Source organism: Magnolia sinica, chromosome 1 (assembly GCF_029962835.1).
Source record: "Magnolia sinica isolate HGM2019 chromosome 1, MsV1, whole genome shotgun sequence".
NCBI classification, from domain to species: Eukaryota; Viridiplantae; Streptophyta; class Magnoliopsida; order Magnoliales; family Magnoliaceae; genus Magnolia; species Magnolia sinica.
Genome location: NC_080573.1, coordinates 134796991 through 134869079, shown reverse-complemented (window position 1 = coordinate 134869079; position 72089 = coordinate 134796991). Strand labels below are relative to the sequence as shown.

At 40.2% G+C, this 72089-nt stretch overlaps 3 protein-coding genes across 6 annotated transcripts; all 3 read left to right on the top strand.

Moving 5' to 3' along the window:
• The first annotated feature begins 15562 nt into the window (after nucleotides 1-15562).
• LOC131218929 (squamosa promoter-binding-like protein 14) lies at nucleotides 15563-22269 on the top strand. 2 transcript variants are annotated; one of them, XM_058213813.1, is made up of 10 exons: nucleotides 15563-16972; nucleotides 17419-17612; nucleotides 17715-18562; nucleotides 18657-18770; nucleotides 18857-18964; nucleotides 19049-19166; nucleotides 19428-19563; nucleotides 19647-19788; nucleotides 19948-20541; nucleotides 20829-22269. In XM_058213813.1, the coding sequence occupies exons 1-10, from the start codon at nucleotides 16356-16358 to the stop codon at nucleotides 21258-21260; spliced, it is 3303 nt and encodes a 1100-aa protein (XP_058069796.1). In that variant the 5' UTR covers nucleotides 15563-16355; the 3' UTR covers nucleotides 21261-22269. The 2 variants fall into 2 exon arrangements, with proteins under 2 accessions (XP_058069796.1, XP_058069804.1); XM_058213821.1 differs by having other exon boundaries at nucleotides 15564-16972; nucleotides 18696-18770.
• Nucleotides 22270-27944: 5675 nt separating this feature from the next.
• Nucleotides 27945-45572, top strand: LOC131218907 (wall-associated receptor kinase-like 17). 3 transcript variants are annotated; one of them, XM_058213804.1, is made up of 2 exons: nucleotides 27945-27999; nucleotides 44259-45572. In XM_058213804.1, exon 2 carries the CDS (start codon nucleotides 44277-44279, stop codon nucleotides 45264-45266), a length of 990 nt encoding a protein of 329 aa, XP_058069787.1. In that variant the 5' UTR covers nucleotides 27945-27999; nucleotides 44259-44276; the 3' UTR covers nucleotides 45267-45572. The 3 variants fall into 3 exon arrangements, with proteins under 3 accessions (XP_058069787.1, XP_058069771.1, XP_058069779.1); XM_058213788.1 differs by lacking the exon at nucleotides 27945-27999 and adding an exon at nucleotides 31809-32475; XM_058213796.1 differs by lacking the exon at nucleotides 27945-27999 and adding an exon at nucleotides 38731-39458.
• A 6678-nt stretch (nucleotides 45573-52250) lies between these two features.
• LOC131249633 (wall-associated receptor kinase 5-like) lies at nucleotides 52251-61210 on the top strand. The gene is made up of 3 exons (XM_058250423.1): nucleotides 52251-53194; nucleotides 55629-55658; nucleotides 60027-61210. The coding sequence occupies exons 1-3, from the start codon at nucleotides 52312-52314 to the stop codon at nucleotides 61208-61210; spliced, it is 2097 nt and encodes a 698-aa protein (XP_058106406.1). The 5' UTR covers nucleotides 52251-52311.
• Nucleotides 61211-72089: the final 10879 nt, after the last annotated feature.

The following is a 72089-nucleotide window of genomic DNA, read 5'->3' as shown; positions in this document are numbered from 1 at the left end:
AGAATACAGAAAATAGCGTGTCTCAATTGGAGTATTCCGGTAATTGGTAGCCTTATGTATCTAACAAACTGCACAGACCAGACATAGCTTTTGCAATAGGAAGGCTAAGTAGATATACACATAACCCGGAAAAGAGCATTGGAATGCTTTTTAGAATTTTGAGATACCTAAAAGGCAATAGTTTATGGTTTACATTATAATGGTTTTCCTTTGTATTAGAAGGATACGGTGATGCTAACTGGATAGTGATTCAGATGAGACAAAATCTACAAGTGGATATGTCTTCACTTTTGGTGGAGGATCAGCAGACATGTATCGCTCGGTCTACTATGGAATCCGAGTTTATTGCCTTAGAAAAGGCTGGATTAAAAGCCGAGTGGCTTAGAAATCTCTTAGCTGATATACCATTGTGGCCAAAGCCTGTATCGGTCGTATCTATTCATTGTGACTGTCAAGCAACTATAGCGAAAGCAAAGAGTAAAATATATAATGGAAAGAGCAGGCATATTAGACTCAGACACAACATAGTGAAACATATGTTGCGTGATGGAGTCATATCTATTGACTTTGTGAGGTCAGAAAAGAATCTAGCAGATCCTCTGACTAAAGGACTATCTAAAAGGTTAGTCAATGATACATCGTAGGGAATGGGGCTTATATGAGCTGCCAGTGTCGGCAACCCAACCTATACAAGTGGAGATCCCATGAGATAGGTTCAATGGGTAAACAACAAGACACGAGGTAGACGATTGCACTGAGTTGTATGAGCCCCTTCTATGGTGTACAGTGCGAGCAGCAACGTAGAAGGATGAGTTGTTAGAACTCTTAATGAATCCATAACCATATATTTGGTGGTGTATACAGTTGCTGCATACACTTGATGGAATTCACCTATATGGGTGTGGAGGTGGAGGCCACTTCCTATGAGAATTTAGACGAATTCTCTAGAGCACTCATGAAATCCATGTAATGGTGTATGGCCGAAACGCACCGAACAGCAGAATCACTTGCAGAAGAAGAGTTGTGTGAGTGGCATGTACTTGCGATCTACATTAAAAAGATTCAGGTTCAAGACTATGGTGTCACCGGATTCCTGTAGACCTGTCTTGCTTACTCTAATGTCGGTTCAAGTCTATGGTGACACCGGCACCATTGCACAACTATTACGCTTTAATCCGAAAGGATTTTATTTTAAAACATGTGGGGGATTGTTATATTTTATTTTAAAATAGTATTAAAATTTGAATTTACAAATTTTCGATAATTTCCCTCCATTTTTAAAAAGTTGTAGTACTTTTGAGTTGTGGATTTTGTCGTACATCGGATTTGATAAAAGTTAACTATCTTGCATATAAGAGTCTTTTTGCCTAGGGCTTGATCCCCTTTCAGGGGGCATGTGAATTTGGTCCTGTGGGGGGGCTATGCCAATAGCTTTAATCTATGCCATTAACCACACACGCGCGCGCGTGCCGAGCCGAGCCTAGCCGTGCCGTGCCATGCCGTGCCGAGCCAAGTCCGAGTCCGTGTCCGTGTGCGCGTGCACGTGCACGTGCGCGACACGACGGGACAGGACGGGCTGGGCTGGGCTGGGCTGGGCGTGGGCGTGGGTGCGGGTGCGGGTGCGGTGTGTGTATACTCGGGTGGGTGTGTATATGGGTACTCGCAGGACTGTATGTGCGGAAGTGTACTCGCACTTGCGCCTTTTCGTTTTAAACCAGAGAGATGCGTTCCTTCCGGTTGGTCGCCTCTGTTGGGTTTAAACCCAACGGACCTAACATTTTGAAAGGGTGCTTATGCACCACTTCGGAGTCTATATAAAGACAACCGATTCTAGTTTCAAATATACGAAAAATTCTTCTCTTATAAAACGTTCTCTGATATTCGGTTTTAAGCATTTTCTACTGAGTTCATCGCTGAGTCAGCTCAGCACTTTCGGATTAAACTGCAAGTGGTTCGAGCCCGTGTACAGTGAGTGCACCACTGGGACCGGGTCATAGTCGTTGTATCCTGGAGGTCGATTGCTCTGGAAACCTGTTGCACTTGGGACGCTGTCCAAGGGGAGTAAATTCGATTTCAAGCCGAATGACTCAGTCACGCCTCGACTCAATTCAATAAGTTCTTCTTTCTCAAATTTTTTTTTTTTTTTTGGTTCTCGATTTTTAATAGTCTATTTAATTCAACCAAATATTCCAACAATCCGGTTATAGTTAGTGATGGATCTAATCGATGCACTGTAATATCATATAAAAATACATAAACCACTTAAAGTGATATGAAATAACATAAAGTCAATGCCAAATTGGCCGTATTTTACAACACACAACATGTTCAAGCAGGAAAAATGATAACGATTACCAACACGTAGCATTATAAGAAAACCTTCATCCATATAACGGGTGCAGGATGTGTGAGCAATCAATGACTAACTTATAACAAATTACTAGCACACATGACGTTGCATAATAAGTTATAACTATCTATGGGCCCAAATGATTATTTTCACATCAGTAAATATGAGAAGTGATTATGAAAATCTCTTTCTAACTGATGCCTCAAAGTCATATAAATAGAAGGAAAATTGAAGAGATCCATCCTCACCAACCTAACATAAAACAACTTTATAACACAATGCTACTTATCTTATCTTATTTTAGCCCAGCCTAAGAATGTTGTATTTCAATTTGTCTACGCTATTATACTGGGTTGACTATATCTTACGGGTAGTATAATCCCTTCGTTTATACTTAAGTCACTGTTTTGGAAGATTTTTTTATTTCTTTTAATGTAATTCCCTTCGTTGCGCCTAGTTATTCGGTTAAGAAAGTTTTTATTTTTTTCTTTTAGTATAGTCTTCTTCGTCCATGCCTAAGTTGTTGGACTAAGAAAGACCTTAGTTTTATGACCTCACTATTTACATCGTAGATGCTAGATCACCAATGATTATCTATCTTTTATAAGTTTTTTTCTTTATTAATGTAATTCGATTTTTTCTACTCTCATATTGTTCTAATCGATCAATTTATACTATTACGGTGAGAAAAAATTATTTCGGCTAAAAGAAAAAAAAAAGAATAAAAAGAACTTATTAGAAGGATGACTCATGCAAATAGTCTAGTTTCTTGTATAGTTGGTTGAATAGACGTATGAGCTGCTTAGTTTTCAATCATAGACGATCACTTACGGTTTCTTCATCTATTTTAGTGCTTGAGGTCAAAGGCGTTTGGTTCGGATTGATTTGTATTAAATTAAAACAATATTAATTCATTAGATGATATTGTTGTCGACATAATACAATTCCCCCAAAAAGTAGCAAAACTCATGTTTCAAGTCAAACAAACTATTAGAGGTCCCTAATGAAGTTGCTAATTCTGTGAACATCGCAGGCCTTAATCTCGATTAGAGAGGAGATATACCCGCACGCTCACCACTTTGGAAATGTGGGAGTGTTGTTGATTAAGTCTAGGTCACTTTTGTTTCCTTGGTTGAACAGTATCTTAAGGGTGTGATTGAATGTAGAGATTTGCTTTGAATTTTGGGGTCATTACTAGTCAATAAACTATTGAATTTACGGTATCTCTCCTCTTTAATCTCGATTAGAGAGGAGAGATACCCGCACGCTCACCATTGGGAGTGTTGTTGATTAGGTCTAGGCCACTTTTGTTTCCTTGGTTGAATAGTATCTTAGGGGTGTGATTGGATGTAGAGATTTGCTTTGAATTTTGAAGTCACTACTAGCCAATAAACTATTGAATTTATGGTCGACCGAAAAATGTAAAATCGCTCACAGGTTAGAGAATTGTGAAATTCTTTTACTTAAGTTACTCCTGTGATTGATTTATAACCGTAGGTTCTAGGAAAGAGTGTCGGTGACAAAAGATGTCACGCCCCAAACTCGGAAACCGGGCTCACAAAATTTTCGATCGCCGAATCCGGTGCTGACAGCCTCCGTAGTACCCCATTCTCGGCTCCCAGCGCGCATGCGCCAGATTCCGATCCTGGGATCCTACAAGGAGGATTTTCAGTATGATTTTTTTTGTATGGAGCATAACCACAAGTTTACCCAAATCATAAAGGCAACATCATCATCACATATCCACTAATATAAATATTTGAATACAATACTGAAAGGGAAATACATATGTCAAAAATCAAAACTCCAGAAAACCGCTGCATGTTCCAAGCTCAACGCTGCTGCAACCTAACGCCACCTGCACGCATCTATCGTGCATAAGCTTATAGAAAGCTTAAAGGGTGGTGAAAGTGTGTGTAAGGTAAGTGTCAAGTATATAATAAAGCCCATAAATCATACACCATCGGAATAAGCAGAAATACTGACAAAATCATAAATCATACAATATCAGAGTAATGCGAATATATGCAGTAAGTCCATGAATGCTATCAACTGTATCAAAGCTGTGTAATGCGAGGCATGAATCCTATCGGCCATACCAAGGTCACGTGATACGAAACTTAAAAAGACAATAACAGATGCTGAGGATGCAATGCAATATACAAATCCCGACGAGCCATGAATACCATCAACCTCATCTAGGCTATAAGTGCAAAAATATAGTAATCTAAAATGCTAAGTACTACGGACGTAATATGATATGCGGTGCAAATGAAATGACCATGCTAGAATTTGAAGTCGGGATGATAGTACGAAGTATCACAGGCTATGGGGTCCATCACATGGGACTTCTATCCAAACCAGTCTCATACTTAAATTTGGATAGTCAGACACAATGTGGTAAACTCCTGATCTAAGGTTAGTTGCCCCCCCAACCGAAATCCTGGTCATGTGATGGTATACGTAACAAATAGTTACGCACCACCAGCCCGAGTGGATAGTGAATGAATGAATGAATGGATATGCAATTCCTGCTCAATAAGTCCTCATATCAGTATGGTTACTCTCTGAAAAAATCACCAGGGTCCATTACACTCGACGCCGATTGCCTTCTCCCTAGCTGCACAGCCCAGCGAGTGGAATAGACCTCACTATCCACTTGACCAGTAGTCTGCCAATACCTACCCGGCTCGTCGATAGCGGACATATTTACGAGCTGGTCATACTCAACTTAGCTTATAGCCCCCTCAATCGGGCGGATAAGGCCACACCCCCTCCCAACCGACCACGACACTGTGCGAGACGTGGCCTACTGGTATTCGGCACTAGGGCGCTCATGTTCCACTTGGTCTAGACGTTGGGGCTACTCCTGGCCTCGGAGGTTTTGGAATTTTCACCCAAGGACATCCTAAGTACCCATAGTGCTAGAACTAAATATTTTCGGTTTCCCATCTAGCCATCCACGATGTACCTGTGGAGGCCACAACCCTGATGTCGCTAGGGCCTACAATAATCAAGTCACATATATGCGAGATGCATGAGTCACACCGTATAATCATGCAGCAATCTTGCGCGTACCACGCAATCATGTGGGGCACTCCGCCTCATAAGGAGTCCCGTAAATGTTTCAGCCCAATGGCTTATGCTATGATCAAACATTCCTCATATCAAGCATACATATGATGCGTATGGGCATGAATCATGGAGCTATACTAAGTATGTTATAAAGTAATGAATTATCAAATGGGCCTATCAATGGGCCCTAAGGAGAGTTATAATGTGGACATTTAACCAACATTATTCTTACAATGTGGACGTCAAACCAATATCGCTCCCAAGGCACGGTCCGCCATAAATGTCATTACATAACCCATGGTGGAATCACACAATGCAATAGACCTTTTATACATCCCATTGGGCCTCAACCCATGGGCCTCAAATACATCAAATGGGCCTCAACTCACGGGCCCTAATACATCACAATGGGCCTTAACCCCAATGGGCTCCAAATACAGCACAATGAGCCTCAACCCACAGGCCCTTATATATCACAATGGGCTTCAACCCATGGGCCCTAATACATCACAATGGGCCTCGACCCATGGGCCCCAAATACATCATAATGGGCCTCAATACACGGGCCTCAAATACATAACAGGTGGGCCCTGCACCTGGGCCTCAAAACACACAACAGGTGGGCCCTGCTCATGGGTCAAAGATACATCTTGATGAGTCACATGTATATCAAAGTGGGCCTCTTGATTAGGCCACGAAATACATCAAAGTGGGCCTAACGGATGGGCCACAAAGTACATCAAGGTGGGCCTCAACAACGGTTATAAATATGACAAGATGAGCCTAATCACTTGGGCCTTATATATACACCAAGGTGGGCCTCAACGGACGGCCACAAATAAATCAAAATGGGCCTCATACATATACCAAGGTGGGCCTCAATGGGCGGCCACAAATAAATCAAGATGGACCCCATACATATACTAAGGTGGGGTCCACTTGAACCATAGATCTGTCTAATTTTTAGTCTCAAGCCTGTAATACAAGCTTGCCAAATGGTGGATGGTTTGGATGCAACCCATGCATCATGGTGGGGGTCCACATGAACTATGGACCTGACTCATTCTTTAGCTCATATCATAAAATGAGCTTTTAAAATGGGCGGATGGATTGGATGCAACACCTGCATCATGGTAGGTCCCATAAAGGCCCACCCTCAAATATATATACAATAATATATATATATATATATATATATATATATATATATATATATATATATATATATATATATATATATATATATATATATATATATATATATATATATAAAAACATGCACACACACGAGGTACAGCCCCCACACGCTCATGCTGGTGGAATTTCACCACCTATGGGTTACACACGCACACACACCCCCACACGTGGGGTGGGTCCCAAATAGATGGATGGCATGGATGAAACATATACCTCATGGTGGGGGTACCCCTGTCATCTAGCAGCTAGCTAAAATGGCTGGACGGCATAGATTAAACACATACATCTAGATGGGCTCCATCGTCCACAACAGTGGACGGTGTGCATGAAACACATACATTACTGTGGGCGGACGGTGGGAATAAAACACATATATCATTGTGGGTCCCACGTGGGGCCCACTGTAACGTTTGTTTTCCATCCAACCTGATGATAAGGTCACGTAGACCTGGATGAAGAGTAAAACAAATATCATATTGAATCCAAAACTTCTGTGAAACCCTGAATGGGTTCAATGGCAGCCGTTAAATCACCACTGTTTCCTATGATGTGGGCCACCTGTGTCTTGGATGTGGCTGGATTTTGGAGGGGGCCCACTTCAGGAAGGGGCCCACCCAATGAACGGGTTGGATGATGAACAAACATCATGGTGGGGCCTATGGCTGGGGCCGTGGGTCCCTGCTCGTTTCATGCTGACGCTAGCTGCTGCACAGCAATAGCAGGCGCTGCACCCTCATATATATATATATATTATTTTGAAATCACGTTTTTCCGTGGTTTTTCACATGTGAGGCCCGCATCAAGTGAATCTACCCCAGCCAATGGATTCTACAGTCCATAACCCATCCATCAAATCCAATATTGGGCATCTTTCGGCATGTAGAAGTATGGCCCACCAGAAAGTTGGATCAGTTTCTTCTTTTTTTTTTCGGCTCAACGCCTAAAATGAGTTGGTAAATAAGATGGACGGTGTGGATTGAATCCATACATCCATGTGGGGCCTAAACCAGTGGCTCACCCATGGGCTTAAGAATCAAGCTAACATTTGTGTTTTCCCAGTTCACGTCCAGACGCCGGACGGTTCTGGGCAAGACAAAATCTTTAAGGTGGACCCTGCTTAGGTGGGCCACCACATAGCTGGGTGGTGTGGAACAACATATATATAAGTGGGCCCCACCTACAAATCACTTGGATCAAATACATGCTTTATGGTGAGGTCCATACGGGTGGGCCACATGGACATATCATCACATAAAAAGAAAAAGAGAGAGAGAGAGAGACGGGACACATGTGATGGAGGGCTCCGCCACTATGAGCCCTCCCTTGTAAGCAATCATACATCAAGTGGGTCTCATTACACATGGGCCCATCAAACCGAAAATCAATGGTGGAGATCCTTTTTCCACCAAACGTAAGGTCTAGATGACTCTATTCATATAAGAAAAATAAATATCATGATGGGGTCCGTGGAGAATGGCTCCATCATGGAATGATCATGAGGATCAAGGTAGTCCATCGGCCACATCAAGGGTCCAAAGTGAGATCCATACCATCAATCGGTAGGCCTCACTTGACCCATCATCAAAACAATGAAATCTAGCCTATGCAAGCACCCACCGTTTGATCTTCTTGGTCCGTTGGAAAGTCGACCTCCTTGTGTCTCACTTTGATGGTGGAAGATGAGGTTTGAATGGCTAGGATGATGGGTTTTGAAATGGGAAGTGGGCCACACACACTCACTTTCTCACCTTAGAAAAGCTTGGACGTCCACATTTTTCTCTCTGGGTGTTGCTTGGAAAATGTGAAGAGAAAGAGAGAGAGGTGTGGTGGTTGTAAGAGAGATGTGAGTGATGGGTGAGGTGAGAGATTGGTTGACTTTGGAGTTTACTTGACTTGTGGAGAAAGGAAGCATGTGTTGCTCTTGTACTTAACATGATATGATGTAATTGCTTGATGGAGTGATTGATTAATGAGATATGTTGTAGAGATTCTCTTGGGATTGCAAACGCGTGGTGTTTTCTAGAAATAAACGCCCGCTCACATCTTCCTATCAGGGTATCGATCGGTGCGTAAGACGCGGCGACGGTGCGGTTGCAATGGTACAAGTCTTGGATTAAGCCGACTAATTTCTACTGGATACGGCTTAGGGTCACGCGCAAACATCGATTATACGTCGCAGGTTGCCGGAATTCGATGGGAAGGATCGCGACAGTCGACGGAACAGTACGAACTAGGATACGAGTCTTATAAAAGAGGAAGATGTTAGACACTCTCTTTTAGTCGCATGACATGCGATCTCTACTCCATGTGGTTTTTTACTCTTAGAAAGATTTAGTAATGCTATAGCATCATATAGCTAGTCATGCTTTCAATAGCCCCTAGCATAGATCGAGCATGCAAAAATAAGAATGATTCTAGCCTGACTTTACAGAGTCAAATGACTTAGGGTAGGCACATATTATGTAAAATAAGAATAAAGATTTGATGAGTAAAAATGAAATGCAAAACTAACATTGCTTCATGGGTTTAAGACCTGGACAAGCAAATGCAGTAAAATATAGCAATGTAAGGAAAATAATGCAAAATGTAAGTCGATATTGGAAGCAGGTTGGGGATGTGTGGAGTTGGAATGCAATTTGAGTTTGATCGAGATGTGAGAAAGAAAAAGAGAAATTAAACACCCTTTAAAATTTTGAGGAGATGGTCAAACGTCCCTAATTCTAACTCTACCTCTGATTCAACTAGCTTCTTTTATAAACAATTTTTTGCAAGGGTTGACCTCTTTAGTTTGGGCAAAGCCTTGGTGTTAATTAAGAATCTTCAAAGCCTTCGGGGAAGAAAACCCACCCCACACTACTCATTCTCTATCCATCTTTGTCACCCTTAAGCCCTTTGTCCCCTCTTCTTGCTTGGTTTTCTCTGTCTTCGCATAGAAACTGCAGATTGTATTTATAAATTAAGACTATCAGCGGATAGTGGGCTGACAGTGTGACATATGTCCTCTACTCGTGGTTTTAACATTTGGTAGATGGGAGTACGATCTTAGTTAGGTAAAAAATATGCTAGATGTCTATTGGTGTACAACGGGCTGATACTTCTCTCTCCTGCTTCTTATCGTGCTTAGGATGGTTTGATTTTCTTTGGTGACTTGTTTCCTAGCTAATTCCAACTCTCATGGGTTTGAGATCACTCGATCGAGATTGTTAAAAACTTTTGGTGGATGCACAGGTTCTATTATACTATTTTCATTCGGTTTTTCAATTCTACTTAGGATATTTGAGTATAGTTTTATCATAAAGATGCAAGCATGTGGTTTTTGGAGGAGGCAAATTACCGGTACTGATTTTGGTTTCCAAGGTAGGGGATCTTTTAATTAGGTATACCGAGTGATTGTTTATGTGGCGTGCTTTAGGGCGTTGTCTCTTAGATCAATTAGTTTTCCAACGATTATTGAGTGGCCTAGGGACAATTTTATCAAAGGACAATCAATGGCTCGAAGAGTAGTTTTTATTAACTGAGGTGGGTGTCTACCCATGGTAAATGGAATTGATGCTAATTGCCATCTTTAGTTGTATTTAAATGCCTGTAATTAGAATACATTGCGATCTAAATTGTGTTTTAGTGTCTATAATTGCAATGCATTAAGGAAATAAGTTTTAATATTCCAAATTAATATACATGACATTTGATATAATAATTATAATAAGCCCATTCAAATATATACTTTGGCAAAAACTAAGGAGCCTTGCGTGGGCCATAAAAGTGAGACCATTTAAAAAAAAAAAATTGATTATAAAATTTGATCATTTTTGACATTTGCTTCAGATTCTCAAATTTTTGAGAGGATTTCAATGCACATGATTTTGTTGTCTTCCATTTCAAACTGATTTCAATTAATTAAGGATGTTTTGGTTTTCTATTTACTATTATAATTCATTATAAACAGCTAATGATTACTTATCATTATAATTACTACACATACATTGATGGCATTGACGACCACTTTGTTTAGGCGTATTTATCTTGTAAAACATTGGGATGCAAAAACTATGGGTCTTGTTATGGGGAAATTTGAACAAGGATAATCAGGGTCGGCTTGAGTTACCCGAATTAGTTAACAAGGCCTCAGAATGAGGATACCGCGTCAAGTATGAGTCGACCCCTGGGTTATGACTGTAGATTAGTTGAGACGAGCTCTCCACTAATGGATCACGACTCCGAACTACAGCCCTGATTGGCCGATCCGAACCCGCGTCCTCATCTGAAGAAGGATGGCTGAGCTGAGCTCTGATATTCGTCCTCAGCTTCATTCAGCGAACTCCGACCCAGTGATCTACTGACGAACTCCGACTACTAGTACTCGGCCTCGGTTCTGAACAGGTTGAGGCCGAGCTTGGGTGAGGACACTCTGTGTGCCGAGCCTAGAGACTAACCTAAATGCGGATGTGACCGAAGATCTCGCCCAAGGATACGCGCCCTTATGATACGATACGCCGTACGACCCAAAGATTACAGATAATATCTCTCCGATTACAATTTCTGCGTAATTGAGTAAATCATACTAAGATTAACGGACGTGATCCTCTCTACCCACAAGTATAAATAGCAGGGGATTCTACTACCACGGGTACGCAATATCTCGCACCCTTTCTCTACTTTCGACTTAGACCCAGATTCCCTAGCTTGACTTAGGCATCGGAGGGTCCCCCAACTGAGCCAGGGTCTCCTTTGCTCACCCCTTTGTGTAGGACCAGGGTACGTTAGAGATTTGCAGCATTGAGTGGAAGGTGGTCCAAATTTTGACCTCAACAGGTCTTATTGTGAATATTTTATCCATGTTGTCTATCTATTCTGCCAGCACATTTTAAGATATGAGCAGAAAAAAACAAAAAACAACAATGATGCAGATCCGAAGCTTACGTGGAGCAAGTCACATGAAACAATAGGAACTAAATATCTATTGGTGAAAACTACTTAAGGTCGGTGGGAATATTGAATCAAGTCAATATCTGTAATTTATCTGTAATTGTTCATAAGATGACAAATAGACATAATTGATAGGCTTCACGAAAGTTTCAACTTTCAATGAGCTGGTAAAATGGATGAACAAGTAAGACGTATCAGCACAGTGGGACCCACTGTTTTTACTTTTTACACAAGCATCCATTATTTTACTGTGAAATTACTTCCTTACTTTTCTCTCTTCCCAGCAAATTTAATAGCCATTATTAAACTTTTACACTTATTAAATAAGTATTTATTGAAAATTAAAAATACCATTATTTATACTTTTTACCCATATGCATCTATTTACCACCAGTTACAATCATTTACCATCAATCAAATGAATCTTAATATATTCTGTTTTCAACAAAATTAAATAATTTAAAATTAGAAATTCTCATGCAATTAATCATTAAACAATTATTTGCTTTTCTTCCTTCGTTTCTTTCTTTTCTTTGAATTCAATGCATCCAAATATGTTCCAGTGAACATTGGTAAAAAAGCAATGGAGAAAAAGTTTGATGCCCATGCATAATATATAATATGATACGCAGGCAATTAAAGTTGTTCACGTTGCAAATTAAGCCGTCCAAAATACTGAGGGCCACTTTAAATGGTCAATATAAAAAGTAAGATTGAAATGATGCCTTGACTTGTCAATTAGTTGATATCTAGTAACAGTAAACACGAAAAGTAATCAACGGTTCAAATTGAATAAACTAGTTTCCAGATATCAGTTATTACAATCATCTAGTCAGTGATTTTTTTAATTTTATGGCCCATCTAAAGTTGCGTATATCGTTTGGACGATTTAATTTGAGCTACGAGGAGTGACATATGTACAAATACAAATTCGTGCATATCATCCATCATACTCTGCACGAGTATGAAATAAATCCTCAGAGAAAAATAAATCAGGGACGGAAAGTTTAAAAGATTTTCGGTCATCGAAAATATATAGAAGCATCTGGGCCCACCTGAAAAGTATCGTGAAAGGGTAAAGGTGCGAGTAATGTACTTTTATAGTTATCGCCAGCTACAACTATCTACTGGGAGAGGGTAGTTTAGTAATTTGAAGACTTCGCTAGCCGCCACCCCCCACGAGTCATTCCTGTGCGTAACGACATAGCGGTATTTGAGGATTTGCGGAAGTACTCGGCCAAAATATTTCGTCATACCTGGTTCTTCCGTTTGTAAAAGTGGGACATATGTTCAGTGATCCAAGCCGTTGATACAATGGGTCCCCAAAAGGAATGGATTAGGCTCTAAAAATTAACAAAGGTTAGAAGATCAAGGCCATCGAAGGTCGAGCACTTAATAATTAACTTGGATGTGTTATCTTTCTTCACCGTCTATTGCCTGACAAGAAAATGAAAGGTTAAGATTATCCCACCTTGGTGATGTTTGCTACATCGGCCATCCATAGTGGGACCTACCATATCAGCGGTTTGGATTACTGAACCGTATTTCCTGCTGGAAAGAATCAGAACCCGCGGTAATCATGTACACGGAAATTAGCATGTCCGTAGTTTTCAATAAGCAAGCAAAGGTGCGGACGCGGATTGGCTACTGGCGAGGTAGCTACAGGCCCCACCTTATCTACGCCGTCCATCTATTGTTTTATATCATTTAAGAACATGACCCTAAAAATGAGATAGATGCAATTTTCAAGTGGATCACCTCACAAGAAAATTTTGGTGATTGAACGCCTACCATTAAAATCCTCATAAGGATCACTTTAATGTTTATTTTCTCTCCTAACTGTACATTAGATTAAAAAGACATGTACGATGGGAAAATATAAATATCAGCTTCGTCTAAAAAAAATAAAAAAAATTTCAATAATAGTGAGCGTTCAATCCCTGCCGTTTCCTGTGGTGTGCCCACATGAGATTTGGATCTGTCTCATTTTTTGGAAAAATAGATGGACGGCATTGATAAAAACAGATACATTATGGTGAGCCGCATAGCACCGTTCAGTAGGGAAACGATCGGCTACTCCACCTGCCATTACCCCTGTAGCTGGTGGTTAGTGGTCTATGGGCCCACCATGATGTATGTGTTTCATCGATGTTATTCATTCATTTTTACATATAATTTCATGGCTTGATCCTAAAAAAGGGATATCCATCTCAGGTGAGCCATACCACATGAAAATAATAGCGATTGGGTATCCACCGTTAAAATCCATCTCTAGCCCACTGTACTTTTTATTTGACATCCAATCTGTTGGTTAGGTCATACAGACCTAGATGAAGGGAAAAAAACAAAGATCAGCTTGATTCGAAACTTTTATGATACTCAAAAGGTTCTTAACGATTGATGTTCATTCAACACAGTTTCATGTAATGTGGTCCATCGATACAAAATAAATGGATAATAGATGAAACACATACGTCATGGTAGGCGCATAAAGCACCGACCACAAGCTAGTAGCTGGTGGCAGGGGGAGTATCTATCGGCGACTGACACCTTCAGTAGGCAATCCACGTCGGCAAGGTGCCGGCATCCGTTTCCTCCTTTTGTGAAAGGGAAACTTTCATATTCTGACATAGGTCGATGATCATACGCAACGACACAACTGCTGTAGACGTGGCCCATATGAACTAAAATTGAACCGTCCAAATCGAGTAACCGACTTACCAAGCATCATTCAAACGTGAATTAGTCAGTTAAATTGAATATTAACGGTCTGAATTCAAACAACAAATGTGAAAACCCACTATAGCGTGAGTACGTGGTGGTGGGTCCTTACGCTTGCTCGGGTGGCAGACTCTCAGGAGTGTCAAACCCCAGTCAAGGGTTCGAGTACCCATATGTGGGGAAATTCCACTAGGGTGAGTGTGGGGGTGTGTGCGTGTGTGATAAAAATAAATAAATAAATAAAGTGCGTGGTGGTGTGTGTGCGTGTGTAAGAAAAAAAAAAAAAGGAGTTCGTTCTGCAAGGAAACTATTCGAACCGTCTGTATTCTCTTCGCTATTGTAAGTACGCTGTCGTCCCAGAATCACGCTCCAGTGGCGATCTTAACATTTGATTCTTAGAGTTGAATACAAGCCATTAAAAGTTTCTTTCAACGTTCCGAATTCACCTACAGTTGGTGATGGTAATTATCAACATTTCAGCTTAAGTTTCGTATAGTATCCCTTACAGAACAGAATCCACCACACGGACTGTTTCGATCACCGGAACAATCAACACTTGGACCTCAACGGAGGGGTTGGATCCTGAGTGGGAACAGAGCCAAAACGAACTATGTGATTCAATCATGGTTTACAATCGTACGATAAAAGCAAGTGTTAGGTCTATGACCTAATCGTTGTGGGCCAATCGTAGTTGATATTTATTGTTTTTAGATTGAGCAGAATAGGTGCGGCCCCATTCTCAACCAAGACGGTACAGCCCTTACGGTGGGGCCTACCTTCATGTGTGTATATACATATATCCATTCCGTTCATATAATTTTTGATAGTATTTTAGGAGATGGGCCGAAAAATGAAGCAGATTCAAATCTAAGATTAACTCTAATAAAGGGAAAAGTGGTGATTGAATGCACAACCATTAAAAACTTCTTATGGTAAACACTGCAATATTTATATAATTTTTATTTAAAATTTAACCTGTTCATAAGGTCAGGTAAACTTGAAGGAAGGAAAAAAACAAATATCATAAACCAAAACTTTTACGTACCATGATAGTTTTTAAAATAAATAACTACTGTTTCCTATGGTATGGTCCATTTCAGATTTGCATATGCTTCATTTTCAGGACTATACCGTAAAATGATACGGAGAAACGGATGGACGGCATGGATATAGAAAACATGCATCAAGGTGGGTCCCAGAGTAAGGGCCGAACTGTCTTGAGAAGGGCAGGGTCATTTTCGTCCATTTTTTTTCCCAACTTGTAAAGAAGGTGGGCCATGGCAGTAGGGTCTCCGTTTTCACGAGGGAGGAGGGAAGCGAGAAGGGCATGGAGAAGATGAAAAAGCAGAAGAGGAAAGGACGGGAGATATCTCAGCTGGAAATTCCTTGCTTTTATCAACGTCAAATAATTGAAGAGGGAGTGCTCGATTCTTCCTTTGCTTTGTCCACTACTCTCTGCCACTACAAAATGCCCCTCCCTCCCACTAAAATTACTACTTTGCCAAACCCAGGTAGAAGAGGAAGACGGAGAAGAGGAATCCAAATGCATTGAGGTTTTTTTTTTTTTTAAAGAGAGAAACCGCTTTCCTTATTCTCTCAGATCTGCTTCCCGCCATATTCCTGCTCCAGATCTGGTGATTTCCAGCCATGGGTCTTGAGATTTCACTTCTCATGGCGGTTTCTGCCACGGAACAGCTGTAAATCGACGAATAACCGCTTCTGGTAGAGGAATTGGGGAGTTTTCTCCATCGGAGTCGGTGATGGAGGCTGGATTCTCGTAGTTTTCGGTTTCTGTGGGAATTTGGGCTTTTACAGTGGCAAAAAAGGATGGAGAGAAACCCTAGATGTGTGTAAAGATATGTGAATTTTGTCTGTTTGTCTCTCAGTCTTTATCTGCGTCTATCAAACGGAAGAAAATTCAAGGAATCTCGGCATTTTGGGGCTGTTTCTTTATTCGCCTTCTTTAGAAACCCTAAATCCGCAGAGGAATTCGGAAAATCGTCGTGTTTTTTCAGAATTTGGAGGGGTTGTTTCTGATTCTTTCTTGGACAGTGGGAGACTCGTCTCTTTCTAGGGTCTGTGAAGAATGGAAGGAGAGGTGGGTGCGCAAGTCGCTCCGACCTTCATTCATGAGGCACTCCCTGGTCGATTCTGCGAAAGGCCGCCTGTGACCCGGAAGCGCGATTTGCAGTGGCAAAATGATAATTTTCAGCAGCAGCTGCGGTTGAATTCCGGTTTTCAAAATCAAAGCTCAAAGAATCATTGGGACCCGAAGGTATGGGACTGGGACAGCGTTGCATTCGTTGGGGAACCTGTTCGTGAGGTGGCTGAGGGTCTCCGTCTGGGGCCTGCGGAAGTGGTTGATGTTGATGCAGAGGAGAACAGAAAAGGGGAGGGAACCCTAATGCCTTTGGCACTGAGGAAGGGCTCGGCTGACGAAAATGGGGAGAATCTTACTTTGAAGCTCGGGGGAAGCACGTATTTTTCATCAGAAGTGCCGGTCTTGAGGCCAAACAAGCGGGTCTGTTCTGGATCGCCGGGTGGCACCGGCAGCTACCCGATGTGTCAGGTGGATGATTGCAGGGCAGATCTATCAAGCTCGAAGGATTATCATCGACGGCATAAGGTGTGCGAGCACCACAGCAAGACGGCCAAAGCGCTTGTGGGGCAGCAGTTGCAAAGGTTCTGCCAGCAGTGTAGCAGGTAAACCATTTTCAACCACTAATTCTCAGCTTGGGTATTTTTGAATGTTTGGACGGGAATTTACCTGGGTTTCTTCAGCATATTGATGGGGTTGTAGTCCTTATTTATTTATTTATTTTATATTTGGTTTCTAAATTTGGATTCAATGTTTTTCTTTTGATTTTTTTTTTTGCTTCTTAGCAGCTTTCTTCTTTTAAAATTATTTTTTGTGCCCTCACTTTACGGGTAAATTTGATCCTTTTCGTTTTGGTTCCTTAAAGTGGAAATGAAGTAGTTTATGTTGCAATTCTATTTTTGTATTAAGTTGTAGCTTTACGGGTTTACGGGTATGAGGATTTTTTTTTTTCTCCCTTTTGTTGTTGTTGCTGCTGCTGCTATGTGGGGGGTTTTGGGGCTGAAATTGGAAGGTTTGGATCTGAATTTAGTACTTAACTATCATTTTGCAGGTTTCACTTGCTTTCGGAGTTTGATGAGGGTAAGAGAAGCTGTAGGCGTAGGCTTGCCGGGCATAATCGGCGGCGGAGGAAAACCCAACCAGAGGATGTTTCCTCCCGGCTTTTAGTCCCTGGAAACCAGGAGAGGAATGGTAGTGGAGAACTGGATATCATCAATCTATTAACCGTTATAGCACGTCTGCAGGGTAGGAACGTTTCTATGTTGTATTTGGGAATGTATTAGCTTCCCATCATCATCATCATCATCATCATCATCTATATTTTAACTGTTAGAATTGTAATTGCAGGAAATAATGTGGATAAAACTACCAATGGTCCATCAATTGCTGATGCAGACCGTGTCATCCAGATTCTTAGTAAGATAATCTCGTTACCCATGTCTACAGGCTCTGCAAAATTGCCTGTGCTGGGAGGTTTTGATCTGAATATCTCTCAGACATCACAAGCTTCTTCAGAACAGCCATCCAGTATGAACAGAAACCAGCCTGCTTCATCAAACGTGGACTTGCTTGCCGTTCTTTCTGCTGCATTGGCAGCATGTTCTCCTAATGTCCTTGCGATTCTGTCTCAAGGAAGCAGTGATATTAGTTCCTATGATAAAACCAAGGCAAACTCCCTGGAGCAGGATGCTGGTTTCAATTTACAGAAGAAGGAAAGTTCTGTATTTCCTTCAGTTGGAATGGAAAGAAGTAACAGTAGTTATCGATCTCCGCTGGAATTATCTGAGTGCCTGGTTCAAGATGCTCAACCAAGTTTATCATTGCAGCTCTTTAGTTCATCTCCAGAGGATGGCAGTTCACCAAATTTAGGATCATCCAGAAAATACTTCTCTTCAGACAGCAGTAATCCCATGGAAGAGAGGTCTCCACCATCATCTCCTCCTCTTGTGCAGAAACTGTTCCCTCTGCATTCGGCAAAGGAAATTATGAAACACGAGAGGATGTCAGTTTGCAGAGAAGACAATGTGGCAATCGAGGCTAGCACGAGTAACGACTGGAGCTCGGCTCTGGAACTCTTTAAAGGGTCTAATGGAATGGTTGGTAATAATGGAGTTTCGGTTGTACCATTTCAAGCAGGCTACACATCTTCATCTGGCTCAGATTACTCGCCTTCTAGTTCGAATTCTGATGCGCAGGTAATGATGCTCTTCTGTTACCTGATTGGCCTCTCGTAAAGGCTTTTTGTCTCACCTTCTTTTTGAGTTCCAATCATGGGCAACTGTGCTGCAGTTATGGGAATTAAACACAGTTACACGCTGCCCTATGCAGGATCGGACTGGGAGAATTATTTTCAAACTTTTTGACAAGGACCCTAGTAGCTTTCCAGGGACACTCCGAGCTCAGGTAAGAGGAGCAGGGCATGAATTGGTAATTGAGTAATATGCATCTGCCCAGATACTTAAAAATTGCTTGTGAATTTTGCATTTCAGATCTTAAGTTGGCTCTCTAACAGTCCATCAGAAATGGAGAGCTATATTAGGCCAGGATGCGTGGTTTTGTCAGTCTATGTATCTATGCCTTCTATTGCCTGGGAGGAGGTGAGTGCAATTTTTGTTTAACATAGAAGGGCATTTTCATGGTAGCTTTTCCAGCTAATTACAAGTTGTGCATTGGATTTGCAGCTACAAGAAGATCTCATTCGGTGTGTGAGCACACTCCTTCAGGGTTCTGATTTGGATTTCTGGAGAACTGGGAGGTTTTTGGTCCATACCGACAGGCAGCTGGCATCTCATAAAGATGGTGAGCATTTACTATAGCCCTTGCTATTTGATTTCTACAAATTTAGTGGATTTTATAATTGATCTCTTTTCTTTCTGATTCATTACTTCTGCAAGGCTCATTCTCATTACAGTAGTGCTACACCAGGTTCATTAATAGGCAAAATAACCATTCACAGAAAATTGAATGGGAAGGTCTTAGACAAGAAATCAGAAATTTACAAAATTGGGACTGATTCCTGGAATTGAAACATTTCTGATGCTGCTTATCATGAACATTCAGGCAAGATCCGTCTATGCAAATCTTGGAGAACATGGAGTGCTCCTGAACTGGTCTCTGTATCACCTCTGGCATTCGAGGCTGGGAAGGAGACATCTCTTATTTTGAGAGGTCGCAATTTGAATGTTCCCGGCACCAAGTAAGCAGTGGATAATGGTTTCCTGAATATTATATGACATGAAGAATGTTTTCCTCTAACCAGCGTACTTTTACTGTATGCAGAATTCACTGCACATATAGGGGGGGATATGTGTCAAAGGAAGTTTCAGGATCTTATTCGGGCACCATTTATGATGACTCTAGCGTGGAGAATTTTAGCTTCCCAGGTGGAGCTCCCAATGTCTTGGGTCGCTGTTTCATAGAGGTAATCAATTCAAACCGGATTGGTCAATAACAGGCAAAAGAAAGACTATCATAACCCATGTCTTTTTCACATGACTAAATCATGAATTGATGATACTTACTCACCAATTTTAGGCTTTCTTCCTTTGATAATCTTCCCTTCTTCGAAATCTCTGTGTAGGTGGAGAATGGGTTCAAAGGCAACAGCTTTCCTGTTATACTTGCAGATGCTGCTATATGTCGAGAATTGAGGATCCTTGAATCTGAGTTTGAAGAAGATGCAAGGAGGACAGATGTCACTTTGGAGGACCCGATTCGAGATTTTGGGCGGCCGAGGTCAAGGGAGGACCTTCTACACTTCCTAAATGAACTTGGGTGGCTGTTCCAAAGAAAGGGCACCTCTGCCAGTAGTGCTTTTTCTCCTGCTCGATTCAAATTACTCTTTGCATTTTCGGTAGAACGGGACTGGTCTGCTGTGGTTAAAACACTTTTGGACCTATTCATAGAAGGCAACTCCGGAAGAGATGGGCTATCTGGGGAATCACTGGAAGCACTTTCAGAAATCCAACTCTTGAACAGGGCTGTGAAGAGGAAGTGTCGGGAAATGGTCGAATTGCTCCTCCATTACTTCGTAAGTGGTAGTAACAATGCTTCAAAGAAGTACCTTTTCCCCCCAAACGTAGCAGGACCAGGTGGTGTCACACCGCTGCATTTGGCTGCTTGCACTCAGGACTCTGAGGACATGGTTGATGCGCTGACAAATGACCCACAAGAGGTACTTCTTTAACTTCATCTTGTTTACAACTTGCTTCAGGCATGGTTTTGATGGTCTGAAATGCTTGCTTGAATCTCTCCCATGGCCTGTTCGTTTGAATCTTTTTTAGTGGCTTTATCCCTTCAGGAACCTGTGGTTTGCAAGGGATGTCTGCCATAAAATGGCTTAGATATTTTAAATTTGATACCAGTTGCAGTTTCTTGATCAACCTCTGTTGTTTGGAATTGGTAACATATGTTGGATGAATTTTCACTCGATGATGTGCTTGTTTTCTGAAATCGTCATAGGTTGGGTTGAAGTGCTGGAGTTCTCTGTTGGATGTAAGTGGGCATTCTCCGCATGCATATGCCTTGATGAGGAACAACCATTCTTACAACAGGGTGGTGGCTAGGAAAGTTGCTGACAGGAGAAACCGTCAAGTGTCGATACCCATCACGAATGCGGATATCTCCTTGGAGCAGTCGTGGATGATGGTAGATGCTGATAAACTTAATCCTCAGGGTACGCGAGGGCGGGCTTGTGCCCAGTGTGCAGTTGCAGCTACACGGAAGTCCAAGCTAGTGCCTAGTGTGCAAGGGTTGCTTCACCGCCCCTACGCCCGCGCAATGCTGGCAATTGCTGCTGTCTGTGTTTGTGTCTGTTTGTTCCTCCGGGGCTCTCCAGATATTGGTTCTATTGCCCCCTTCAAATGGGAGAACGTAGATTACGGCATGATCTAGTACAAGAAAGGAAGAAGTAGAGATAAAAAAAGGTATGCAGATGACAGGGAGGGTTTGCTTCTAATATGCGTTTACGCAGTAAAAAAATGCTTCCGAATATGGAAAATGAGGAATGCCGATATGAGGGTCACTGCTTAAATGTGTGGCAAACATGTCCAGTGATCACCAAGTGTTCATTTGGTGCACCACCATGTTGATGGACTATAGGCCAAGAATCAGAGTGATTGGACACACCTGAAGTCTGACCATCCAGTAATGACATATGCTGGTTGAACGTCAAACTCGGCTTTAGCTGTTCCATCGACAAGCCACTGGTATGATGGTTGCACCTGTCCAATCCCCTTATTATAGCATGGCCTATGCACATGGTGGCCCACCAGGTCAACATTCCCTATCGCCGACATGTTTGCCAGCTTCTACCACGAGGAAGTGGATAGAACTTCTATGCAGGGACCCGCACACTAGCATTTGTAGGAAGGACATACTTTCTTAGGGCGGCTGTGGTTGAGATTTTTTAAGAGGAAGAAGAGAATCAAAAGCCACCCAGTAATACATTGTGAAAAAGAGAGGCCCAAGAGAGTTGAGGGGGTTGAAATGCAATAACTAGTGGAAAGAAAACAGAAACAGAAGCAGCAGAGAAGCAGATATGTAAAAAGGGGAAATAAAATGTTAAAACATGGTTCAAAATACCCAGATGAGAAAGAGGGATAGACAAATGTTGGGTATGATAAGATAGGAAGATTTACTGTTTCTGTTTGTAACGGAGTGGTGTTTACTAGTGGTAATTGTAAGTTACTTGGATTCATGGCAACGACAGGTAGAGAGGGTTACAAACTTGGAAAAAAAAAAAAAAAAAAAAAACCAAAACTGACCATGACAGTATCAGTCACTGGGAAATCAGAATACATAGGAAAATTGAAACTATATATGATCATGTTGAGCAAATATTAAATATTTATTCAAGGTATTGGGAAACAATAAAATAAGTATGCTTTTACTTGTGATCTTATTGGATAGAGCTGCTACTGGTCGTAAGTGGAAGAGGATGCTGTTATTTTCTTCACTGAGTTGGAATCCACCGTTGTTGTTTTAATACTCTTCTTGGACCTTTCTTTTCTTGGGCCTCACAAGCAGCATCTGTGTAGTCGCTTTCAGTTACTGGATATTCGCTGGCGTCAGGTCGGTGGTGGGTTACAGCGTGGTGAAACAGGGAATGCAAAAAAGGGTGCGATCTGGTGGTACCGGAAATGAGTCGAGTCAATATGATGTATTCAGGAAATCAGACCCGTCTAATGGATATGATGCCTCATTTTACCGATAAAGCCCAAAAATTAGCCCAAACGGGTGGGCCAGAACGCAGGGCACAGGTCGAGATATGACGCTTACCCATGATTTCGCTGGGGGCCTACCTTGTTGTTTATATGAAATCCAGGATGGTCGTACGCTTATCTTTCCTGGATTAAGGGAGCCAAAATCAGGATGTTCGGCAACTCAGGTGGGCTCCGGTTAGAACCAAGGGTGAGCATCCCCTCCCATCTAGTTCCCTGTGCTGTGGTCCACTCAAGCTTCGGATCTAGCTGATTTTCACGACGTAAGGATAAACTGAGAGGATGCGATAAGGTGGATGTAATAAATGCATCACATGCCCCACAGCTGCTCGAGGAAGCGGATTGGCTGATGTGCCTCACACCAGCTATATAGCTGCTGTAGGTACGTGTCGTGCGAAGACGAGCACGGACGCTCCTCGAGCTCTGAGTTGTACGAACGGTTCAAAGGAGATCAAAGTTACATGGACCCCACCGTGATGTATTTATTATATCTACACCGTTCATCTATTTTTAGAGATCATTTTAGAGCATTATCCAAAAGATGAATCATATCAAGAGATTATCTGGACCACACCACAGATAGCCGTGGATATAATGATTTTCACCGTTAAACAGTTTGTAGCGCCCATCGTAACTTTTACTTTACATCCAATATGTTCATAAGGTCACAAATACCTGAATGAAGAGAAAAACCAAATTTCATATTGATCCAAAACTTCTGTAACCCCAAAAAGGGTTTCAATGGTAGACGTTCAATGCCCCACTTGTTTTTGCAGTGTGGTCTAATTGATATTTATATTTATCTTATTTTTCGCCTCAAGCCTTAAGATGAGCTTGCCAAATGGATGGACGGTTTGACGGTTTGGATATAACACATGGCCCATGATCAGATTCACTGAACTTACTGGTGTCAATGCAGCAGCTATATACCTGGTGTGAGGCACACCAGCCAATCCGCTTCCTCTGCTCGATACCACTGGAACACGGACGCCGATTAGCTACTGATGGCGCCAGTAGCGAAAATACCTACCGGAGTGACGTCACCAAGTTCTGTGGGCCCTAGTATGTGTTGTATCGGCACCGTCCGTCCATTGAGAGATCATTTTAGCGCACGAGCCAAAGAATGTCCAAAGCTCAAGACGACTCCACCGGGCGCGGATTGGATACTGACAAGGTAAGTAGCTAAATCGCTACTCAAGTTACGTCAGTAAGCTCTGTGGACTCCACCATGATGCATGTGTTGTATCCATACCAACCAACTATTTGTAGAGATCGTTTTATGGCATTACAAAGAAAATGAGATAGATCTAAACGTCAAGTGGATCCATCACAGAAAACCGTGGGTGCCGTCACACCTACCATTGAAACATTTATAGGGCCCACGGTGATGTATTTTTGAGATCCATCCTATTTATAAGTTAACATAGAGATAGATGAAGTGCAAACAAAAATATCAGCTTCATCGGAAACTACTGTGGCCCCTGAGAAGTTTTGAACGGTGGATGTCATTGTCCCCACTATTTTCCATGGTAGGGTCCACTTGAACTTTAGATCTATCTCATTCTCTTTGTAATGACATAACACGATCTCTAAAAATGGTTGGACGGGATGGATACAACACATGCATCATGGTGGGGTCTACAGAGCTTGGTGTGGCGATTTGACTACTGACCTTGTCAATATCCAATCCGAGGCCGACTCCACCATAGACATCGGTGGGGACATGCACACCGTTGAAGCCTTCCCGAGCACAGACATGGGCGAAGGGAAAACACAAATATCAGCTTAATCCAAAACTTCTAGGCCCCTGAGAGGGTTTTAATGGTAGGTGTTCAATCCCCACTTTTCTGTGCTGGGTCCACTTAAGCTTTGGATCTGCCTCATTCTTTGGTTCGTGCCCTAAAATGATCTCTCCAAATGGATGGACGGTGTGGATACAGCACATACCTCATGGTGGGGCCACAAAACTTGGTGAGCACACCTCTTTGCTCCCCGTTGACATGATACTCTGGGTCGTGCAGGCCGTGATATCGTTGTACATGTACTCGCATGCACCTCAAGTGGTAAGAATTGTATAACCTCAACAAGAAAACTTCCAACAATCGGAAGTTGGGATTCTCTAATCAATCTGATTTGGGATCACTGACGTATATGCAGCTTGTGCAATCGAAAACACTTGCCTGACCTTCGTTGCGGACACGGCAGCCGTTACTTCCGCTGAGCCGGATGGAATGCCTTCATGTGGATGAGATCTACCCCGTCCATCAGGTGCATCACCATGTGTTTGTACTAGTGCTAAAAAATCAGGCCATCTCAACACTCAGGCAAGTTACAACATGAAAAACAGTTGAGATGAGAGAAGTCCCACCATTAAACTCGTCCAAATTTCGTGGGGGGTGCGTTCCACCCTGGTGTTTATAAAATTGAAGAGAGATTATTATTAAAGATTCCTTCTGAATTTGCTTGGCAACCATCCACGGTGCATTGCATATTTCCAAGGGCCTGTCTTGTGGAGTATTAATTTCATTTTAGTTAATTATATTTATGTATTAGAGATTATTATTGTTGATTGGTTATCGAGATTGTTTTCAATCAATTCCAAAAAGATATTGACTAAAATGAGATGAACTTTGTTTTGGGCATCTGCCAAACAGGGTTCAAGTCTGTATTTTGTTTAGCTAAATACTTTCTTCTGAGCTTGGTCTTGCTAAATTGTGATTTGTTTTGTATCTAACAAGTGAGGTCATTATGTCGTGATCCATGACATTGATAAATGCACCGTGCCATGCTGGCCATGCACTAAATATCTATTCTCTAATAAATTTCAAACTTTTAAGAAATATGTCTTCAACCACTCACCAAAAAAAGGGAAATATTCCATTTCCAGAATCTTTCGGTGCTGGGGATTTTTGAATTGGGACATCCATTGCGAGGCCCGCCCGGATCTCTTCGTGCGTGGAATATTTTGGGATGGGACATATATTTTGGGCTAGCTCTATTCAAAACTCTGATTGTTCATGCCCCAACCGGTTCCATTGACACCCCTACTTAACTATGGGCGTGGATTGGGTACTAGCCCTCAAGGACAACTAGAGACGGGACGGTCATGTCAGGGCATGTACGGTCATGTCAGGGCATGTGTGGGGCCCACCTTGATGTCTATATTTCAGCAACATGTTCATTTATTTTGATAGATCATTTCAGGGAATGGGCCCAAAAAGAGTTAGATGTATGACTTAAGAGGATCACACCTTATGAAGCAGCGGAGATATAAGCCTTACCCTTCACTTTGATAGATCATTTTAGAGAATGAGCCCAAAAGGAGTTAGATGTATGACTTAAGAGGATTACACCACATGAAGCAATGGAGATATAAACCCTACCATTGAAAACTTCTTTTGGAGCACATAAGTTTTGGATATAATTGATATTTACGCAATGAAGAGGTTGTAGGGCTATATACAAGCCAAGCTAGCTAAAAATGTTTGCTCAGCTTGACTCGATCTAACATGGTTTGACATGGCTTGAATGACGACTTGAGACGAGTTAAGCTTCGTATGACCCAGTTCGATTTGAAAACGAGTAGTGGATATTGACTTAACTTGACTCGAATATATATATATATATATATATATATATATATATAGAGAGAGAGAGAGAGAGAGAGAGAGAGAGAGAGAGAGAGAGAGAGAGAGAGAGAGTAATGGTCTCCTGCGGACCATATCATAAGAAATTTATGTGCGAGCCTTCATATAAACAGTAAGATGAGGAGAGCGGGTGAGATTTTGTTGCATTGAGAGATGGAGAGTCTTAAAAAAAAAATACTCTCTCCTACACTCACAAAGAGACCCTTGAAATTGCAAGTGGATTTAACACAAAAACCTTTTGTTCGAAGATCTTGTGCAAGGATTCTGTGTGAAGCTTATTACGATGTTTATGATAAATCTAATCTGTCCATCCGTTTTTTGAAATCATTTTAGGACATATTATTATTATTATTATTAATTGAATATTTGATTTGGAAGTTGGATCAGGTGCAGGTTGAGTTAGTTGGGTTAGGTGGCTGGGTTGAGTCGGGTGTTGGGTTGGTTTGGGTTAGGTTGGGTTGTGTTGTGTTGGGAGTAGACTCGACTTGACTCAAGATAAGTTTGCATCGATGTAATCTATGAGCTTAGCTCGGCCTCGACCTAAAACTTTGGCAAACAAAACAAGCCCAAATGGTAAGCTAAAGGTTGAGCTCAAGCTTGAGCTCAAACTCGAGTAGAGCGAGGATGAGTAAAGCCAAGCTTGGCCTACTCCAACTAGGCTCGGATCAATGTACAACCCTAAGAAGTTGGATGACAAATAAATATTATAGTGGGCCCTGGGAAGTTTTCAACTGTAAGGGTTTAATCCCAACTACTTCCATTGGTGTGGTCCACTTAAACCTTAGATCTGCCTCCTTTTTGGGCTCGTGCTCTAAAATGATCCATCAAAATAGATGGGCACTGTGGATAAAACATATAGATTACGGTGGGTCCCATGTAGCCCCTGACAAGACCGTCGTCTCTAGCTAGCCAGGTCCTTGGGGTAACTATCTACAAACTAAAACCCGATAACACGTGCTACAGAGTCAGGCCAATAACTGGGTGTCGCCAAGTCTTATCAGTAGTCCACCTTACTGATCAATGGACCATTTACAATTTAGGGGAATGGACGGTCGGAAAGAAAATCACGAAAAGCCGAAAATCAACTTACGGGTGTGGCCCACATGGTAGGTTGACCATATTGGACCTTTGCAAAATGGGGAGTCCCGGTTTATTCCCACCTGTTACGTGTTACGGATCTCTCGCAAGCGTGCCAAGTTGGCACGTGCGCCGCCATTCACTTCTTCAACGTCTCCTTCAGTGAGCGCTTGTTTCAAAGGATAGGACCAAAAAGGATATCTTTGATACTCCGGCAGAGTGTGATGGATGATACGCTGGCACTAAGAAATTACTTAGAAATTGCATACTCGGATTAAAATTACTTGAAAGTAAACTGTACAAATTACGCGTCCCAGTTTAGATGTGTTGTTAGATCAAAATTAAGCTTATTCGATAATCTGATGATCGGATTAGTGGACAATTACTGGACGGTTGAAAATGAAAAATATCCACTAAGGTCATGTTCCTGTTTCCACAAGCGTCTACAGAAGATAGATTAGAATAGTTCAAAAAATCTTGTTTTTCGTCTTGAACCTAGTGACGGTGAGTTTCACAATTTAAACGGTTTAATTTGAGTTAAGTTATGCCAAGTGTACAATTTCACTGCGCCTGCGTATCAAGTGTCATACGCCGCCTGAGTATCAAATAAATAACTACCCTCGTTTGCAATTACAACATCAATCTTCCCCAAATCAACGCAACATAGGAAGGAGGTCTCTAGCAGAGGTGAAGTAATACGAATGCTTCTCATTTTCTATTTTATTCCAATCGCCTTCTTCGTTGGTGTTTGCATCTTTTTCTTTATTTCTCCTTTTTAGCAATTGATGGTTTATCATCATCCATGGAGATGGTTACAATGGCTTGATTCTCGGAGATCCTCACCGTTGACGTGATGTGCCACACTGCGGATTGGGGATTCCTGAGAGATCTTTCCCGTTGGATGATCTTAAGACAAGGTTTCACCAGTGGACTTCAAACAGACGGTTAAGAAAAGAATTTGCAGTAACCGTTTGGCTAAAGGGCCAATATCGTGTTGGGCAGGGCATACCCGATTGGTGTTCGCATTAAATCAATGGCGTTGATTATCAAGCAATGGGCTCCACTTAGTTGGGTTATGTGCATTTGTGACTTCATTTCCTGATCCATTATTTAGGCATGTTTAGATATGAAGAAAACCATGGAAATCCAGCGAAATGATAAAAGGTTTTCCATTGATGTGACATTTGGTGTTGTTTGGATGGCAAAGAAAACTGTGGATTCCACCATGTAATCGTTGGCCTTTTTCATGGTTTGAGTTCTCAAGTAGAAGATACAAGGTAACCATTGTAAGAGGAATATGAGATTTCCATTTGCTATCCAAACAAGATCCCTAAAATTGGAATCCATGTTTGCATGGTGTATTGGGACATAATTATTGACATAATGATTGAGATTTTTAATCCCACACCAAGGATTCCTCCAATCCAAATATGCTCTGATGGGACATCTCACTATTTTTGGGTAGCAAAAGAATAATGGATTCGATGCAGCGATCATTACTCTTGTCCATTGTCAAATTCTCTAGCACAAGGTACGAGGTGACCATTGTCTCACATATATGAGATTCTCACACACTATTCAATAATACCCTTAAAAATAGAATCCATCGAAATCTATGATTCAATTGGAAATCATCATTGGATAATAATATTATATCACATTTTCCTTTCTTTTCTCACTAATTAAACAAGCCCTTAGGCTATGTTTGGATACATGCATTCCAACTTCCAACGGAAAAGAAAAGAACAAGGTGATAATTAAGAAATGATTTTTTCCATAAGCACTTGAGCATTATTGAAACATGGATTGATAACAAGTGGAAATATCATATTTGTGACTAAATGTCACATATTTTCTTGTGCCCAAGAGTTCAAATTATTGAAAAGTTTAGTGACTGCTTTGTGGAATTCTCTCTCTCTCTCTCTCTTGCTATCCAAACATCTCAAATTATCACATCAATGGAAAACCTTTTGTATTTCCATTAATTTCCAAGGAATTGATGATATCCAAACATGCCCTTAGAGTAATATTGTAAGACGAGATACTGATCCTTTTTTTTTAATTTTTTAAACACATGCGCACACACACCCCCACACACTCATGCTGTAGTGGGATTTCACCACCTATGGATACTCGAACTCTTGACCGGGTGTTGAAACTCCTAAGAGTCTACCACCAGAGCAAGAGTAAGGATCCAAAGGAACTGATCCATTGCCTCTAGTTGCACTGCAAGAAATTACGTGACGTTCTTTTACCAAAGAATCCAAATTATTGAAAAGGGCAACGATTGTTTGGTGCAATCCTCTCTATTTTTGGCTATCCAAACATCTTAGAATCCCACATCAATGGAAAACCTTTTTCCTTTCCATTGATTTCCATAGAATTAGTGATATCCAAACATGCCCAATATTACAAGATAAGGAACTAATTTAATGCCTCTAGTTGCTATGGAGTTAATTGGTGCACATTGTTTACCATGTAGGGTTCATTTGGATGTAGGTAAAATCTTACTTATGTAAATTATTTACTCATAGGTAAATCGTTCTATTATGTCATGTTTAGGTATTGGTAAAGTCTTTATAAGGTAATCAGTTGTTTCGCAGCTACACCACACACTTTCAATGCCAACAACACAAAACCACAAAAAGAAAAATGCAAAACAAAAACCCAATAGGCCAAACCAAAAGCAAAAGACAAGGCACTAAGATTTACATGGTTCTGTAATATGCCTATATTCACGGGGCAACAATACGAAACTTTCTTGTTCATTAACACAATAGGAACTAGAAATACAAGGCTTAACTTGCGCTCCCATTCTTCCACTGCACTAGAAATCTTCTAGAAGTTAATGCCTTCTTTACTTGTGTTCTCCTTATATAGACCACACTACGAGAGAGCATATTTAAAGCCTAAGAGAATTCACAAACCATATTTGCATACGTTCATATGAACATATTGAAGAGAGGTGAGAGGGAGATTCGTCTCCTCATAAAAGATGTGTGGGAGACGTCATCACTTAACATTATCCTACTTGAAGACTAGCTTATTTAATAGCACGAAAAAATACTCTTGATAACATCTGCCCAAACGTCACCAATTGTTAGGTAACGTCGAGCCCAAGAGAAATCCAGTACCAAACAAGCTTCTCCCTTGCAATATGCTTCGTTAGTGTGAATCTTCATTAAGGATCACACTTTCATAACCTCTCAAATATAATGATATTGCGTATCTATGTGTTTGGACCTACATGGTAGACTTGATTCTTTACCAAATGCAAAGCCTTTGACTATCACAATAAACACGTATCTTTTCTTGTCCTAAACAAAGTTCACTAACTAGGCCTTTTAATTATAAAGCTTCTTCCGCAGCTTTTTGTAGCAATTATGTGTTCTGCCTCAGTGGTAGATAGAGCAACTATCGATTGTATATTTGTAACATTGATTTTCAACTAATCAAACCACCTGCAAGAGTGAACACATAACCCATAGTAGATCTTCTCTTGTCCAAATCACATGCAAAATAATATCCACATATCCAATGACATCACTTTTTTGATCACTGTTTCTGTCAAACACTAATACAATATCTTGAGTGTTCTTGAACTAGTGTAAAGCTTATTTCAGAGCTTGCCAATATACCTTTCTTGGATTTTTCCATATACCTGCTCACGACACGATCTGCCTATAAAATATTTAGTTCTGTGCACACCATGATAGACATCATGTTGCCAACTGTACTAAAGTAAGGAACTTTTGACATGTAGTCCCTCTCATCATTTGTACTTGGTGACTGAGCTACTGAAGGCTTGAAATGAGTAGCAAGATGAATAGCCATTGACTTAGAATTCTTCCTGCTAAACCTAGCCAAACCCTCTCAATGTACTTGCTCTATGATAAACGTAACATGCCCATCTTTCTATCTCTTTTGCAGCTATCAACATGTCATTTACATATGTTATCAAGTGTATGAAAGAATCATTGAGAAGTTTCTTAAAATGAAAACACCTATCATACATACTTCTAGTATACCCCGTTTGCCAAGAATAGTGTTGAAATGTTTGTACCATTGCCTTAGGGATTACTTTAAGTTGTACAAAGACGTTGTTAATTTGCACATGTGATCTTCCTTGCCTTTCACCTGAAATCCTTTTGGTTGATAGATATAATGTTAGGAAGCTATTCTAACATCAAGCTGCTCTAAGTTGAGGTACAACAATAGCTAGTAGGATCTGAATGAAAGGGTATTTTACAACTGGTAAGAAGATCTCATTGAAGTCAATACTTTCCTTTTGTGCATAGCCCTTCGCTAACAATTTTGTCTTGTATACCACATCTCTAGAACAAGGGAACCTTCCTTTTTCCCAAGGACCCGCTTATAATATATCTTTCTTTCCCTTATGCAAGTCAACCAGATTCCATGTGTGATTTTTATGAACAGATTTCATCTCCTCCTCCATGATAGCTTTTCATTTACTTGAATCTCTAGCTTTCAACACTTTATGAAATATAGATGGTCTTCCATACTTTGTCAATAAAGTATAAGTAACCATATATGGCATTACCTTAGGCTCTTGATCCCTTTTGGATTTTCATTTCTTGTATGTTTGCAGCTGTTGCTCCTTCTCAAGTTCATCCTGCACCTTTAACTCACTTGTGGATTTTTCTATATCATTTCCAAAGTATCACTTATTTGATCGTTCTTTTAAAAAATTACTGATTGATTGATCATCGACATTAGACTCTACCTGAATTGTGTCATGCTTAACAGGTTTAGTTGCTTTCACCATAACAGACTTATCAAACTGAACATCCTTACCGACAATAAACTTAAGCTTCTCAGGACCAGGATACCACAATCTGTAACCTTTAGCATCTGCTGCATAACTCAGAAAGATACACTTCTTTGCTTTTCATTCCAACTTATCAGTACACACATGTTGGGTGATTATTTAACAAGGAAACATATTGTATTCACTGCTTTTGCCTGGAAGTACTTCAATAGGCCAATGCAATGCAACATAATGTGTGCCCTCTCTAAGAGTATCTTATTTATCCGTTTTGTAATAACATTTTGTTGTGGTGTATTTGATGCAGTGAAGTGATGAGCAATGTCTTCATCTTTGCAGAATTTTGTGAACTTGACCGACTTGAATTCTCCACCATTGTCTGTCCTTAAGTACTTTTCCTTTCTGCTTGTTTGTTTTTCAACTAAGGTTTTCCACTATTTAAAAGTAATGAATGCCTCAGACATATGTTTTAAAGTGTAAAACTACACTTTCCTAGAGTAATCATTATGGAAGGAAATAAATTAGTTTGATCCTCATTTTGAAAGGACTTTGGAAGGTCCCCATACACCTGAGTGTACATAATCCAAAATATCCTTGGTACAATAAATCTTGGCCTTGAAACTCATTGTACATTAGTTTTCAAAAACATAATGCTCACAAGAGTCCAACTTATATGACTTTTTACCCTCAAGCAAGTTCATGTTATGCAATTCTGATAAACCATGCCCATTCATGTAACCTAAATGCATGCCACAAAAGTGTCTAATTTGCATCACTGACGTGGTCACTACTGCTCCACCTGAAACTGTACTCCCAGAAGCTCATATAAGTTACTCACTTTTTTACCCCTTTCCTTCCAATCAGGGTCCTTTTGTAACTTTCATGAAATCACATTCCGTTGTTATCTTGCAGCCTTTGGAGTCAGGTGCACCTCAAAATATTATTTTTTCTTTAGATTTAGAATGTGTCACACTTTTGTCAGAGTTGTAACAATGCCATCAAACATCTTAATTTTAACTGTTTCAATTCCAATAGCCTTACTAGCTACATTATTTCCTATAAGAACTATTTTAGTATTAAATGGCTTGTAAGTGGTGAACTAATCCGTATGAGGGCACGTATGATATGAACAACTAGAATCAAGAATCCACGTGTCTTGAAAATTATCATCAGTCGGGGTTGCCAATAGAACAACATTGCCACTCTCATTGGAAGAATCTTCTGTTACACTCACTTCATCCGATATTTTTTTTACTTTTTCTCCCTCTTTGAGTTTATTATACTCCTTTACATGCCTCATCTTCTTGCAATAGTAACACTTTACGTTTTTCTTCTCAGATCTAGACCTGCTACCCTAATTTTCTGATCCATTTTTTGTAGATATGCATCTAGCCAACAAACCTTTAGCATGTCCTTCCTCATCACATGATTTATTTATTTATTTATTTATAATAATCTCTTCTAATAGAAGAGAAAATGTACCATTATCTATCCTTATGGTCTCCTTTCCATAAATGAAAGTTGTAACAAGGTGACGACGATATATGGTGTTTCCATTGTCGACGGAATGTCGATATTATTGACGATAATATCGGTGTCGTTGCACTCGTGATACCGTAACCACAAAAATTCGTTTCTCTACCGAATGTCGGTGAAATGTAGACGATATTTTGTGGTTTCTTGATAAATTTGGAAAGAAACGTAAAAAATCGGGAAAAAAAGAAAAGAAAAAGCATTCATTTTTGTATTTTTTGAAAGATCTGCGAGTGATTTTCAGTACCTATTGTTTGATCAGAAGAACATTCCTCATCACACTTGAGAATATGGCACAAGTGTGCCAGATCTCAGATTTCCATTTACTTGGAAATAATTCTTATATTTTTCTGACTCGAAAATCAAACCTACAACTGGCAATGGAAATGTTTTTTATCCTTCCATCTTTTTTGCATGCTGTGGCCAACCTAGGTAATAAAATGGCCTGATTTTGTCAGTAGAACTAAACATTGTTAGGGGTTTTGATAGGGTACGGTACCCCTGTCATGTTAATGTATAGTGGACAGTTTCCACCGTTGGATTGCATCTCTATGTTCTAGTGATAATCCTAACATTTGATTTTTAGAATAATGTGCCATTAAATATTCATCTTTGTAGATGATCCAGTCAAAAAATGAACAGTCCAAATCAGGCTAAGAAAAGCCACATTGTAGCTAGCTCACCTGATGGAAAGGTCTGGTCTTGCACTCCGCAATTGATACTTGTAATTGTGGCATCCTGTCAGCCTTCCTAGGAACATGGCAACTGTTAGGTAATGATCAGTACCGTGAAAAATTATTACACCCAATCATGAATACCTGCTAAAATCACCATTCTTGGCAAATCAGGTTAACCCACTCGCTATGTGGGCCCATGGCTATATATTAAAGTTGCATCATACTCTCAGTTTTCCATTGATTCCTACTAGGTGGGACAACTGATATAAAGACTGGCCTGGCTTTTGTCCTCGGCCACAATTATTATTATTATTATTACTACTGTGATTCCTTGGCTGTTGGTACAGGAACGGGGTGTGTTCCACGAGCGCGACTTGGCTGCTACTCCCAACTAGCGACGTGGGTGCGATACATAAATTGTATATCGACGCCGTACATATGTTTTGTCAGCTTATTTTAGGGCGTGATTTCAAACATGAAGAAGATTAAATTTTCAGGTGGACCACACCAAAGGAAATAATGGTTATTGACCATTAAAAACCTACCACCACCTAAGATTTGGATCTACCTCATTTTTGTGTTGATGCCCTAAGATGAGTTTTCAAAACGAATAGACAGTGTGGATGTAAGGCACATACATCACAGTGGGCCCCACGGTCAAGGATCCCACCTACCTTGGTAGATCCGGGGATCCACCGAAGCCGCACCCGAAACCAGGAGATCCGTGTTAAAAAGGGGAGCAGATTAGCTGTTACCCGTTACCTTACCATGAGGTTCACCTTGATGATGTGTTGTATATTCACACCGTCCTTCTGTTTCTCCAACCCATTTTAGGACGTGACCCCAAAAATTAAGCAGATCCAAATCTTAGGTGGGCCAAACCACATGAAACATTGGTGATTGAGTGCCTCACTATTAAAAATTCCAAAAGGCAATTGTAAGGTTTTCGAAATGTTTATATGCTATCTAACTGGTTGATAATGTCAAGAAGACCTGGATGTAGGGAAAACACAAAGATTAGCTTGATCCAAAACTTTTGTGACCCATAAAAAGCTTTTAATGATCATTCATCCTTGTTTCAGGTGGTGTGGTCCACCTAAGATTTAAATCTTCTTAAGGTTTGGCATACATAACCACTCATAAATTGTACACGTGGCATATATTAATTCAAATAAATTTGACTAGGTTGAGCCCTCTATAGCCAAGTCACAATCCCAGTGACAGAACAATTGTAGTCTCTTATCCGTGGATGCTTGTTTATGGAAAAAGGACCTTTGGCTATTTTTCATTTAACCATCCAAATGTTTATAAATTTGCTACTTAGATGATGGAATAACCATAATTTTGGATCTATGATCCATCTACACAGGGTACCATAATTTGGACGATTTAATTTGATTACTTGTGTGTCATATTTGCAATTTCGAAGTGCTTACATGTCATCCATCACACTTTGTGAAGCCCACATGATGTATGTATTTTATCCTTGCTGTCCATCCATTTTCCCAGCTCATTTTTGGGCTCATCCAAACCTCAAGTGGACCCCACCATAGAAAACAGTGGGGATTGAATGCCCACTGTTGAAAGCTTCCTAGGGCCCCACCCCATAGAGTGATTTCTTATGGAAACGCATGCTTTTTGGGCCCCATTAAATGAAAACTTATTATGTAATTCATTCTTTTTGTAATTTTTTGATTCCTAAATATGCAAATATATGTATTTAGGCATGTCCTGAAGTTTCAGTGAAAATTCCACCATTTTCCCCATGTTTTTCCCTTTTTCCCCACATTTCCGATTATCGACAATAACAATATTATATCTTTATCTCCGACCAGCGAGACTTGTAATGATACCGACAACTCGAACATTGACGATATGATGGAGGAAGTGAACACACTAAAATTATGGCCTTATCAACTTTCACATCAATGCTCAATAGTTGGCATATATATATATATATATATATATATATAGAGGCATGCTCACCTACACACCTAGGCACGTGCGCACCTTTGCACACGTGTCATGGGTGTCGAATCCGAACGGTCCATAAGATGCGGAATCCCATGAAACCTTAGGGGGTGAATTTTCACCCCGATCTAAGATTCTGGTGGGCCATAGCAAAGAGAAATTCAAATCAAGGGAAGAAACTGTTTGCATTTTTCATGGCCCACCGAAGTTTTGGATCAAAGTAAAAATTCGTACCAGGGGGTTTCATGAGGTTCTGCTTCATGTGGACCGTTCAGATTTGCGAGACTCATCAGATATGATGAGTTCTCAAAAAAGTTCGTATGTAGTACGTACGAACTGGTTCGCAGGTGAGCGTTTCTGTGTGTGTGTGTGTGTGTGTGTGTGTGTGTGTGTGTGTGTGTATTGGAATTGATTCAAGTGTTCATGGACAGACATACATTCTTTCATCTTTAAGGTATATAATTGTTGCTTTAAATATAGTTTGTTGGTTAGAGACTTCGTCATGTAGAGACCTTTCAGCTTTTCCCAAAGCTTTTTCTACAGAATTCTTGCTTATAACATTATAAAGCACTTAATTCACAAGATATAAGCGGATTATGCTAACAACTCTCAAGTCCAAATCTTCCCACTCATTATCAATTAATGTTGTATTCTTCGATCTTCCCTTCAATGCCTTGTGTAAGTCGTGCTGACCAGGTAGATCACATATCTTAACTCGCCATAGGTTAAAATTATTCTTCCCATCAAACTTCTCCAACTCAAATGTGCATTCGACATCTTTATAGCCATTGCACACCTTCAATAGCCAACAGATTGCTAATAAAAAAGCATGTATAAATTAAAAAAGTACAAACCGACGAAAATTGAAGTAAAGTGCCGGTGCTAGTTGTTGTGCAGCTACACTTGCACACGTTTGATGCCAATAACATAAAATTACAAAAGGAAAGATCCAAAATAAAAACCCAAAAGCCAAACCAAATGCAAGAGACGAAATCCTCCTGAAGATGCCCCCTCTCTACCTATTTTCTCCTCATATAGACCACAATACAAGAGAGCATATTCAAAAGCCTACGTTAATTAGGCTTTACAAACCATATTTGCATACGTACGTACGTACATATTGAAGAGAGGTGAGAGGGAGAAACGTCTCTTGGTAGGAGACATGTAGATGTCCCCCTACAAGGAGATGTCATCACCTAACATTAGTTGTGTTTGGGTACTAATAGGTACCAAGGAGAAGGGGTCAAGTGTATTACTATTGTTATTATTATTATTTTGCATAATAACACATCTATAATGGGGTATTTGCAAATACCCAAATAAAAAAAAGTTAGCAAAGACCTACTTTATTAATTCTCCGCTGTTGTAAACGTGCACATTCCATTAGATTATGCCAACCCTGTTTTAAAGGTTGTGTTATTTTCTCTAGAAAATGCGAAAAATACCCCTGGCCTTTCTAATTCTTCTCCTCTCTCCTTCCTTTCTGCAACCATAAAAACCCTAAGTCTGTCTATCTCTCAATTTCCATTGTGGTACAAACCACCTTGCACATGTACATATTGCCAACAGGTCTCATCACCTTGGTGTCGACCTATGTGGCCACAAGCTTGATGAGGTCTGGCAAACAAAGTGGCTATGCTATTAGCATTCTTGGTCTTCCTCGTGGATCACGTTGGTCTATGGCCATGGAAAGGGGTCCACCACCAAGACCGCGATGCCCTGGAACTAACCATGGCCATACTGCCCATAATTGGGCTCTGTTAGTTCGTGAGTGACCCATGTGTGGAGGATGAGCTGCCATCATTTTCAAAATTTTGGTGGACTATAACAGGAGTGCAGCCCCTTCTCCATTCACTTTCAGTGGATGGATGTGGCATATGATGCTAGTGTTGGAGTCGAAGGATGGAAAGGCAACATTAGGATAACAAGGTCTTTGGATGGAAATGTAAGAGGCAAATGGGAGAGCTAGAAATGGCAAGTGCACATGCCTGAGTGCACTTTGGAATCGTACCGCACCTCACATGCAGTAGCAATGCATGCGTTTTGAGACATTGGAGCTGTTCATCAGGTGATCCCCTATTTTCTAGATGCCATTTCTTATAAGGCCTGATATGGTCATTGGGTAGGTCACACATGTACATAACAAATGAAAGGTTACGAAAAATAGATTAACTTTGATTTATATGTGAGACCACCTGACTATCAGATCAGTTGGCTTCTTGAGAGGCAGCCTTCTACACAGTGAGGATTGCTTACCTAACTAGGGGACGGTGTTGCATATGTGTGTCATTTCTCTCTCTAGGTCAGCCCCACCTTCAAAGTCATCCGATGTTCATGGGATTCTAAAGGCAATGATTTTTTTTTTTTTTTTTTTTGGTTTCCAGCATTTTCTAAAAAATTAACACAAGTGGTAGCATAATTTAATGGAATGTGTCTTTTTGGGATGATGGAGAATTAATTATGTGGGTTTTTGCAAGCTTAGTCTTTTGATGTGGGTATTTGCAAATATCCTATTTCCGGTGTGTTATTATGCCAAAAACTTAAACAGCAGTTGAAGGTTGTTTTTATAAAGTGTTAAGAGTTCACTTCACTACATCCAAACTCCTTGTGTGAACTATTTATGGGTAAACAGTTTACATAAGCAGGATCTTTCCCACATCCAGACGACCCCTACATGATGTGTTTTTTTCCTGGCTGATATTTCTGTGCAATTAAGTCAACAAGCAAACACCGAAAATGTAAAACGGAAGGGAGGAAGAAAACGTGAAAGTGTCTACTTCAAGGGAGACATCCTTATAGTTCTCAAGGATAGAATGCTTAGGTTTGAATTTTGTTAATGATTTTCTTTCAAAAGATACCCCACCATACAGATGTTCTTTTCTAGAGAATGACTCATTCAATAAAATAAGATTCTCTCTCTCCCACAAAATGACAAGTAAGACCCATGCAATTAAAAGAAATCTCTACCTAACTGAGCCTCCTAGATCATGTAACCAATGAAATCTACCTCATTTATAGCATTCTTATTTCATGGAAATTAACCCAACATTTTGAGCTCAGCTGAATTGTTATTTCCTGCAATTCTGTAGCAGAAGAAGAGTTGAGTGGTTCCTTTTTCATTGTGAGAGATTGCAACCCAAACTGGTTGAGTAATTCCCGGTTCTCAGCACAGATTCCAGGTCATATTTTCACCCAAGTTTGTTTTTATTTTTAACACATTTTTCTTAGTTGCAACTTGTTTAGTACTAATGTCCGGAGAAGCACTTTTCCAAAATTTTCAGTATTTTCCCATCAATTCTTTTTCAACTTACAAAATTTTAAGCCATTCTGATTATCAGAAAAATTATTTAAGTACCCAGAGTCTGTCTGAAAATAACAATTTTCTAGAAGGTGAACATTCCAAAATTGTTCCCATTTGATCTTTGTTCTTGTTTTCTCTTCTCATATCTCTGAAACTAGATTGATTAAGGTTTCTTTTGGCTTTTGAATCCCCTCAATCCAAGTGTTTAAGGAAATATAGCATTTGAAATTAGGATATGTTAGCTGTCCTATTGTAGTCTTTCACATGCATATTGGGCTGCATTAAATTGGTATTAGAGAAAGTTCAATTCATGATGACAAAGGGACTAGAAAATTGGAGTACAAGCATTACATCAGTCCAATATGTTCATCTATGTAATGAGATTGATGAGCTAAGGAATCTCATAACAACAGGGTGCGGTTAGGTGGTACTGGTACCACCATAAGCTACAGCGGTACTAGGCAGAAGTGGGGTCCATGTGATTTATTCATGAGATCCAATCTGTCAATCAGATGCATCGCCTTACATTATACCTAGGGCCCAACAATAAGCCTAAATGGAAACTCAGGTGGGCCACAGAACAGGGGACAAGTTTGAGAGGGAACTCTTACTCTTGATTTGCGTGGGGGGCCCACAATGTTTTGTATACAGAATCCAAGCCGTCCAGATTCTTAATCGGCGATGGATAAAGGTTTAGGACAGAAGTCAGGATTTTCAAAAACTCAGGTGGGCCCCAGTGATGATCAAAGGTGGATTTCTCATCCCATGTTTTCCCCTGTTCTGTGGCCCACGAGAGTTTTGGCTTGTGGTGATTTTCAGGTCCTGAGTGTAACTTGAGCATACGCATCTGATGGATGGTTTTGAAGTGATAATTCTGGTGGCTCCGGTACGGCTGTACTGCACCTCTATAACAACTTACAATGGATGACAAAGATCTTGTGTAGACTTTTGACATAAGAATCGAAAAACTATCTAAGATGCAGTTCATGGAATCTGGGACAACATGTTTTAGTGGTTGATTTTCTATTCTCTTGCTCCACATCATCATCATCATCATCACCATGATCTAGCTCTTGCTCCCAACTAATTGGGGTTGGCTACACGAATCCTGTTCTGCCAATCCACTATCAAGCTCTTGCTCCACTGTCGGAAATTTTTGTTGATTAGAATAGGCTTATCTTTGATGAAGACTGATGTTAGTTATGGAAAGAAAATTGAAGAAATGCTTGGACATATGCTACTTATGACAAAGAATGTGAGATTTACAAGACATTTGATAACAATGCTATAATTTCTGAAGATGAGGTTTGGTGTGACGAAGAGTTTTTGATGTATGATAAAGAAAACACCACCGGCTTGTTACTCACCAATTGTCTCAAGTTAAAGTTTATGCCACACAATTGAAAAAGTTGATGAAAAGCTTATCTACAATAAGGAAGTTACAAATTTGGTTCAACAATGTGCTATTAAATGGCCTACATCGATTTGGAGATCCAAGGAATATGGATCTTTGGCATGGCTGGATTGCATTATCAACTATATTAAAAAAAAAGCCCATTCCAAAAGGCATCAGTCAAAATTTTTTTTTTTGAAAGGTAACTCGATAAACCCAATTCAAGATGAAAGGTCAGCCTATTAATTAGGCCCAACCTTGGGCATCCAGCCCATTATTTCTAGATCAGGTGCATTCATTTAGATAGTATTTATGGTGGATGGCTTTGGTACCATGTGCACACATGGGAATCAGTTTTGACACTCAATTACATTCTCAGGAAAGTTTTTGCATTGTTTTGGAAATTTGTATTTTTCTGATTGAAAGATATCACAAGCATTGGGGCTCATTGTTGTTGCAACCAATTTATGGGTAGTTGTTCAATGAAATTCTGAGGGGTTTGTGTGTCTTTGGTCTATATTTGCAAAGAGAAATCAATCCTTTTTTGAGTTCAATTCAATTGTTATTTCTTGCAATTCTTTAGCATATAGAGTTGAGTGATAGAGATTCTGATAAAAATTGATAAAGTGATTCTGAGTTTATTATTTGCATCCAAGCTCGGATTCTGCTTCAACAGTTTCCAGCAACAGACTGCTCCCACTTGTTCCGATTTTTATTTATTATTATTTTTTTAGTGTTGACAAGGCATAGGCATCCCAATTGTTCAGTCCTTGTTTCTAGCTTGTTTGTTGAAGAAAATTTTCAATTTTCAGAGCTTTATTGGTTGCTAGATTTTTAACACTTATGGTTGGAGATTTGTTTTTCCAAATTTTTTGGTTCCCTCAGGTCTATTTTCATCTGACAAATTTCAAGTCATCCTGATTACCAGAGAAAATATTAAAATTCCCGGAGTGTTCTATGAAAATAATAATATTCTGGACAGTTGGTGAACGCTCTTGTAGATTTAGGCCTGTTTTTTATTTGTTACAACTGAAAAGAGAAAAATTAGTTTCCTTGAAAACAATATTTCTGGGAAAATTGGTGGAAATGAAACACTATTTCCATTGCTTGCTTCCCAGCCATTTTTCCATCGCACAGTTTTATTTTCCATTTTTTTGGTTCGCATCATGTCACATCAACAAATATCCTTGATCCATGGACCATTTTTATCATTGCACACATGCCAACTTGGTTAGGATTGACTATCCGTGGGCCCTTCAGGGTTAAGATCATCTAATGTAGCCCCACATGGAAATGTACTTGGTTAGGAAAACTTAACAATGATACACACATGAAAACACACAAGGTTAGGTTTGCTGAGTGATGGGCCCCACATGTTTCAGATATCCTAATGATGTCTCTACTTGGAAATACAGGTATCTAGGATAGACTAATGGTGGGGCCCACTGGTTAAGATCATCTAGCAATGGGGCCCATGTAGAACACAAGTTAAGATTGGCTAATGACGGTCCCTACATAGTTAAGCTCGTCAAGGATGGTTCCATGTGTGAATACAATTAGTTAGGCTTGACTAATGATGAGAATGAGAATGGAAATGAATTGTCGAAGTTGCATTTCTTAGGGCGTGTTTGGATATGTGGAATCCAAGGAAAAAGAAAGTATGAAACAATAATTAATCAGTGATGATGTTTATGGGAACTATTAAAACATGCCTTCCAATTTCGAGTGTTTTTTTTGGATAGCAAGTGGAAATCTTATATTCCCTCTCACAAATACTCAATAGTTTCTTGTGCCAAAAATCCAAATTATGGACAAGTGTAATGATTGCTGGGTGGAACCAATGTTTTAAATGTCGTTATCGCGTAATGTATCGCACCCTTGGGATACGGATACATATCGGTTATCGCATGGGATATATTGGTTGTATCACATAATGTATCGCTGTTGTTGGGAAACATGGGAACATTGAGAAATTGGTAAAATTTTTCAATGAAACTTCAGGGATTGTTGAAAAAGACATCAATACATACTTAGAAATCAAAACATTATAAAAAAAAGTGCAAATAATAGGGGTTTCCTTTACATGGGGTCTTAATACATGCGCTTTCCAATTGAACTGATGCAAGTATATTCAAAATCCATTCATATAATTTATAAACGTAAGAAGACATGTATGGAAATACAATCAATACATTCAAAAGAAAAAGAAGAATCACTAGATCAAGTTACATACAAGTTTAATTTTGTGTTTGGATACAAATATTGCAACTGATTTGTGAGAAATTGAGAAATTTTGATTTTTCTCAATTTTCTGCAAACTTGACCTATCTCCCCTAAATCTCGAAATCGAAGTTACAAATCCATAATTTTTCATGGAAAATATGAAGAATCATACATTAGTAATCATTTGACACTGATTTAATGTGATTTACAACAAAAACATGTATAAAAAATAAAAAATGCTTACTGGATCAAATAGGTGGGATATATCGGCACTACCTGTGCGTTTCTTATCGCACAAGTGGGATACAAGATATATCGTGGGATGTATCGGTTGATATCGTTGATATTTAAAACATTGGGTGGAACCCACATTTTTCCTATCTAAATAACACAATCATCACATCAAAAGAAAACCCCTTTCCTTTTTCATTTTTTTTTGCATGGAATCCATGGTTTCCAAACATGGATTTTAAAAAGGCAATTGAAAAGAGGAAAATTGGGTGATTTTCCTTCCAAAAAGGCAATTGTGGAATAAATTTCGACTGGAAATATGAAAATTTCACAAATCCAAACAACGGAAATCGCAATTCCATGGAAATGACTTTTCCATTTCTCATTGTCAACGAATGCAAAAAGGAGAAGGATAGATTGAGAGAAAAGGGATTACAAAGATACGAGGTTACAGCTGCATACAAGGAATAAAAAGATGACTGAAGCAGATGTCATCCTGCAGGAACACTGAACTGTATGGTGCCATGGAGTACCAATGCACACTGTACACACGGTACACGCTCATATGCTTCTAACGGTTCTAAAATCGATTGTTTCTTATTTTCGCTTCTCTTGTTTCTGAAACCGCACTGATTAATGTTGCGTTTGGCTTTTGAATCACCTCAATGAAGAAGATACAACTGTTTGAATTTAGACTATGTAAATTGTCTTGTTGCAGTCTTTCACAAGCACATTGGGCTGCAGCAATAAGGATCTTTATTTTCTTAAGAAATTTATAAACCTTGTAGTTTTAAAATGGATAATGGCTGATTTTCTTTGTTATTCATTTAGGTGTAATTTATTGCATTCATGAGTTTGTGCTTGGGATGGAAGACAATTGAAAGATCAAAGAGAAGTGAACGAGAGCATTTTTTCATGGTTAATGGGGCCCGATTGTTGGAGGAGTTGATTTCTTCTTGTGCAGGCAAAGTTAACCCTATCCGGATATTCTCTGCAGAAGAGCTCGAGAAGGCGACTGACAACTATGACAAGAAGCAGATTTTGGTTGTGGGAGGTATGTATACTGCATACAAAGGAAGCTACCGAGACCGAGCAATTTCCATTAGGAGGTTGAACTTTGTCAGTGCTGAGACAGTATACAACGCTTTCAACGAAATTGTAATGCTATCCCAAATAAACCATAGGAATGTGGTGAAGCTCTTGGGCTGCTGCATTGAGACGAGAGATCCCAGGTCAGTATTTGAGTTCATATCTAATGGGAACCTTGCCAAACATGTCCATGAAATGGACCCTTCTGATCTTTCATGGGAAAGCCGTTTAAGGATTGCTAATGAAATTGCAAGCGCAATCACCTATCTACACACAGGTACTTCAAAGCCCATCATCCATAGGGACATAAGATCCTTAAACATCTTGTTGGATGAGCACTTTACTGCCAAGGTTACGAATTTTGGGAACTCGGAATCAATTTCTGAATCAGATAATGGAGGGACCAATGATTGCATGGACCCTGAATACTTCTTTAGGCATGATGTTTTAGGCTTTGGGAAGGTACTGTTTAATCTTTTAACTGGAAAGATGCATCAAGAGATATTTGATGGCAATGCTGGATCTATATTGATGGAGGATGTGGATGTTGGAACTGCTGAAGTGGAGCATTTCATTTCATCATTGAAAGAGAAGTGCCTTTGCATGGATCGGGATGCTTCCATTTTGGAAGAGGGAAAGGAAGCTCAATGGGTAGAATGCACAAAGCTTGCACTGAGATGCATGCAGTGGGGTGAAAGGCCAACGATGAGAGAAGTGGCAGAAGAACTTGGACGGATAAAAAGATTGTGAAGAGGCACCTGTGAAGATTGAAGCCTCATTTTCAAACTTGGTTGGAAGGAAAGGCTATTGTTACCCACGGCTATTGCAACAAGATACACCGGGATGTTTTGGGTCATCTTCCAATGATCCAAACCATTGTTTGCCTTTCCAATTACAACAGTAAATGGCTGTAAATGAATAATGATTATTTACTCTTATACTTGTGTGGTGACATCACTTACATTTGACTGCAATGATGCATTGCTTGTTTCACCTGGAAATTACTGTAAAAAAGAAGGTAGTTTTATAAAATGGAAATATAATAATTATAATTTACTTTACCTACTTCCCTTACCCGACAAACACCTAGAAATGATGGGTCCTTACTCATGCCTCCGCGGTAGACACAAAAGAGTTTCAACACCAAGTCATGGGTTTAAGTACCAATTGTGATGAAATCTCACTGTGGTGTGGGTGCATGGGTGTGCCCGTGCCGTGAGTGTGTAAACGAAAAAAAAAAAAGAAGAGAAAAAAAACACTTAGAAATGACAACGATGTCTCATTTACATATCTCAATTTCTATGGTGGAAAGACAACAATTAAAAATCTTAAATGGTTTATTTGAACCGTTTGATAATTTGGCTCATTAGTTTTGAAACAAGAAAGGTCATCATAGCCTTTTGTATAATCAATGGCTTGAAATATTTAGTCTGAAGAGTGTTCTGTGCATACCACATCCGAAGGAAGGCCTACCAAATAAATGGTTTATGTAACTCAAAAAGGCCCAAATACATCCGCTAGAGTCCGGGCGTGTCTTACTGCAATACGTAGGGATGCATTCGAGCAAACCTCATATGCCGTATCCAATCCAGACACTAGGTGGATCTGACGGTATAGATGTTTTTACCAAAAGTAAATCTAATTCAATTAAGTAGGTGGGGCGCCACGATGTTAGAAACAGCTAGACGGTTAAGAAATCTTCAGCCAACTTTTTTCTGTAGTTTTGTTTTGTTAGCTGTGCCCCACCTGACGACCGGATCAACCTAATTCATTACTATTCTGATGAATGGATTGATCTCATATCTATGCACCATGCTGGCACATGTGAACTGCCTTGCACACGCGCATGCGCTTAACAAAGCTACATACAATCTAGTTGGAGTTCTAAGTGCACTCGAGTGTGCACTCTTTTTGGTGCTCCGCCTTCCATGTCGCAACTATATACACATGTGAAATATCCGAGCGGGTCAGGTGATCCCCACCCTTTAGATGCTTTTTCTCTTTTTTTAAAAAAGAAAAAGATTGCCTTTCTAACTATCATTAGGACGACACATGCACAATCAATGAGGATAGTTGGTCAATCTAATTATCTCAATCACTCATTTGTTTCGTATGCGTGTGATACACCAGATAATGAGATCGGCATTGGATTTTCAGGAAAAAAGCATCCTAGAGGGGGACTGCCTCATGAACGGCTCCTGCAAGTGTGCATTTCTGTGCTCCTGCGCGCAACCAGCATGAGACTAAAATTTATACTAAAATTGAAGCATATCCAAAGCTCAAGTTGACCACATTGCATGAAACAGTTGGGATAATAACGTTCACCATTGAAACCTTTTTAGAACTTGCAGTGCTGTTTATTTGCCACCTACCTGGTAATAATGACACACATATCAAACTTATGTGCTCCTAAGAAGTTTTCAAATACTCAGGTTCAATTCACATTGTTTCCTATGGTGTGGTCCACTTCTGCTTTGGATATGCTTCAATTTCGATCTCATGCACTAAAATAAGCTAGTAAAACAGATGGACGTTGTGGATTAGACACATACATAACGATGGGCTCCATAGAGTCTACTTAGCATGCTGCGCAATCCGGTACCCGGATGAACGGTACTTAACACTCTCAATGGAGATTTGCCAGTGATTAACACCCTTAATAATCCCCTTAATTAAATGAGATGATTAATTAAATAAATTATATTGTAGCTTTGTTCTAGACTCCTATGATAGTTCATCACAATCTGTTGATTCCTCAAATTGGTGCAACAGTCTGGACCTTCCAAACAGAACACAATTATGGACGGAACAAACTAAGAATTACACTAATAGAAAGTAACCGTCTGATTTTATCCTCGGAATTTGGACCACTCGTTTTTTCATTTTAACCATCCATTTTATCCTCGGAATTTGGACCACTCGTTTTTTCATTTTAACCATCCATTTGATAGCCACCAACTGGAAGGCTAGGATTGCTTGATAGCCGTGGTTCTTAGAGATATGCCCCATTACTAAAGGGAATAACCAACATTTTCTAGAGGGTGGTGAATGAGCAGAGGAGTCTTTGATTTTTTTTGGAAAGCTGCGTCGTTCAAAGCATCACGTGACCAGGGACCCTTTGATTTTTTGGAAAGCTGCGTCGTTCAAACATTTCTCCATTCCACTACAGGAAAGGAGGCACGTAATCAATGCGTGCGCTCTCGTGTGTTTCAGTTACAGGTCCGTGCAGTTCCTCGTCCCCCTCTACATTTGCAGCTCACACATGCCAACGTGTCAACATCGTGAGAAATCCAAGCCAATCATCATATGGCTCCGTCGTTCATTTGTTGTAACCTGAAAGCGAGGCTTGTCTGCTAACCATGTGGGCCGTGGATGTAGAATCAAATGGATAAGTGGGAGGAACTTACTAACGGTCCACATTCAACAACACATGTAGCTAGCACATTTGTTCAATGGGCCATCTTGATGCTTGACTTGAAACATCTACAAATGGGGGTTAGCAGTATGAGTGAATCAGATCTCACACGTGTTTTCTATGTTGCCACGTATGTGAGAATTCAAGTCCCCAAAAACGTACACTCGCGCGGGTGCACTTCTCATTTTTTGTTTTTTAGAAGAAAGAAGATTCCTCTCTAACTTGGCTTTGGGAAATTATTGATAAGGGAACAGCATCCGTGATAGTTCATCAATATTGTTTTTAAGTTGTGGTGTCTCCTCCTTTTTACACTTGGCATATATGCATGGATGTCTGGACAGATCAAATGGGCCACATTATCAGAATCCATATCATCTACAGGGAATCAATCAATCCCGATCATCTAATTGCTTACTAGATTTGGGCTACTGACCATTTCATCTCAAATGACAAATTGCCGGCCTTGTGATTTTTTGGTTTCCACTCTTTAGTATATTGCTTTTTGGGTTAAACTCTATCTTATGATGGGGCCTACAATTTGGACGGTGTGGATTGATGTGCATGGATACATCTACTAAAGGAAGTAAAAAGTGGTAGTGAACTATCACCATCATCTTTTTATCTTTTTATGCGAGGAATCTTCCTAGAAATTGAAAGTCATGTAGGAGATTTGGACGATAGCGAGACGCTCTCCAAAGTACTAAATAGCCCTCGGCTGGCCAGTGGAGTCTCAACGTCCGGTCCTCATCTTTCATGAATGGACAAAGATGCGTGGAAAGTGCCATGATCTTGACCACGAACTCTACTTGACCAAAATACCCTCCATCCCGTCTAATGATGGGCCTCTCAAAAGGGCAATTCCATAAATTCATCGATAGGATCTTTTCGGTTTGCAATGACAATCGAAACAGCCAGCTTGGTAGGATGGGATTTGATTGGGAGACATGTCGGAAATGGGCACATGGGAGGGGAACGGATTAGGTGAGATCCCGGACTGTGCGGCTCTTGCCGTGGAGCCCACCTTGATGTATTTATTCTTTATCCATGCGGTCATCTGTTTTCACCAGGGCATTATACAAAAAATGAAGCAGATCTGATTATCATGTGAACCATACCATAGGAAGCAGTGGTGATTGACCATTAACGGGCCACAAAAGTTCTTGATCAAGCTGATATTTCTATAGCAGTTCATCTAAGCATATGTGACCTTATCATCAACAGATTGGATGACCACAAAGCACTATAGCAACATTAAGGCACGCCCTAAGAAGTTTTTAATAGTGGGGCATTTAATCATCATTGTTTCCTATGGTGTGGTCCACCGGATTGGATTTGCTTTATTAATGCCTTCAAATGATTTGAAAAAAGATGAATGGTGTGAATACATAATACATACATCAAGGTGGGCTTAACAGTTGGGCTCGGGTCCTTACCTCAGTGGTAGACTCTGAGGAGTTTCAACCCGAGGTCTTGGGTTCAAAGGTGGGCCTAATAGAGAGGACTGCAATATCTTGACAGTGTCTCAGCTAATCCGCCCCTAATAGGAGCGGATTAATTGTCACCCGGATAACACCTTAGTGGCTGTTTTCGTAACTATGTGGGGCCCACCTTGATGAATTTGTTATATATCCACACTGCTTATTCCTTTTTTCATATTATTTTAAAATGTTATCCCGAAACTTAAGCAGATACAGATCTCTCGTGAACCACGTGATTGGAAAAAATGGTGAATGACCATTAATAGCTTTTTTGGGGTTATAAAAGTTTTGTACTGAGATGATCTTTATATATTCCCTCCATTAAGGTCATGTTGACCTTATCAACCGGTTGGATCTCACATAAACATTATAGCGCATGAGCTCAAAAATGACCATATTCAAATCTCAACTAGATGAAGGGAAAACACAAATATTAGCTTGGTGCAAAACCTCTAAGGCTTCAAGAAGTTCTTGTTCCAGTTGCCTTTTGTGTTATGGTCCATATAAGATTTGGATCTGCCTCATTTTTGGACTCATGCTCTAAAATGATCTCCCAAAATGGATGATATAACACCTACATTATCATAGTGCACATAGAATTTTGCCACATCAACACACCACCGAGGTTAGTGGTGTGTGGGACACCATGCGATCTATTTCCCTTTCAAACATACCTTGTGTGGGCCCATCCGTGTTCGTGTCTTGTGGCATAATCAAATCCCACGATTCAGGTTATCTGGAATATTCTTAATGATTTTATCACTAGCCAACCCACACCCAATAACAATGGAAATGGATTACCTGGTGACTTGTCAATAAGGATATGACCTATCCTTGTGACCCAATGAAGTGGAATTTAATTAGGCTTGTTATAATTAAATATATAATCTATCGGACAATTTTCAAACATGCTCTGCGTGGTCCCATATCTAGCTAACATATGATCGAAATAAATCCCACAACATTAGAGAATTCATGTCTAATGATGATAAGATGACATGGAGCAATCTATGGGGTGACTTGAACAAGGATACATTGAAAAGGCAATTCGTAGCACTCTAACCCACGTGTTGACACGATGTTTTGAAACCAAGGCCAGCTTTGGACCGGACTGGGGCACAAAAGACCTGTTTCGGAGCCACAATTGGTTCATCTCCGTTTTGTTTTGTTTTTTTTTTTTTGTTTTTTTATTTAATTTTAATTTTAATTTTATTTTTCAGGTGTAAAAATGCTCTACAAATCTACAAGCTTGTGCATATGACAGATGGGTACTGTACACATCACACGCTACAGGCACTTTGCAGAGCCCAACCAATCTACGTGCAGGAACACTTGAGAATATGGCACACTTGTGCCAGATCTCAGATTTCCATTTACTTGGAAATAATTCTTATATTTTCTGACTCGAAATCAAACCTACAGCCGGCAATGGAAATGGTTTTTTATCCATCCATCTTTAAATCTGTCTTATTTTTCTGTTCAAGCATTACGACGAGCTTGCCAATTGAACAGACAATTTGGATGCAACACATACCTCATAATGGGACCACAAAACTTACCGGCATCAACAGACCAACTATGTAACTGGTGTGTGTTAAAGGAGCCAATCCGTTTCCAAGACCGGCCCCCTACATGCAATGGTCCCACAAACTTGTGCATCCTGTCAGCCTTCCTACGAACGTGGCAAGTATTAGGTAATGATCAGTGCATCGAAAAATTATTACACCCAATCATGAATACCTGCTAAAATCACCGTTCTTAGAAAATCAGGTTGATCCACTTACTATGTGGGCCCAGGGCTATATATATTAAAGTTGGATCATACTCTCAGCCATTGATACCAACAATATGGGACAACTGATGTAAAGACTGGCCTGGCTTTTGTGCTCGGCCACAATTATTATTATAAGTACTGTGATTCCATGGCTGTTGCCTGTTGTGATCGCTTGTAATGTTGGTATACAGGAATGGGGTGTGTTCCACGAGCGCGACTTGGCTGCGACTCCTAACCAGCGATGTGGTTGCGACCCTGAGAGTAGGGCCCACCTTGATAGATGAATTGTATATCCACTCCGTACATATGTTTTTTCAGCTTATTTTAGAGTGTGATTCCAAACATTATGAAGATAAAATTTCAGTTGGACCGCACCAAAGGAGAAAGTGGTTATTGACCCTTAAAAACCTACCACCACCCGTGTGACCTCACCGGGTTGGGGTCATCCGTCTATCTTTCCAATTTACTTGTGCACCACCTTCTGATTGGACCGCCTGATTTTTTTAATCATGCTTTTCTTATTGTTTTCCCCATATGTACGGTCCAGATCGCATACGCGTGCGTATGTTGGCACCGTCCCGCGAATCGCCTTCTCATCAACTTAGTCGGGAGCTTTCCCATTGCTTTAAAACTAGCCGAGCTTAAGTGACATGCGCGCTTGCTCGGAGTACTCGTGCGAGTTCAATTCCATGACGCTATGAATACGTATTTTAAATCCAAACCGATCATTATGACAAGCCCCACTATTTGGACCATATGTGAAATTCAATCTGAACCACTCACTAGTTGGGCCATATGTGAATTGATCGTTGATCAATTTGTAGGAACAAACACCTTCCCAAGCGAACTGGCCATGTTCGTTGGTCAGGTAATACACCGGTCATTCTGATGAAAGGCTGTGGTCTCTAACACCCAGGCGCGTGAGAATGGCAAGCACCCGGAAACTGCAACGCGTGACAGAGATAAGAACGCGTACGTGAGAAAGATGAGCAAAGCAATCCAACGTCAGCAAAGCGAGCCTATCTTTCCTTTATAAAATCCCTCACAGAGGCCTGTTGCGTATAATCACCCCCAGATTATTATAATCTCAATCAGTCTCTTCTTTTTCATCTTCCTCGAGTCAAAGACATGAAAACCCTAATTGTTTCTGTTCTTCCATTACTTCTACTCTTCACCTTCTATTTCAGATCCTCATATTCCGAAGGAATGAAACTGCCCCGCAATTGCATCCGCCAGTGCGGTGGCATCGACATCACTTATCCATTTGGAATTGAAGAAGGTTGTTATCTAGTAGGTTTCAAGGTCACCTGCAATGATAAAGACGGTCCACCAGTCCTCGACCGGGTCCAGCTGCCAATTAAAAAAATTGAGCTTCCAGAAAAAGTAATCCTACTTATTAAAGGACGGATGGCGGTAGACAAGCAGATCGCGGCCAGAAATGGTGGTCAGCTGATACCTGGTGATTCTTCTACTAACACGTCCAATGCAAATTGCATTCAGCTGGAATTGCCATTCACGGTGTCGGGTCGGTGGAGTAAGTTCGTGGCCTTGGGCTGCGACACCAAGGCCTACGTCAACACCACTAACTTCGTGAGCGGTTGCGAGTGTCAGTGGACGCTTGGTAAGGCTGGGGATACCGTGCATGGCGGGCTCGGCCACTGCCGTAGCATGATACCCGATGGACATACCCGGTTCTGCTACAACGTTACGAATTTCTTCAACTACATTAATTCCAGTTGCGCGACAAGGTATAGCTTTGCGGGGTTGGTGGAAGATGAGTACCATTTCAACGAGTCGTTACTGATGAATTTCGCTAGCCATGTGAATTCTACAGATCAGTTGGGCCTTCCGTTGGCTGCTATCTGGGCCATGGAAGACCTAAATGGAAGCAAGTGCGGTTCCAATACCGTCTGGAATATCTCAAGGAGGGGTTCCGGCTATGTCTGCTACTGTAAAGATGGTGGTGACGGGAATCCGTATCTCGACGGGAAGGGAGGATGTCGACATGAAGGTAGACATCTAGACCGTTCACTAACCATTGAATGACTTGTGAATTTAAGAATACCCACAAGGAACCAGAGATGAATTCTTCTTAGTAGGATTTATGTCCTGCCACCTGCTGTTCTAGACTGTTTGTCTATATGGTCTGTCTTAGCATCGTCCTTAAGGTGGGCCACACATCTCCGGACAACGGGTTTCAATGATTTGGTTCACCTTGATAAGATCCAGTGAAGCCCTTGCAGACGTGGTCATACACATGAAGGTAGGTAGGGTGCCAAATTACCCGCCAACATTATCATGTAGATGATCTAACCGTTTGTCTGTGTGATTTGGTCCCACTATGTGATGATTCAGACGGTGTACTGCACTCATAATTTGAATGCATATAGCTTACTAATTAACTTGCTGTCTCTTGAATTTTTAAATAATAAGATGTAGTCTTATGTACTTTGAATATATCGAAGTAGTCATTTCACTGCCTCCCAATATTATTTACCGGAGTTAGACATGTACCTCCTAATAACACTCACCGCATGTGAAATATTCAGCCTTGTACAAACCATGACATATATTCAGCTGCCAACTGTGCACGAATAAGGCACATGAGACATAATCTGCTTTCCTTCATTTATTTTAGGATATTGTTAAGAAGAAAGCTTAAAATGAGCCACGTGGAGAGCACTGACTGACTTTACCTTGTCTATCAAATAATTCATTAATACATTCTCAAGGTATCCCGCTTGAGATAAACATTACATGCTCCTCTTCTTGTCTCTGTGTATGTCAATGCCGAACCTTCTTTACAGCTTCCAAATCTTCCATCTCAAATGTCCTTAATAGCTAAGTCTTTAGTGTGTCGATTTTAAATATGTTATTACTGACGATAAGCATGTCATCAACATACAATAATAAAATAATGAACTTCCTATCACTCAGTGTCTTGTAATAGACACAATGATTATAATATCACTCATGGTAAACTTCTGATTCACTAAGAAAGAATTGAATTTCTTGTACAAATGTCTAGGAGACTGTTTCAGGTTGTAGAACGACCTCTTCAACCTAAAAACCTTGTTCTCTGTCTCATATGTTTCTAAATCTTATGGTTGCTTTATGTAAATTTGCTCTTTTAATTTTCTATGCAGAAAAGAAGTTTTCACATCTATTTATTCTAGCTTGAGATTGTATTGGGCAACCAGTGCCAATACGAATACGATATATACTCTATTCACTGCAGGCACGAATATCTTAGTGAAGTCTATACATTCTCTCTAAGTATATTTATTCGCTACCAACTTTGCCTTGTACATATCGTATTTCATCTTTAAAATCCACTTGCACTCAATTACTTTTTCGGCCGATGGGAAGCTTCACCAGCTCTTACGTCTTATTCTTGTACATGGAATTTATCTCGTCGTGCATTACTGCTTTCCATTTTTCGATATTTAGATTGTCACGAGTCTCATGAAAAGTATACGGATTTTCCTAATCTGTAATGATGCCAAATGTGACATTTAACTCATATATGTATTTCACTGGTAACCTACAATACCTTGGTGAATTCCTTCTCATAAGTGGCTACTCCACCTGCTCTTGTACCTGTGTTCATGTCTCAGTAGCCTGTATTTCATTTATGTTTAATTGAACGTCAACAACCAACCTTTCAGCTTCCTTGTGCTCAACTTTACGAAATAAAGATCATTCGTCGAATTTGATGTTACGACTGAGGATAATCTTCCATATGGTATGGTCATATAGCTTATACCCCTTCACACCATTACCATAACCGATAAAGACGTACTTTTTTAGCCATTTGGTCTAGCTTATTTTTCTCAATTAACGATACGTGAGAGCAAGCATTGAAATCAAATACACGCAATCTCAAGTAGTCTACCTGCTGACCACTATACACTTCCTTTGAAAACTTACATTCAATGGCCGTAGAATGAGATCGATTCACAAAGTAACAAGCTGTGTTAATAGCTTCAGTCCACAATTTCTTGCCCAACTGAGCATTAGTGATCATGTATCGAGTCTTCTCCAAGAGAGTCTGATTTATCCGCTAAGCCATATCATTCTGCTCTGGTGTGTAGTGCATTGTGTTGTACTTCACGATCCCTTCATCTTTACAATATCGATTAAATTGTCCATCATTATCTGTCATAATTTAAAATTTGTTGGTAGAATGTTTTACCTACGAAAAAAACTCATTTAGGGAAGAAAATTTTCGTTGGTAGAAGTAGGTTTTCTTGTAGTGTCAACACTTTCACATTTCATTCTTACTATTTTTCTATTATTTCCTTCCGTTGTATGAAGTCGATAAAAATTTTAAATTTATATTTTATAAAATAACCCTTACTCAATATTTTTTACACTTATTTTGCATTTTATATTTCAATTTGTATTTTGAGAAGTCTGACATGTAATAACGGCTTTGGTTGCAGGTACAGACCCGAGATTAATTGTGGCTCTAGGTAGGATCACACCTCTCTTTTACCTTTGCAAACTACTGAGTTATTAAACAATCCCTTTCACACACGTGCCAAGTCTGAAAATAATATGGAACATCTGACTGGTGGATAAATCCCATCATTAGGCTGACCGTACGAAAAAAAAGTATTCAGGCTTATCTTCCCACGTTCTAATAACACGTGGCTGCTTGATAAATGGTTGAGCCTGAATATTTTGTATGATTATCTTTGGTTGTGTGTCCCCATGCATGCATGCCTGTGCCAACCAACATATTAAATTATGCATATATATGAAAAGGAAAAAAGTTTCAATTTAGGTCAACCTCATGGAAGCTTCCATAAGTTCGACCTCCGTGAAACCCACCATGATGTGTATCGAGCATCACACCATGCATTTGGTGGAACTTTCCATGGTGGCCCATGGACCTAAAAATCAGGCCAATCCACAGCTTAGGCGGACCACACATAGACAACAGTTAAAAGTAGATGCCACTGATTAAAACCTTCCTGATTGTTTATAGGGTTCATTAAGATGCAGTTGAGACATCCAACCTATCCATTATCTGTGTCCTACTTAGATGAGGACTAACACTAAATTTAAGGCCATCCCAAAACCAATATGGTCCCACTAAGTGCTTTTAGATGTTTTAGGCATGATTTCACATTATTTAAGATTGAGTGGCTCGCCTGAGTTTAAAAAAAAGGCTGATTTTTAAGACATCCCATAACCTAGAAAAGACCCACCAAATGCACGGTATTGATGTCTGAGAAACATCATGGTGGGTCCACAAAGCTCGACATCATAGGAATCTCCCATGAGGCTGACTTTATAGAACCTTTTACCGAATATGTAGTGTATGCCCGTACAAAATGAGGAGACCAGGCCTGCGGTCTAAGTGGGAAACGGATTGGCTACTCCCCTGCCACCAGCCAATGGCTGATGGTCGGTGCTTTGTGGGGCCCACCATGATGTATGTGTTTCATCCACGCCCTCTATCTATTTTTCTAGATCATTTTATGATATGAGACCAAGAATGAGGTATATCCTAACCTCAAGTGATCCACATTACAGGAAATAATGTTGAATGAACGTCGACCATTAAAAACTTTTTGAGGGCCACAAAAGTTTTTGATCAAGCTGATCTTTGTTTTGTCGCTTCATCTAGGTCTGTATGACCTAATCAACATATTAGATGTCAAATAAACAGTAGAGTGGGCCTTAGGAGGATTTTAATGGTAGATATCTAATCACTATTGTTTTCCTGTGGTGTGGTCCACCTGAGATTTATATTCCTCAAATTTTTAGAAGTAAGCCCTAAAATGATCTTTAAAAATGGATTAAACACATACATCATGGTGGGTCCCACAGAGCACCGACCACCAGCCACGGGGCTGGTGCTGGGGGAGTAGCCATGTCCCTTCTCGTCTAAGTGGGGGTGGGCTTAGGTGGGCTCCACTTTGATGTGTATGTGAAATTCAGTTTGAGCATGTTAGGGGTAATGCCTTCCACGATTCAGTTGGGCTATGCCAAAGGAAAAAGTTGCGAGGAACGCCAACCCTTGATTTTTATAGGAGCTATTGTAATGTTCACGTGAAATCATTCCAACCCTTATATCAGTCATCCCAATTTAATTTTATATCCAGCGTAATTATGCTGACTTACACCAGAGGAAAGAGTTAGGAGGGATTTCCATCCTTGACTTGTCCAAGATCAACCATAATAATTATGTGAAATTCACTCCAAACATTAGATGCCACGGTAAAATTTAAGCTTGGGTCCAAAAATAAGCCTATCTGTGATTCAGGTGAGCCACACAATGAAAAATAGTTTAGAGGTTGAGCATTATCTTGTACAGTGTTGCTAACCATGTGGTTCACCTTAATCACAAATAAGATTGATATTTGAACCTTGAGCCTAATATGAGGTGATGCACATGATAATCAGGGTGGTACATGAGCATCACGGTGGGGCCCAACACACACACACACATATAAAAAGAAGCTGAAAATGACAATGAGGTTGATCCACTTGTTGGGTGGCCCACACCACTAAGTTGAGTCCATCGATGATTTTGTGCCCCACTCAAAGATTGTATATATCCTTGTCCAAAGCTTGTCTATCCTATGCATGAGACATGTTGGGGAGATGTAAGGCTTGTAATTTAGTGAAAGTTAACATATAGGCTTAGGTTTTCACCCCAATTACATCTTAGATGATGATATTAACATTCATATTTCCGTTACTGCCTTGTTGAAAACATGAATCCCTTATAGAAAACATGAATCTTGAGTGTGAATCCTCTATGTTGAAAGCACAAGTAATTCCAGTGCCAGCGCTTCTCCTTTGTCCACGTCATTTCGGATGAATGTAGCTAACAGGAAAACGCTAAATTTCTCACACCAAATGGATTGCATGCCCGCTGCGCAACACAACTTTTAGCGTATGAAACTTCTCTAGTTCCAAGATATTATTATTATTATTATTTTTTTGTTATATCTATACTGTTCATAAAAATTTTCAAATAATTTTGGAGCATGAGCTAAAAAATGAGTTACATCAAAGGCTCAAGTGGACCACACCACAGAATAGAGTGGGGATGGAACAAATATCAGCTTCATCAGAGCATTCCGTGGCCTCAATAAGTTTTCAACAGTAGCATTAATTCCTATTGTTTCCTATGGTGTGGTCCATTTGAGCTTTGGTTATGCGTTGTTTTTATGCTCATATTATGGGCCTGCGTAAATTTCAAAGAGTGAAGAAATTCTGTTGCTTGCGGGGAGAAAACAAAGGCCGGCAGTGTTAACATATGGAACTTCCCCAGGCCCGACCATGTTGTATTTATAAGATCTACACCTTCCATCCATTTTTTCCATACAAGAGAAAAAAGAGGCATATCTAAGGCTCAAGTGGGCCACGCGCTGCAGAAAACAGTGGGAATTGAACGTTTACCAATTGAAAGCTTTTTTGGGCTGCAGAAGGCTCTATTAAGTTGATAGTTGTGCTTTCCCTTCCTTCAAGTCTTTATGACATCATAAAGAGATTAGATGACAAATAAACCTGACAGTTGACCCTACTCAGGAAGGTTATAACAACCCAGCTGCATTCTGTAGTGTAGTCCACTGGAGCTTTAGATGTGGCTCATGCTGTAGAATAATCCGGAAAAATTGATGGACGGTGTGGATCTAATATATAAATCATAGTGGGACTAGAGAAATTCCACTCCTTGAAAACTGGGTTATGTAGTGCATAATCCATTGGTGAGAGAGAAAATGGCGTGTTTAGTTAGCTGTCGTCTTCTGACGTAGACCAATGAGAAGCAACGGCACTGAATTATCTTGTGCCTTCAACACGGACAATCCGCACTCATTTCAAATAAATTAATCTCATACAATCATTCCTTCAATAAACGTTTCTTAGGATGTCCCTTGGAGCATATAATCTTAAGATCATATAAGATTCAACGAGGGTAAAAATCTATCCCTGAAATCTAGCTGACCAGCTGTGGTACGTTGGGCACCGAAACCTGCTTCAAAAGGGACCGGAATTGTATAATAGTATATAAAAACCTATTTTTAGGAGTGCGTAGAATACACAGGCTCTTTGGGTCACCATATATAATATAAATCTGTACTGTCCATCAGGTGATAAACCTCATGTTCATGGTACATACAAAAAGATCAGCCCAATGTGAACAATGTAAAATTACATGCTATAGTCTGTCTTAGTTTTAGATTAGATTGATTTTTGTATCTTCCCTTCATTCCGGGTAGTTAGTCCTAATAAACGGATTTGATAAAAGACACCACAGTTGCCCCCACAAACAAAGCAATGGTTGGCGTTCCATCCTTATTATTCTCTGTGGTGTGGCCCATGTGAGTTGTGCATCTTGATGATTTTTGTCCCCATGACCCAACATATAGAGGAGTGCATGCGCCTGATCGTCGGAGTGGATTTCACATGAAGAACTTGGGGGTGTTTTTGTAGCTAAGATGTGTAGTCTGAACACATCATGTGGCCCACTCATCAACTGAGCCACGAGTGTAAATCGAATTCAAACCGCTTGTCATTTGTTTTCTAACCCTTGATTCTTCTTATACACTCGTCGCTTACCTGATGAGTGGACCAGACAAATTCAAGGGCCCCACTTGATGAATGTCTTGAAGAAGCCTCCAATCTTTGGCATGTGTGATGCTGATAATGACCTCAGCATAGACTGGACTACTCGCCCAATTAATGTAACTAATGTAAGATACAAACACTATCGTAAATACACTCAATGGTGCGGTCAGGATCGGGTCAGATCTTGGTCCGAGTTTTAGAACAATGGCTTAAAACTAACATGTGGTTGGGTTTGGATGGCAAATGAGCAGCTGGTGTAGGACTAGCGGTTAGCCTTCTAGGAGCATCATGGTCATATGACTCTTTCCTTCAAAAGAAGCTCATTCAAAAGGCGCAAGCAGCCTTCAAAGATAATGGAGGTCCCTTCTTGCAAGATTTGATCGCTAATAAAGCTGATGAAATTGGTGCTACTAGTGATAGTGCTCAGACTCTCACCATCTTCACTCAAGAAAACCTTGAGAAGGCAATCAAACTCCTCAAGAAGGGCTCTGACCTCGCTATGAGGATACGTCCGGGTATAAGGTTTACAGGAAAGCTTCCTGATGATAGGAAGATTGATATGAGGCCATTCAAGATAGAGGAAAAGGAGGAGCTCCAACCGTTCTTGAAAGAGATAATGACTCTTTGCCGTGTTAACCATCTGAACGTAGTGAAGCTCTTGGGTTGTTGCTTGGAGACCACCCATCATCCGTGGTTAGTCTATGAATACGTTTCCAACCTCACTCTCTACAACCATCTCCATGCGAATGCAGACCCCGAAGCTCACTTGAGGTGGAAAGACCTATTGAAGATTGCTAAGGGAACGGCAAGGGCGCTTGCCAATTTGCATGCACTCAGTGTCTGGCATAGGGATGTGAGGTCATCAAACATACTCTTAGATGAAAACGGTAACCCCAAAGTAGTCGAATTTGGAGTGGCGAGGGTGTTGTCGAGCGTGTCTTATGTAAAACAGAGTATTGGGTATCTGGATCCTGAGTATATTCATACAAAGCAGCTGACGGATAAGAGTGATGTGTATAGCTTTGGCGTCCTCCTAGTCGAGCTCTTAACGGGGGAGGACCCCAACTCTGATCAGAGCAAGCAAAAGGGTGGTAGCCTTACTATGAATTTCATTTCCGAGTTGAATCAGAACCGTCTAGAGTTGGTTGTCAAGGATTGTCTCCTGGTAGAAGCAGGGATGGATCAGTTGCAAGCACTTGCGAAGCTTGCAGAGGATTGCCTCAAGTTCAGTGGGAAGGAAAGGCCAGCGATGAACGAGGTGATGGGAAAGTTGTGTTTGATTGGAGATGGAGATGAGCAAGGGGCAGACAGGGTGCCTGAAGAAGGTGGTGAGGGGAAACAAAACAATGGTGATGATGGCAATGGGACGGATGTGCAAGAGATGATCACAAACGTCATCAATTATGTCGCGCCATCCTTGAGTGAGGGTGTTTAACAAGGTCATCTTCTCTTCTCTGCCAAGAAGAAGAAGATAAGAAGTGTCTATGATTGAAGTTGTTTCTTTTTCTTTTCCGTTTTCTTTGTTTCTTTCAAATGTCTATGATTGAAGTAGTATGTTTTGGCTTGATGAGAAAAGAATAAATGTCTATGATTGAAGTTGTGTGTTCAGGGTTGATGCGAAAAGAATAAATGTTAATTTTAAAGTAACTCTATTTTGCATGAAAATGTTGTCTCGATGATACAAATGACATGATGATTTATCATTTCGGGCCGTCCGTCGCTATCCTGCCGAGGATTGAAAAGCAATGAAGATGGAGATGCTGTGATGGTTGAGCATGTAAAGCATATGCGTTGTTTTGTAATCTGATTCCCTAGTGACCCCTCCATTACCGACCTCCCTACTGGTTAGGTACGGGTCCATGTTGTCTATTAATTTTGTGAGCTAAATATTTTAGACATTAGACAAAAATAGACAGATCTAAAGCTCAAGTCGACAACACCTCTAATAGCCTCTGGAGCGATTGCATGTGGCTGTCAGCAATGTAGAAGGGTAGAGCAGTTATCTGAAGTGCTTCTATTGCAGCTTTTCAATTTCGACTTTCTTGGGAAAGTAATGGACCTCTGACTTCGACAATATTCAGGTGCTAGGCCGTCTTAACAACTAAAACAGTTCTTATTTTTGAGACTTCTCCTGTTTCGACGAGGACTGTTCTGTCGCACTCCCTCCTCATGGAGAATGTCACCTCTTGATTTTCCTTCTTTTTCCCTTTTTCCGCCGGCCGACGCCCAATGTACTTGTGGAGCCCACCTGAATGTCTAGTTTTTTTGTACATCCTTGTTTCTTATTAACAAAGATATGGGGGTATCCCCTTTAAATTAAAAAAAGTGGACCACACCTCAATAAGCGGTGGGGTTAGTGACGCCCACCTTGAAACCTTCTTAGGGCGACAGTGATGAATAATGGCCATCCAACCTGTTCATAAGGTCACATGAACTTAGATGAAGGGAAAATACAAATACATATCAGCCAAATTCAAAACTTCTTTAGCCCCAAAAAGTTTCAAGGGTGGGTTTTTAAATCCACACTTTTTCCTATGGTAATGACGTAGGGATGAACGTGATGAGGATAACTATTACGAATTCTTGGAGCTTATCTGAACTCCTCATAAAGACTTCTCGAATCCACGAGGAAAGAAAACAGAAAATAGAAATAAATTCTAATAAATTCAGAATTGATTAATTGATGACTAAAAACGAGTTCACAACCCTTTAAATAGGGGTATCAAGTAATGAGAAAGAAATCAGAATTAAACTGCAACTAAAACTCCTAGAATCCACGACTTACTATAAATAGTAAACTTATTATTTATAGACGGTCGTGATGTCTACTAGTGCGCAAGGTTTTCGGCCAAAAATAATAAGTATCCTATTTGGCTTCACCAAACCGTTCCCCTAATTATTCTAAGCTCTTTTCACGTTAGACGCAACTCCTAAAGCCCGATGGATGAAGAGTTATAATCAAACTAAAACTTACTATTTATAGTAAAGACGAAATTAAAATAGGGAAACGACCGTCGATCCGGGGGTATTTCGCAAATCCGGCTTGTGCAACCCGGCGTAGTGGGGTTGGTTAGCTAAAGTAGTTCGTTCTACCACAAAATTATATATTTTACGCCCGATAACTCATTCCAGATTGTGAGATACGCCCGATCTAAGGTCTGACGGTTCGGATAACTTCTGTCGTCGACCGAATCTTTTATAATCTATCTTGGCCATGAAACTGTCTGCAACCCGCTCTACATCAAGTAGGGTCACTTGAGATTTGAATCTGCCTTACTTTTCGGTTGATACACTAAAATGAGCTGGTATAATGGATGGATGGCATAGATATAATGTTATAACTATATTGCAGAATTAATACATCGTGTATGTATCAATAACGAAGATTCAACATAATAATCTTAAGGCGTACCTAATTGGGAAGACATTCCTGATGCCTTGGTGTCACTTGATGGGAATCTTGATCTTGTGCACCTTATATCCTTTACGAGAACCTCTCAATGGGAATTAGAGTTTTCTCTCTAAAGTGGGTGAGGAAATTAAGACATCTATTTATAGGAAATAAGGCTAGAGAAGCTTACCCATTACATTTCTCTACTCTAGAGTTTTCATATCGTAGATTTCCATATCCGGCTTAATAACCGTGTATAGGGACCACGATTCAAGCGTCTTACCCTATACCTTATTTGCAATGATCATAACTACAGTGGGGCCCACTGAAACACTCAATCTGAATAATCCAACGGTCAAATCTAAATCATTGATCATGTGTGGCCCACTTGATGGAGTTTTACATTCTCCCACTTGGACTACATTGATCTCTGAAAGAAAATAAAAAAATATTTTATTTTATTTGTGAAAAAATAATCTTATAAAATGCATTTGTTTTAAAAGTTTCTAATGGATGCATTTCTAAATTTTAAAACAATACTGTTGGATAATTATGAACAACGTTTGTCAGATTCAGTCAATCAAAAATAATTATTAAGACTGGTTCATGATATATAATCAATACAACATTATACTTTTCGAAGTGCAATGAATCATGGCTAAGAATACCAGTAGCCTTAACGATATAGATCAAGAATATGGAGTGTCGTATGAAGATTATATGGCCAATGTGATCAAACGTGCCTATCTTCAAGTGGTTATTCTGAGCATGTCACTAAGACACAAACCAAAGTCTTGCTTACTCCAAACTAAAAGTGCACACTGAAGGAGAAGAAAAATATAAACTGAATAACAAAATCATCAATCATAATAATAACCCTATTTTGAGTCAAATCAGAAATAAATGATGTATTTAATCACATTTGCTAAACTACCAGGGCAAGTGAAACTCACCAACCATCAATTAAACTATATGAGTTTTATTTGTACTAAAGAAAATGAGCTGATTAATAGAATTATTTCAACGTTTAAACAACAACATCTATGGCCATTGGGCCCTAGAATCTAAGGCGGGCCATTAATGCTTTAAAGACGACTATGGTTGTGATTTTTAGCCAAGGTCTAAAATAAGCGTTACTGGGCCATAATCAGGCATACTTCAATTCTAGGCAGCCGAACTTAACCCACAAACAATAGTAAGTGGGCCCTAGGATTAGGCCCTGAATCAACATGAATTAAGCCTAGAAAAATGCCTAAAAGAGTCCAGCAAGCAGGCCCAATACCTGGACCAAAAATGCCTAAAAGGATGACCCTATCAACAAGCTGAAGATTTCCTTCAAAGCGGGCCTTGAAATAAGGCTTGAAATCTGTTCCAATGAGCTCTTTTGGGCAACGGCCCAGAAGTTAAATGCTCAAACAAAATCCAAAAATGGACCCAACACCTTTGGATCCCAAAACAACATCCCTGCTGACAGCCCTTAAAAAAAATTTCTGAAAACAGAAACCCGGTCTATCCAAATCATGTACATTCTCATATCATTCTTCGAAATCCTGGCTCACTGTTGATGAACCTGGCCTCAAAAATCTCAAGGTTGAGGTTGGAGAATCCCAGCCGTCAAATCATATAGCCATTTTGAACTGGCTTGAACTCTTTCAAGGTCTGTAAGCCAAGGGTTATGATTGGAGCGGTGAGAAAATATCCTGAGGATGGCCATACCGTAGGCCATCTGATCAATGCTTTGGATCATCTATGCAAGATATACACGCCTTCCACTCGGATCAAGTTTCGGGACACCATCAAGCTCAGTGGATCCATGTTATATCCACATTGTCCATCCACTCTTTCAGTTCATTTTGAGACCTAGACCTAAAAACGTAGTAGATCTAAATCTTGTGTGAAACACACCACAGGAAGCAACGTTGATTGGACGCCATCATTGAAAATTTCCCAGGACCCACTTTAATGTTTTTTTTTACATCCAACCTGATGATGAGGTCACACGGACGTAGATTAAGAGAAAACATAAAATCAGCTTGATCCAAAAAGTTTTGTAGCCGTTAAGATGTTTTTAATGTAGGGCGTTCAATCACCAGTGCTGTTTCTGTTTACTGTGGTGTGGTCCACCTGAGATTTGGATTTGCTTCATTTTTTGTTGCTGGCTCTAAAATGAGCTGGAAAAATGTATGGATGGCGTGGATAAAGAACACATACATCACGGTGAACCGCATAGTCATGAATCGATCCACGTATAATTCGTTTTATCCTCGGAATCTTTTTTCGTTAACGAGGCATACCGGAGGAATAATGCTATCTGCACGCGAAAGTGTGTATCTTCTTTTGGTACTCAGCCTTTCATGCGGCAACCAGACACACGTGTGCAAAATCTGAGCCAGTCAGGTGTTCCCCACTATTTAGCCACATTTTCTCGAAAAAAAAAAAAAGAACTCTGTAACAATCTTGTGTACCTCACGTGCACAATAAATATGGCTAATTGGCCAATCTCATCCCAACCACCCATTTGTTTCGTGACAGGTGGGTCCCACCCGTTAGCCAGATGTTCATGGCTTTTCAGACAAAACAACTACAGACTGGAGCGTCTCGTGAACGAATCCGATCAATCATGTGTGCCTCATTTCCACACGTGAGTTTCTCGAGTGCACCTAGTCTGCGTGTGAGTTTAAAGTTCCAATAAAGGCCTTTCAAACCACGAACCCAATTACGCACGGACGCGGATTTCCTGAGAAAGCCTTTCGCAGAAAGTTCCTGCGTTGGGAACTTAGGTGGGGCCTACCGTGATTTTTATGATAGATCCACGACGTCCATCCGTTTTTGGAGATCATTTTAAGACATGAGGCCAAAAATTAGCCTGATCCAATACTCAAGTGGTCCGTACTAAAGGAAAAGGTGTGTAGTGAAATTTCTATCGTTGAAATATCCATGGGATCGACAGTGATGTTTTCATGAAATCCATACCGTTCATAACGTCATTAATACTTGGATATACTGAAAAAATATATATATATATATATATATATATATATATATATATATATATATATATATATATATATATATATATATTAGCCTTGGTTTAAGGCTATTTCGGTGGGCCACTTGTATAGGCCCTACCTTAATGTTTGGGACTAATCCACATCGTCCATTCCATTCTCGAGTCCATTTTAGGCGTTGAGCCAAAAGATGAAGCTGATAAACATCACGGTGCGCCCCAGCTATGTTCCCAGCGGAGGAACTTCCCGGGAAAGGCTCTCGCAGGAAATCCGCGTCCATTACGCAGGGAGGGAACTAAAAATTACACAGAGAAGATGTAAAGTAACCGTTAGATCTCTCGTATGTTTTCTATGTTAGCACGTGTGTTAGCATTCAAATAGCAAAAGTACGCCCAAGCGGGTGTATTTCTTATTTTTCCTTTTTCTGAGAAAGAAGATTCCCCTTCAATTAGCGCTTTAAGAAATTATTGATCAGTGGACAATATTTCTATCCAATATGCTATGGTTGTGTCTCGCCCATTGTAGGTTGTCTGGACAGTCCAAATGGGCCACATTATCACATTCTATATCATCAACTAGTGATAAATAAATCCTGACCATCTACACCCAGATGCATAGCTCAAGTGGTAGACTGAGTGAAAGATACCTCGTTTCAACACCGAGGTCTTGGCATCGACTCCTTATTGGGGTTTCTAACAATGAAGTGTGATCTGACAATGGGTGTACTAACAAGTTAACAAAAATAAAATAAAATAATAATAATAAAATAAAAAATACCGACCATCTTATTTCTTTCTTGGATTTGGCTGCTGACCGTTTTATTCATGACCTACCAATTGCTGGCAGTGTGATTTTTGGGTTAAACTTTATATTATGATGGGTCTTACATTTTGTGACATTTTGTGTGTGTACAATTACTAAAAGAAAATGTTTGATTTCGCTTATGTGTATCGAAAAGAAAATGTTTATTTTTGTAAAATCGTCAGCTTTTAGGGCTATTTCTGAAAACAGGCCTGCTGTCAAAATATTTAAAGTAATCCACCTAATGTTTAGAAATACTGTGCTAAAAGTAGGGGTGTACACAAAATGAGCTAGCTTAGTCAACTCCATCGGCTCGGCTCGAAAAGCTCGAATCGACTTGGTTTGAAGTTGAGTTTGATTCGAGTCGAGCTGGTTTTTAGAACTCAAAAATGAGTTTGCGCTGGCCTCAGCTTGACTCAACTCAGTTCGAACCCAACTCGAATCAAACTTGGATTGAACCAGTTCGGTGACTCGGTTACTTTGATATTGATGTTGCTTACCAAGTGTTTGATGAAATGACTCAATGAAGTGTCGGATGATGACAAGGAAGGTATGTTTCATCAAACAAATCCTCTTTTTTCTTGATTTTGATGTTGCTTACAATGTGTTTGATGAAATACCTGTTAAACTGCTGCTGGTATTTTACATTCAATGAGAATTTGAAGGTGTAGTCCATGTGTTTGTGAAAATGCTACATAGGCGAACATGGCTCGATCTTAGCTCGAACTCGGCTTGAACTAGCCCAAGCTGTTGATCAAACTGAGCCGAGCTGACAAGTCAAGCTTGAGGACCAAGCCGAGCCGAATTCGAGCTGAGGTCAGTTAGTGGCCGAGCTAAGTCAAGTTGAGGGTGTCTTCTGACAAGCTTTTAAAAATTATTCGGACCAAAATTCCATTGTCATTAGTTCAATAGTTGTACGATTTTTGAGTTAATAAGAAGTTATGTCGTATTTTATGCTGAGAAAGTGATGTGTACGAAAGCCTTTTTTGGGCATGGGCAAGGCCCAACTCGTGGGGCCCACCTTGATGTATGTATATAATTCATGTCGTCCTATCCTTTTTCCTATTTTAGGGCTAGGGCCCAAATATCAACCTGATCCAATGCTCGTGCGAGCCACATAATAGAAAATAATGGTGACAATGCCACCCACTGTTGAAACTTTCTAGGCTCACTGTGATGTTTGTTAGAAGTAAACACTACCCAAGTCAGGAATTTTTAGCCCCATGATGAGCTGTCCAACAAGGTGGATGGAACAGATTACCCCATTGTAGGCTTTAACTCCTATTATTTAAAAATAATCAAGTTATTAATTACATCAACCTAACAACCAAAACCCTTTCCACATTACGACCACGACCCTTTCCATGTTATTTGGGGTTGTGGTTGTAATGTAGTAAGGGTCGTGGTTGTCATGTTATATGCGTCGTAGTTGTCATGGGTCGTGGTTGTCATGTTATATGGGTCATGGTTATCATATTATATGAGTCGTGGTTGTCATGTTATATGGATCATGATTATCATATTATGTGGGTCATGATTGTCATGTTATATGGGTCATGATTATCATATCATATGAGTTGTGGTTGTCATGTAATTTGTGAAGTTTATAAGGGTCGAGGTTATCATGTTATAAGGGTCCTGTCATGATTTATGTGTTGAATACAATATGTCCATTGGATTTAGAATTTAATTAACAACATGGGCAGAAAAATGAGTTACATACAAAAATTTCTTAGCCTCCAAAAGGTTGAATGTTTTCAATTTCACTTCTTTCTATGCTATATCGTCCACATGAGCCTTTGATATGCCTTATTTTTTGGCTCATTCTTTAAAATGATCTTTCAAAATGAATGAACGGCATGGATAAAATATATACATCACAAGTGAGCCCAATAAGACCATCCATATCTTACTGTAATACGTGGGAATGCATTCACGCAAACCTCACCAACGAATAGTGGATTAGGTGCGGCCAAGTCTCACCCTTGACAGTGCAGCTGCAGCCCTTGCATGGGGCCCACCTTGATCTATGTATTCTATTTCTACACCATCCATCCATTTTGCAAGATAATTCCAGGGCAGGACAATGTCACAGGAAACACAATGGTTATTGAACGCCTCCCCATTAAAAACATCCTAAGGCCTGCTGCAATGTTTTGGTAATGTTTATTTGCCATCCAACCTTACCTGCTGCAATGTTTTTGTAATGTTTATTTGCCATCCAACTTATTGGTAAGGTTCGATAAACTTAAACGAAAGGACTAAATTTTTTTTTTTTTAAAAAAAAAAAAACAAAAAATCAGTTAGTTTGGAAACTGTTGTAGCTTATGATAATTTTTTAATAGTCAATTACCACTGTTTCCTATGATATGGTCTATCTGATATTGGGATCTGCTTATTTTTTTTATCTCATCCCCTGAAACGGTCTTGTAAATGGATGGATGGCACGGATATAGAATAAATGGATCAAGGTGGCGCCCAGTCTTGGGTGAGGATGGGCCGCACCTAATCCGCTCCCACCATCTACACTCCTCTACATGTGCCACCATAGCTAACAGGTGCAATATCCAAGCCAGACACGAGGTGGGTCCGACAGTTTAGATGTTTTTCCTGAAAGTAAATCTTGTTAATTCAGTAAACTCTATGTTCTAGCTCCACAGGCAAGTGACAAGCTTTCCCATAGACAAGTCTAAAGGGAGACATTCCAATAGGGGTTTTAGATGCAGTACGGTAAGCCCATAATGCACCAGTCAATCGAATTGGCTAATCCTTACAGTCAGGGTTAACCGTTTTCTTCAAAATGTGTTTGATCTCCCTATTAGAAATCTCAGCTTGCCCATTTGTCTATGGGTTGTATGGGGTGCTCACCTTATGAGAGATACCATATTTCTTCATTAAACTCTCGAATGGTCTATTACAAAAGTTTAAGCCCCCATCACTAATAATGGCAAGAGGCGTTCCAAATTAGGAAAAGATGTTCTCTTTTAGGAATATAATGACCGTGCGATGATCATTATTCTGACACAGAATCGCTTCGACCCATTTAGTGACATAGTCTACAGCAAGTAAAATGTATAGATTTCCAAAGGATTGGATGAATGGTCCTATGAAATCGATGCCCAATCAATTAAATACCTCTATGATAAGAATGGGATTTAAGGGTATCATATTTCGTCGAGACAATGCTCCCAATTTCTGACAATGCTCACAAGCTTTTCAAAACTCATGAGTGTCCCTGAACATAGTAGCCAGTAAAAGTCACACTGCAAAATCTTGGTCATGGTCTTTTTAGCAGAAAAGTGACTGTCACAGGCTTGTGAGTGATAGAAGGAAATGACACTCTGATGCTCATCGTCTGGCACACATCTCCTTAAGATTTGGTTTGGGCAATATTTAAATAGATATGGATCGTCCCAGAAAAAGTTGCGCACCTCGGTGAAAATTTTCTTCTTATCTTGCGCAGTCCAATGTGTCGGTATAAAACTTATGGCAAGATAATTAGCAATATCAGTGAACCAAGGTGAATGGGAGACTCTGAACAGTTGTTCGTCAAGGAACATGTCATTGATATGTGTCACCTCAAGGGAATCAGAGGTATTAAGGCGAGAAAGGTGATCAGCCACTACGTTCTCTAATCCCTTTTTATCTTTAATTTTCAAATCAAATTCTTAGAGTAGAATGATCCATCTTATTAGGCGAGGCTTAAAATCATTCTTAGAAAGAAGATACTTGAGTGTCGCATGATCTGTGTAGATAATGATCTTGGATCCGATCAAGTAAGACCTAAATTTGTTCAAAGTGAACACTACAGCTAAGAGTTCCTTTTCCGTAGTCGAGTAGTTCACTTAAGCAAGATTTAGAGTCCTACTTGCGTAATGAATAATGTAAGGCCGCTTATCTTTTCTATGACCTAGAACCACTCCAAGAGCATAATCAGAAGCGTCGCACATAAGCTCAAAAGGAAGGCTCCAGTCGAGTGGCTGCATGATAGGTGCAGTGGTTAACATGTCCTTAAGCTTGGTGAAACCTTCCTGGCATTGGTCTCATATGGTGCATCCTTTTGCAGAAGATTACATAAAGGACGAGAGAGGACACTAAAGTCCTTTATGAATCGCCTGTAAAATCCTGCGTGTCCTAAGAAGGATCGCACGTCTCTGATGTTCTTGGGTGGAGATAGGTTAGAGATAAGATCGATTTTTGCCTTTTCTACTTCGATTCCCTTGGATGAGATGATATGCCCAAGGACAATTCCCTTCTGAACCATGAAATGGCACTTCTCCCAATTAAGTACCAGATTCTTTTCTTCACATCTTTTTAGCACACATTTAAGACTTTCCAAACACTTGCTGAAAGATGGACCGTAAACAGAGAAATCGTCCATGAAGACCTCTAGATATTGCCCCACCATATCAGAAAAGATACTTAGCATACATCGCTGAAAGGTGGCAGGGGCATTACATAGTCCGAATGGCATCCTTCGGTAGGCAAAGGTGTCGTAGGGACATGTAAATGTGGTCTTTTCCTGGTCTTCAGGGGCTATCTCTATCTGGTTGTAGCCCGAATACCCGTCAAGGAAACTGTAATAGGAATGACCAGCTAACCTTTCCAGTATCTGATCAATGAATGGTAAAGGAAAGTGGTCTTTTCTCGTGACGGTATTTAACTTCCTGTAGTCAATGCACATTCTCCAACCAGTAGTGACTCTAGTTGGCACGAGTTCATTATTAGCTTTGGCTACGATGGTGATTCCGGACTTCTTAGGGACCACTTGAGTTGGACTCATCCATTGACTATCAGATATAAGGTATATAATACCCACGTCCAATAGTTTAAGAACCTCAGCCTTAACCACTTCCTTCATGTTTGGATTTAGTCTACGTTGTAGTTGCCGAGCGATTTTTGCATTATCCTCAAGATATATGCTGTGAGTACAAATCAAAGGATCGATTCCCTTGAGGTCCGCTATCATCCATCCCAGGCTCCTTTATGTTCAATGAGAGTAGATATGAGCATACTCTCCTGTTCTTTCTCCAGGTGGGCAGAGATCACCACCGGGTATGTCTCATCTTGACTTAAATAGGCATATTTCAAATCAGAGGGCAAAGGTTTTATGT

Coding starts and splice junctions, on each gene's coding strand:
- LOC131218929 (XM_058213813.1), top strand. CDS start 16,356: ATGGAAGGAGAGGTGGGTGCGCAAGTCGCTCCGACCTTCATTCATGAG. Junction 17,613..17,714: donor CGTTATAGCACGTCTGCAGG/GTAGGAACGTTT, acceptor TTGTAATTGCAG/GAAATAATGTGGATAAAACT. Junction 19,167..19,427: donor GCTGGCATCTCATAAAGATG/GTGAGCATTTAC, acceptor ATGAACATTCAG/GCAAGATCCGTCTATGCAAA.
- LOC131249633 (XM_058250423.1), top strand. CDS start 52,312: ATGAAAACCCTAATTGTTTCTGTTCTTCCATTACTTCTACTCTTCACC. Junction 53,195..55,628: donor GGGAGGATGTCGACATGAAG/GTAGACATCTAG, acceptor CTTTGGTTGCAG/GTACAGACCCGAGATTAATT. Junction 55,659..60,026: donor GAGATTAATTGTGGCTCTAG/GTAGGATCACAC, acceptor GCAAATGAGCAG/CTGGTGTAGGACTAGCGGTT.
- LOC131218907 (XM_058213804.1), top strand. CDS start 44,277: ATGAGTTTGTGCTTGGGATGGAAGACAATTGAAAGATCAAAGAGAAGT.